A 72089-nucleotide genomic window follows, 5' to 3' on the forward strand; every position below is an offset into this window, starting at 1 on the left:
GTCAATACTAATGCCGAGAAATCCAAGCGATGCTCCAAAGATTCCATCCCGCGCGTTTCGACCTCCGAACGGCTCGAAACTAACCAAAAACAATTCAAATGCATCAAATAATGCTAAAGGAACCAATCTCGATTGAAAAAGATCAAATCTTGAATCAAAAGCCCAAAATCAACCAAATGCCAAACCCAGGCCCGCACCTCGGAACCCGACAAAATTTACAAAATTCAACAACCCATTCAATTACGAGTCCAACCATACTAGTTTCACTCAAATCCGACTCCAATTCGATATTCAAAACCCAAATATTCATATTATGAAACTTTAGGCCAAAACTCCCAATTCCCTCTATAAAATTAACAATCCAATTACCAAAAACGAAGGTAGATTCGTGATATAAGATCAAAAATGAGTAGAGAACACTTACACCAGTCCACAAGATGAAAATTGCTCCAAGAATCGCCTCAACTCGAGCTTGGAAATGTTAAAATTAAGCCAAAATTGCGAACCCTTGTATTTAACATTCTGCCGAGCACTTTCGTACATGCGTCACATTAGCCGCTTTTGCGGCGTCGCATTTGCGACCAAAAACACGCTTCTACGGAGAAGAACTGGAGGTCTACCTTCGCACCTGCGGTAAAATACCCGCATCTGCGCACTCGCAGGTGCGCGCCCACTTGTCGCTTCTGCGCTTCCAACCGCTTCTGCGCTCCACTCATAGCATCTGCGCCTTCGTAGATGCGAAGCAATCTTCGCTTCTGCGAAACCCTGCTACCAACAATATTTCCGTTCATGCGACCCCTTCACCGCTTCTGCGACCCTTGCACCTGCGCAAACCAGCTATATGTTCGGCCATACCAGAACCAGCAATAGCAACATTGAAGAAACTTATCTGAAATCGATATGAAACACGCCCGAGCCCCTCGGGACCCCGCCCGAATATACCAACAAGTCCAATAACATAACACGGATATACTCGAAGCCTCAAATCACGCATAACAATATCGGAACGATGAATATCACCTCAATTCGAATTCAATGAACTTTAAAACTTCAACTTCCACAACCGATGCCAAAATCTAACAAATCATGTCCGATTGACCTCAAATTTTGCACACAAGTCACATTCAACATTACGAACCTTCTCCAACTTCTAGAATCATAATCCGACCCCGATATCAAAAAGTCCACTCTCGGTCAAACTTTCCAAAATTTCAAATTCTGCCATTTCAAGCCAAATTCCACTACGGACCTCCAAATCATAATCCGGACGTGCTCCTAAGTCAAATTACCCAACGGAGCTAATGGAACAATCAAAACTCTGTTCCGGGTTCAAATTCACAAAAAGTCAAACTTGGTCAACTCTCCCAATTTATAGCTTCAACAATGAAATCCATTCTTCCAATTCGATTCCGAATAACCTGAAAGCCAAAACCGATGATTCTCACAAGTCATAATATATCATACAGAGCTACTCATGCCCGTAAACTATCGAGCAAAGTGAAAATGCTCAAAACGACCAGTCAGGTCATTACAGGTCGGTTGTGCTCATACTACACTCTGTACATCTTGTGCAGATACCGGAGTTAGTCCTAACGGCGTATAGTATACTTTCTCGAATTCAACTATTCACATGATACTTGAGGTATAACTGCATGGCGTTCGTAGTTCTGAAGTCCCCTTCTACTTTATTTTAGCTGTGTGCTTTCTTTCAAATAGATTTATTTCATTCAGACCTTTGTTTGTATTATTCTAGAAGCTCGTGCACTTGTAACTCCAGTTCTGGGATGGTAATTAGACATCGCTATTATTATGGATTATTCACTTTATTTCAAACTTTGTTTCCACATTTGTTCCTTTGCTGTTAATTAACTTAAAATTGTTTAAAATGGCTAATATTATTCTAACGTTGGCTTGCCTAGCAAGTGAAATGTTAGGCGTCATCACGGTCCCGAAGGTGGGAATTTCGGGTCGTGACAAGTTGGTATCAGAGCAATAGGTTACATAGGTCTCACGAGTCACAAGCAAGCTTAGTAGACTCTGAAGGATTGGTACGGAGACGTCTGTACTTATCTTCCAGAGGCTATGGAGTTTAGGAACAATTTCACTTCTATTTCACTCTGTTGTGCGATTTTATTCTATCATTGATGATGGAACTCTTGTATTCTTACCCTCTCATAGATGGTGAGAACACGTACTTCATATACAGCCATATAGGAGCCAGAGCCCCCAGTGACAACTACGACTAGGGGTAGAGATCGAGGCCGAGGTCGCACCAGAGGCCGAGGTAGAGGCAGAGGCAGAGCTCAATCTAGAGCTCGAGTAGCAACACATATTGTAGAACTTCATGTGGATTTAGAAGCGAAGGTTCAAGCTCAGACGGTACCTGTTAGACTAATTTAGATTCCGCACAGATTCATAGCTACTCCAGTACTTCAGGATGCTCTAGTCCACTTGGTGAGTCTTATGGAGGGTGTGGCCCAGAATGGTACATTTCTAGTGGCATCAGCCATCTTACAGGCTGGGGGAGGAGCAAAAACTCCCACTACTCCTGCTCCAGAGCAGATGTCTCCCCAGTATCAGGCTTCAGCAGCCCCGCAAGTTGGGGTAGTTCAGCCAGTTATTGCGGCACAGGCTAGTGATAGGCCTTCCATGTCTTCTGAGGCTTTACTGAGGTTGGACAAGTTTACTAAGCTCTTCCCAATTCACTTCAGTGGTACACCTTCTGAGGACTCATAGGATTACCTTGACCGCTGCCATGAGGTGTTATGGAACATGGGTATAGTTAAAACCAATGGGGTCGATTTTGCAGTATTTCACATGACGGGTTCCGCCAAGAGGTGGTGGAGAGATTATATGTTGACCAGGCCAGCTGGGTCGCCTGCACTGACCTGGGAGAAATTCTTGCGACTAGTTTTAGAGAATTTCCTCCCTATCATATTCAGAGAGGATTACCGCAGGCAATTTGAGCATCTCCAGCAGGGCGGTATGATTGTTACTCAGTACGAGACCCATTTTGTAGATCTAGCCCGTCATGCTCTCCTTTTACTTTTTACTGAAGGGGAGAGAGTTAGGAGGTTTATTGATGGACTCACTCACCTTATCAGGCTTCAGATGGCCAAGGAGACCGGAAGTGAGATTTCCTTTTAGGCGGCTGCTAATGTTGCTAGGAGAATCGAGATGGTTCTTGCACAGGAGAGAGGGTAGGAGTCTGATAAGAGGGCTCATAATTCCGATAATTTTTTAGGTGCCTCATCTGGAGGCAGGGGTACTTATGGTAGGGGTCATCCTCCCAGGCCATTTTATTCAGCACTTTAGGCATCTCACGATGCTTCATGGAGTCATGGTCATATTATGACTTACTCTGGGAAGCCGACATTTAGTGCACATCCAGCTCCTATAAGTGCACCACCGCTCCAGAGTCACTACAGCGGTTATCCGGCCCATTCGGGCCAGCTTCAGCTTCAGCAACCACAAAAACAAGATAGGTGTTATGAGTGTGGGAACATTGGTCACATCAGGAGGTATTGCCCTAGGTTATCGAGCAACAGACCTCAGCAGGATTCTTGTGCCATCATACCGGTACCGATTGCTCTATCGCCTGCTCGGCCAGCTAGGGGCAGGGGTCAAACAGCTAGAGGTGGAGGTCAGGTTGTTAGAGGTAGAGGCCATCCATTCAGGGATCGTCCTAGAGATACAGCTCCGAGTAGTGGGGCCCAGCCCTGATTTTATGCTTTTCCAACTAGGCATGAGGCTGAGTCATCTGATGTCGTGATCACAGGTAGTGTTCCAGTTTGCCATAGAGATGCTTCAGTTTTATTTGATCTAGGATCTACTTATTCCTATGTGTCCTCCTACTTTGCTTCATATTTGGTTATGCCTCGTGATTCTCTGAGTGTTTCTATGTGTGTATCCACTTTGGTGGGAGATTCTATTGTCTTAAATCATGTCTATCGTTCGTGTGTGGTTACTATCGAGAGTCTTGAGACTAGCATATATCTTCTACTTCTTGATATGGTAGATTTTGATGTCATCTTGGGAATGGATTGGTTGTCACCTTATTATGCTATATTGGATTGTCACACCAAAACGGTGACCTTAGTCATGCCTGGGTTACCTCGATTAGAGTAGAAAGGAACTCATGGCCATTCCACCAGTAGGGTTATTTCCTATATGATGGCTCTTAGTATGGTCGAGAAGGGGTATCTAGCCTATTTGGCTTATATTCGCGATCCCAGTGCGGATGTTCCTTTTGTGGATTCAGTCCCAGTTGTTCGTGAATTTCCTGAAGTACTTCTTGTATATTTGCCAGGGATGCCACTCGACAGAGATATTGACTTCTATATTGATTTGGCTCCGGCACTAAGCCAATTTCTATTCTACCATACCGTATGGCCCCGCCGGAGTTGAAAGAATTGAAAGAGAAGTCACAAGACTTGCTTGATCAGGGATTCATTAGACATAGTGTCTCACCCGATGTGCACCAGTGTTATTTGTAAAGAAGAAATACAGCTCTATACGGATGTATATAGATTATCGGCAGTTGAACAAGGTCACTATCAAGAACAAATATCCGTTGCCAAGAATCGATGATCTATTTGATCAACTTCAGGGTGCCAAGGTGTTTTCGAAGATTGACTTGAGGTCTGGCTATCATCAGTTAAAGATTAGGGCATATGATGTCCCTAAGATAGCTTTTCGGACCCGGTATGGGCATTGCAAATTCTTAGTGATGTCATTCGGGCTTACCAACTCCCCAACAACATTTATGGATTTGACGAATCGGGTGTTCAAGCCCTATATGGATTCATTTGTGGTTATATTCACTGATGATATCTCAATTTACTCCAGCAGTCAGGAGGAGCATGAGCAACATCTTCGGATTGTGTTTCAAACTTTGAAGAATAATCAGTTATATGCCAAATTTTCAAAATGCAAGTTTTGGTTAAACTCAGTTACCTTTTTGGGGCATGTAGTATCAACTGAAGGCATAAAAGTGGATCCTAAGAAGATTAAGGCAGTTCAGAATTAGAATTGGCGTAGACCTACTCCAGCTACAGAGATCTGGAGTTTCCTGGGGTTAGCAGGTTATTATTGCCGGTTTGTGGAGGGGTTTTCATTCATAGCATCCCCACTGACCAAATTGACCCAGAAGGGTGCCCCATTCAAATGGTCAGACGAGTGTGAGTTGATCTTTCAGAAGCTCAAGACTGCTTTGACTACGGCTCTAGTGGCTGTATTTCCCACAGCTTCAGGATCTTATATGGTGTATTGTGATGCTTCTCGCATTGGTCTTGGTGCAGTATTAATGCAATATGGAAGAGTGATTGCATATGCGTCGCGGCAGTTGAAAGTTCATGAGAAAAATTACCCTGTTCATGACTTAGAATTGGTAGCCATTGTTCATGCACTGAAGATTTGGAGACACTACCTTTACGGCATGTCATGTGAAGTATTCACAGATCATCATAGTCTACATTATCCATTCAAACAAAAAGATCTCAATGTGAGGCATAGAAGATGGTTGGAGCTATTGAAGGACTATGATATCACCATTTTGTATCACCCCGGAAAGGCCAATGTGGTGGTCGATGCTTTGAGTAGAAAGGTTGTGAGTATGGGAAGCCTTGCATATATTCTTGTTGGTGAAAGGCCATTAGTCGCAGATGTCCAAACTTTGGCTAATTAGTTCGTGGGGTTAGATGTTTCAGAGTCCAGTCGGATTCTAGCTTGCACAGTCGCTCGGTCTACCTTGTATGAACGTATCGGAGAGCGACAATATGATGATCCCGATTTGCTTGTCCTTAAGGACACGGTGTGGCACGGTGGTGCCAAGCAGGTTGCTATGGGAGATGATGGAGTTTTGCGGATGCAGGGTTGTGTATGTGTACCTAATATGGATGGGCTTCATGAATTAATTTTTGAAGAGGCCCACAGTTCCCGGTATTCTATTCATCCGGGTGCCGCCAAAATGTATCAAGATTTGCAGCAATATTATTGGTGGAGGAGAATGAAGAAGGATATAGTTACATTTGTAGCTCGATGTCTAAATTGTCAGCAAGTGAAGTACGAGCATCAAAGACCTGGTGGTTTGCTTCAAAAGTTAGAAATTCCTGAGTGGAAGTGGGAGCGTATCACTATGGATTTTGTTATTGGACTCCCACAAACTCAGATAAAGTTTGACGCAGTATGGGTCATTGTGGATAGGTTGACCAAGTCAGCACATTTTATTCCAGTAGCAGTTCCCTATTCTTCAGAGCGGTTAGCGGAGATTTACATCCATGAGATTGTCCGCCTTCACGGTGTGCCCGTGTCTATTATTTCAGATCGAGGTACGCAGTTCACCTTGCACTTTTGGAGGGCTGTACAGCATGATTTAGGCACGCGGGTTGAGTTGAGTACAACATTTTATCCACAGACTAATGGACAGTTAGAGCACACTATTTAGATATTGGAAGATATGCTTCGCGCTTGTGTTATAGACTTTGGAGGTTCTTGGGATCAGTTCTAGCCACTTGCTGAGTTTGCCTATAATAATAGCTACTAGTTGAGCATTCAGATGGCTCCGTATGAAAAATTATATGGGAGGCGATGTCATTCGCCAGTTGGCTGGTTTGAACCGGGAAAGTCTCGGTTGTTAAGTACTGATTTGGTACATGATGCCTTGGATAAGGTCAAGGTTATTCAAGATCGACATCGCACACTCAGTCTAGGCAAAAGAGTTATGCCGGTCGTAAAGTTCGTGACAATGCATTCATAGTAGGAGAAAGAGTATTGCTCCGCGTTTCACATATGAAAGGTGTAATGAGACTCGGAAAGAAGGGCAAGTTGAGCCCTAGGTATATCGGACCCTTTGAAATTCTTGAAAGGGTGGGTGAAGTAGCCTACAGGCTTGCACTACCACCTAGTTTATCAGCAGTTCATACGATGTTTCATGTGTCGATGCTCCGAAAATATCATGGTGATCTGTCCCATGTATTAGATTTCAGTTCAGTCCAATTGGGCAAAGAGGATTCGGTAGCTATTCTAGCCTGGAAGGTCCGACAGTTGAGATCTAAGAGTTATCCTTCAGTTTAGGTGCAATGGAGAGGTCAGCCGATTGAGGCAGCTACCTGGGAGTCCGAGTCGGACATGCGGAGAAAATATCCACATCTTTTCACCAGCTCACGTACTTTTCTAATTTCGTTCGAGGACGAACGTTTATTTTAGAGGTGGAGAATGTGATGACCCAAAATATCATCTTTAATTTAAACATTCATTTATGTGTCCTAAGAACTCTAAAAGCACTATTCAGCATTTCTTGACTTGCGTGCACAGTCTGTAAAATTTTTTGAAAAGTTTTTATGTGAAAATGGATTAAAATGTGAAATAGAGCTTTAAAACTCAACTGAGTTAACTTTGATCAACATTTCGAGCAAACAAACCCGGATCAGTATTTTGACAGTTCTGTTAGGTCCGTATCGTGATTTGGGACTTGGGCGTATGCCCGGAATCAAATTCGAAGGTCCCTACCTCGAATTATCGCCATTTAACAGAAACTAGAAATCTAAAGACTAAAGATTTCTAAAGTTTGACCGTGAATTTGACTTTATCGCTATCAGATTCGGTTTGAGATTCTAAGAGTTGGAATAGCTCCGTTATGTCATTTATGACTTGTGCGCCAAATTTGAAATCATTCTGGATTCATTTAATAAGTTTCGGCACGGGTTTAGTAATGTGAAAAGTTTAAAACTCATAAGTCCGAATCGAGGAGTGAATTGTAATTTTGACGTTATTTGACGTGATTTGAGACCCCGAGTAAATCCATATTATGTTACGGGACTTGTTGAAATATTTGGTCGAGGTCCCAAGGGCCTCGGGTGGATTTCCGATGGTTGATGGAACTTAATCTGGATATTCTAGAATGTTTCGGCGTCGTTTTTTCAAGAATAAGTGGTATCACATTAAGAAACTGAACTCCGAATTCAGTTTTGATTGAAGCATTGTATCCGTATTGAAATTTTGGAGCCATAGCAAAAAGAATCGTTGAATTCAGACATCGTATGAGAGAGTTATCCCCATTTCTGTGTTGGGAAATATTTCCCGTCATCGTCAGCATCTAGGGTAACGTGGGGCGCTATCCCTGGCGCTGGGACTACTGGAGGTACTGGAAACGGTGCCACAGACAGCGCCCCACGCCACCTGTGGCGCCACATATATAAAACCCCCATAAAACGGGGAGTTTGCCATTTTTACTTATTTTTTAGTTTGGGGAGCTCGGTTTAAGCGATGTTTGGGCGATTTGCACGGGAAACATTGGGGTAAGTGTTCCTTATCCTTTATTGATTATATTTCATGATTCCATACTCATTTACATCATGAATTTGTGAATTTTGGAAGAAAAATTAGATTTTTATATTTCGATAATTTTTGTATGGTTGAACTCGTATTGGAACGGGTGTTCCGATTTCGTGAGTTTTTCCGGGATTCAAAACGTGGGTCCCACTGTCGATTAAAATAAATTTTGGATTTTAATCCGAAAAATTAGTAAATTCATATGGAATTGATACCTACGATTCATGTTGAGTATATTGTTTTGTTTGTGATTAGATTTGAATCTTTCGGATACGAATTCGTGAGGCAAAGGTTTATTGAAATCTTGAATTTGGTTGCGAAGCGAGGTAAGTGTCATGATTAACCTTGACTTGAGGGAATAGAATCCTTGAATTATCTGTTATGTGAAATTCATGTGAACGACGTATAGGCGAGGTGACAAGAGTCTATACGTCGTCAAATTAATTGTTTGCCTAATTATTTGAAAATCATAAATTATTTTAAATCATGAATTAATTATTATATTAATTATTTCTCTCATATTCCATACTCAATATTATGCCTTGAATTCATGCTATAATTGTTATATGCTTATTTGATTTAAGTGACTTAATTGCTCTTGACATTTAGCATACTAATTATTAAATTTCCTAATTCCTCCTTAATTTTTCCAATTAATTGCTACTTGTCATCGCTTATTTCTAAATAAATTATAATCATTGTATGTCTTGTTGCCTAATAATTTCTTATTTAATGTGAAATTTATCAGAATATTTAATTTACATTTAATAATTTTTAAATTATATTTTTGGAGCGGGTTGCACGACGCAACAAATTTATTTTAAGTTTATATTTCTGGAGCGGGTTGCACGCCGCAACGGATTTATTTTAAGTTAATATTGTTATAGCGGGTTGCACGCCACAACCGAATTTAATTGAAAGTTTATATTGTTGGAGCGAGTTGCACGCCGCAACGGAATTTTATTGAAAGATTATATTGTTGGATCGGGTTGCATGTCGCAACGGAATTTATGTTAAGTTTATACTATTGGAGCAGGTTGCACGCCGCAACGGGAATTAATTAAGGCATTATGACTGCTGAATTGACTTCAATTATTGATATGATTTAACAGCCTTACTTCTATTCATGTTATTATTATTATTGTTATTGCGTACATGTTAATGTAAGTGACCTACCTTAGCCTTGTCACTATTTCGTCGAGGTTAGGCTCGACACTTATCGGGTACATAGGGTCGGTTGTACTCATACTACGCTCTGCACTTCTTGTGCAGATACCGGAGTTGGTCCCAGCGGTGTATAGTACATTTGCTCGGATTCAGCTATTCGCAAGAGACTTGAGGTATAACTGCATGGCGTTCGCAGTTCTGAAGTCCCCTTCTACTTTATTTTATGTAACAACCCGACCGGTCGTTTTGAGAATTGATGCTCCTTTCAACTATTTGATGCTGACGACGACGCTATCCCTGGCGCTGGGACTACTGGAGGTACTGGAAACGGTGCCACAGACAGCGCCCCACGCCACCTGTGGCGCCACATACATAAAACCCCCATAAAACGGGGAGTTTTGCCATTTTTACTTATTTTTTAGTTTGGGGAGCTCGGTTTAAGCGATGTTTGGGCGATTTGCACGGGAAACATTGGGGTAAGTGTTCCTTATCCTTTATTGATTATATTTCATGATTTCATACTCATTTACATCATGAATTTGTGAATTTATGGAAGAAAAATCAAATTTTTATATTTCGATAATTTTTGTCTGGTTGAACTCGTATTGGAACGGGTGTTTCGATTTCGTGAGTTTTTTCGGGATTCGAGACGTGGGTCCCACTCTCGATTTTTAAAATAAATTTTGGATTTTAATCCGAAAAATTAGTAAATTCATATGGAATTGATACCTATGATTCATGTTGAGTATATTGTTTTGTTTATGATTATATTTGAAGCTTTCGGATACGAATTCGTGAGGCAAAGGTTTATTGGAATCTTAAATTTGGTTGCGAAGCGAGGTAAGTGTCGTGATTAACCTTGACTTGAGGGAATAGAATCCTTGAATTATCTGTTATGTGAAATTCATGTGAACGATGTATAGGCGAGGTGGCGAGAGTCTATACGTCGTCAAATTAATTATTTGCCTAATTATTTGAAAATTAAAAATTATTTTAAATCATGAATTAATTATTATATTAATTGTTTCTCTCATATTCCATGCTCAATATTATGCCTTGAATTCATGTTATACTTGTTATATGCTTATTTGATTTAAGTGACTTAATTGCTACTTGACATTTAGCATACTAATTATTAAATTGCCTAATTCCTCCTTAATTTTCCTAATTAATTGCTACTTGTCATCGCTTATTTCTAAATAAATTATAATTATTGTATGTCTTGTTGCCTAATAATTTCTTATTTAATGTGACATTTATCAGAATATTTAATTTACATTTAAGAATTTTTAAATTATATGTTTGGAGCGGGTTGCACGACGCAACAAATTTATTTTAAGTTTATATTTCTGGAGCGGGACACATAAATGAATGTTTAAATTAAAGATGTCTTGAATAACTTCCTACGAGGTATTATGACTTGTGTGAATTGTCAGTTTTGGTTTTAAGGTATTTTAGAATTAGCTTGGAAGAATAAATTATTTTTGTTGGAAACTTAAGTTGAAATAGTTGACCGAATATTGACTTATGTGTAAACGACCTCGGAATTTAATTCTGATAATTCCAATAGCTCTGTATGGTGATTTTGGGCTTAGGAGCGTGTCCGGAATATTATTGGAGATTCGTAGAGGAACTAGGCTTGAAATGCCGAAAGTTGAATTTTTGGGAAGTTTGACCTGGAGGTTGACTTTTTGATATCGGGGTCGGAATCCGATTCTGAAAATTTGAGTACCTCCGTTATGTCATTTATGAATTGTGTGCAAAATTTGAGGTCAATCGGACATGAATTGATAGGTTCCAGAGTCGTTTGTAGAAGCTAGAAATTTCAAAGTTCATTAGGCTTGAATTGGGGTGTAATTCTTGGTTTTAACTTTGTTTGAGGTGATTTGAGGGTTCGACTAAGTCTGTATGATGTTTTAGAACTTGTTGGTATATTTGGTTGAGGTCCCGAGGGGCTCGGGGTGAGATTTGGATGGTTAACGGATCATTTTTGGCCTTGGTGAGATTGCTAATATTTGCTGCTATATTTTTCTGATTTTCTCTTTCGCGTTTGCGAGTGGACCCTCGCGTTCGCGAATAGGGTTTTCTGAGTTGGTTTTTTTCTTCGCGTCCGCGAAGGGGAGGACGCGAAGGTATGGTCTGTGTGTGCATCGCGAATGCGTGATAGGTGTCGCGTTCGCGAAAAGGAGTGGGCTATTAGGGACCTATGGAGTGTTATTTATACTAGTCCAGGAGCATGAGAATCTTATTTCATTATCATATACAAGTGTACTTGTTTAATTTCTCATGTATGATAAGCTGGGACTGGAGGCCTGTGACCATACCGGGTGATTCATATTATTGGCACGTGAGTTGTTCGTGTCGTGTGTGGGAATTTTATTTCTATGATAATTTATCTGATTAATTAATTTTCTTCCTCTACAATTGTGCACACGCGCCTACGGATATCCTCTTCACAAAATTTGAGGAGTTGGTTATGCTTGTTGAACTTGTAATATGGTTATGTTCCTTAAGACATCTCCCATATTTGGGTACACAGATTGCGCAGTGGTGGCTGGAGTTATATTGATGTGGCATGTCTGTGGGATAGTTGTGTTTAATAATATAAGGTCATTGGTCCTAGAATGAGTACTATCAGGTTTGAAACGGTATTTTCGGGAGGATAATATTGAAATTCGGTTTAGAAAGTGATTATGGTTTTGGATGGGGCAAGAGAGCTCCATTACTTGTTGATCTGATAAGGGGTCTTGATATTTCTGCGTGTTTCTTTCAATATCAGCATTGTGCGGAAGTGTTAGAACGAGGTTTTGTTTGATATGAGGTTTAATACTATTACCGGGTTACTTTGGAGTATTTAATGTGATAGAAAATGGTGCTGCGAGCATGTGAGTTATGTAGTATGTTAAGTGATTATATCTGGGTTATGGTTATGACTCAATACAGCTTGTTCAGACTCATACAACATGTTGATATGAGATTCAGGTCTTGAAAAGAAATTCTGAATGTTGGAAATTGAATTCCAAGGTTTATGGGCTAAGGTTGAAGTAATGATTTTTTTTTTTAATTTATTTATGTTGTGTTGTCAGGCCTATACAATTTACACGGAATAGGGTGGCGTGAGATCACCCCGGGTATGTGTGTGGTAAGGTGGAATAGAGATTTGAAGGTTAAGAACAACTCTTGGCATATTCGAGGACGAACATATGATTAAGTGTGGGAGATTGTAACAACCCGACCGGTTGTTTTGAGCATTTATGCTCCTTTCAACTATTTGAAGTCTTGAATAACTTCCTACGAGGTATTATGACTTGTGTGAATTGTCAGTTTTGATTTTAAGGTATTTCAGAGTTAGCTTGGAAGAATAAATTTCATGTTGGAAGCTTAAGTTGAAATAGTTGACCGGATATTGACTTATGTGTAAACGACCTCGTAATTTAATTCTGATAATTCCAATAGCTCTGTATGGTGACTTTGGGGCTTAGGAGCATGTCCAGAATATTATTGGTGGTCCGTAGAGGAATAAGGCTTGAAATGCCGAAAGTTGAATTTTTGGGAAGTTTGACCGGGGGGTTGACTTTTTTATATCGGGGTCGGAATTCGATTCTGAAAATTTGAATACCTCAGTTATGTCATTTATGACTTGTGTGCAAAATTTGAGGTCAATCGATCGTGAATTGATAGGTTCCGGAGTCGTTTGTAGAAGCTAGAAATTTCAAAGTGCATTAGGCTTGAATTGGGGTGTAATTCATGGTTTTAGAGTTGTTTGAGGTGATTTGAGGATTCAACTAACTTTGTATGATGTTTTAGGACTTGTTGGTATATTTGGTTGAGGTCCCGAGGGGCTCGGGTGAGTTTTGGATGGTTAACGGATCATTTTTGGCCTTGGTTAGATTGTTGATATTTGCTGCTGCATTTTTCTGATTTTCTCTTTCGCGTTCCCGAGTGGGCCCTCGCATTCGCGAAGAGTGTTTTCTGAGTGTGAGGTTTTGTTCTTCGTGTCCGCGAAGGGGAGGACGCGAATGCGAAGGTATGGTCTGTGTGTGCATCGTGAACGCGTGAGAGGTGTCGCGTGAGAGAAGAGGAGTGAGGCTATTGGGGACCCCCGGGTCCTTGTTCTATGCGTTCGCGAGGTGGCGGTCATGTTCGCGAAGGTCTAAGATGGTAAAGCTTCGCGTTCGTGAAGCCATGGTCGCATTCGCGAAGGGTTAAATTTGTGGGCAGTCGAGTTGTGCTTCGCGAAAGCGAGGGACCTATCGCGTTATGAAAATGGGACTTCGCGAAATCAGTTTTTGACGGATTTGAGCTCGGGAAGAGGCAATTTTCGGGAGTTTTTCATGAAAAATAACGGGGTAAGTGTTCTTAACTCAATATTGGTTAAATTACCTGAATCCATGGTTGTTTTTATTATTTAATTGGTGAATTAAGTTGGAAAAGTTTGAAAATCCTCTTAGTTTAAATTGAAGATTTGAGGGCCGAGTTGGGGTCGGATTTTGATAAAATTGGTATGGTTAGACTCGTGGTTGAATGGACTTTCGAATTTTATAACTTTTGTCGAGTTCTGAGATGTGGGCCCCACAGGCGATTTTTGAACTAAAATTCGGATTTTTATAGAAAATTAGCATTTTCTTATGGAGTTGCTTCCAATAAATTTTATTGACTGAAACGAATTATTTGTGACTAGATTCGAGGCATTCGGAGGCCGATTTGCGAGGCAAAGGCATAGCAGAGTAAAGAATTTCACGCTCTGAAGTAAGTAACAGTTTTAAATCTGGTCCTGAGGGTATGAAACCCCGGAATTTTATGTCATGTGATTATTTTGGAGGTGACGCACATGCTAGGTGACGGGCGTGTGGGCATGCACCAAGGTAATTGTGAATTGGTCCGTCCCGTGAAACTGTAAAATTGAATAATTTGTTGCTAGCTATATAATCTTAATGTGTTGAAGAAATTTGACTATAAATCATGTTAAAAATCATGCTTAGGCTATGTGATAGTACTGTTGGGACCTACAGAGGGCACGTACTTATTGAATTAATTGCTAATTTCTATCTTGTGCTCAGTCATGATTTTACTTGCGTATCATACCTCCGTCTTTCTTGATATTTGTCGATGCATTATGTTATCTTTGTTTGGGCTTATCTTTGTGATTTCTGAGAGCCCGAGAGACTAGAAAGGTGGAGGACTGAGTAAGGCCGAGGGCCTGTCGGTGTGGTAAGGATATTATGGCACGTGTGTTGTCCGTGTAAGATATTATAGCACGTGAGTTGTCCGTGTAGATTATGGCGCTTGGGCTGTAGGAGCCCCTCCGGAGTCTGTACACCCCCAGTGAGCGTGGGTACCCATTGAGTGTGAGTGCTGAGGACTGGGAGCCGAGTGATGAGTATAGTGACTGCTGCCTGAGAGGATGTACTTGCTTTGAATTTGTTATTGCACTTGATTGCTATTTGTCATTGTTATGAAATCTCTGGAAGATTTTATATCCGGATTATATGAAATTGAACTGTATAAAAAATTAATTTGACTTAAACTGCCGGATTTGAAAGCATGTCTATTCTTTGCTGGAAATACTGAAAGTGAACTGTCACTGTGTAGCTCGTCATTATCTTCAGTTCCTTAGTTATTATTGTTACTTGCTGAGTTGATTGTACTCATAGTACATCCTGCACTTCGTGTGCAGATCCAGGTGTTCCCAGACATAGCGGGTGTCGATCACTTCTCACAGTTGATTTTCAGCAGATTCAGAGGTAGCTACCGTATTTCGCAGACCTTGTCTCTCTTTCCCTATCTCCTTATTTAATGTATTTTGGTCTTAGACTATTATAGACCTTATTTTCTAGATTTGTATCTATATTAGATGCTCATGTACTCAGTGACATAAGGTTTTGGGAGTGTTCGTGTCAGTATTTATGGGATTTTGTATTGTATTAAATTATTGTATTTTCAAACTTAAGAGAAATTGTGGTTTATCGAAATTATCGGCTTGCCTAGTATCGAGATAGGCGCCATTACGACAGGTTGGGATTTTGGGTCGTGACATTTTAGTTGTGTGCTTTCTTTCAGACAACTTTATTTCATTTAGATCCTTGTTTGTATTATTCTAGAGCTCATGCACTTGTGACTCCAGTTCTGGGATAGTATTTAGACATCGCTATTATTATGGATTATTCACTTTATTTCAGACTTTGTTTTCCGCATTTGTTCCTTTTTTATTAATTAACTTAAAATAGTTTTAAAATGGCTAATATTATTCTAACGTTGGCTTGCCTAGCAAGTGAAATATTAGGCGCCATCACGGTCCCGAAGGTGGGAATTGCGGGTCGTGACACATGTACAGAATATGAAGGTGGTTGAAATGAGGATGTTGAGATGAATGTGCGGGCATACCAGGTTGGATAGAATTAGAAATGAAGTTATTCGGGATAAAGTTTGTGTGGCCACTGTGGAGGATACGATACGAGAGGCGAGACTTAGATGGTTTGGGCATGTAAATAAGAGAGGCAATGATGCTTCGGTGAAGAGGTGTGAGAGGCTGGCATTGGAGGTCCAACAGAGAGGTAGAGGCAGGCCGAAGAAGTATTGGGGTGAGGTGATTATGTGAGATATGGCATTGCTCCAGTTGACTGAGGACATGACCATAGATAGGAAGGCGTGGAGGTTGAAAATAAAGGTAGAAGGTTAGGTAGACGAGTGTTGTCCTTGTTTGTCATAGTAGCTTTGATACATCTCTTAGTGTCCTTCGAGTACTTCCCCTAGATTGTTGTTATTACTTATTGTTGCATTGTTTCGGTTTCCCGTTTGCTTTACTTGCTTTGGTTGTCAAATTGATTTGCTTGTTATTGCCCCTTCCCTTTTTCCTCCCTGAGCTGAGGGTCTTTCAAAAACAGTCTCTCTGTATTTTTAAAGGCAGGGGCAAGGTGTGCGTACACTCTACCCTCCCCATACCCCACTTGTAGGACTACACTGGGTTTGTTGTTGTTGTTGTTGTTGTTATTATTATGTTTGTTTGTCAAAATGCAATTACAGTGTAATTACAAGTGTACTATTTGGTGGCACACGTGTTATTACACAGTTAGATTAAATTTTAAATTTAAAGTTAATTATCAAAAATTAAAAGTTAAGATTTAACAAATATATTAATATTGTAACTAATCGTATATTTGTAACTACTATTGTAAAAAGAATTAATATAATTTCAAATTAATAATATTTTACTCTAATCAAATATAAAAACTAAAAGTACATATTTTGTAAGAACACCATGGACTGCATGCTTGATAATATGATTAATATTTATAAATAAAATGTCATAACATTACTCAAATATTTTACGAAAAAATAATTACTAATTCTAACTGAAAAAATAAAAGGTATGCAATCTCAATTATTAAGTGAATACTACTAAAGTAAATAAAATAGAAGTGAAAACATAACATAAATTCAAAATTCAAAAAGAAATAATATAATACTCTTATGTAAAATTATAACACAACATAAAATAAGTTTCAACATGATTTAAGTAAATATAATTCAAAAACAAAAATGAAAACATAAGTCTATAACCTCATTCAACAACGAGATTCTACTTTAATGACATCACTCATGATATGCTAAATTTATGTCACGACCCGAAATTTTCCACCAACGGGACCGTGATGGCGCCTAACATTTCACTTGCCAGGCAAGCCAACGTTAGAGAATCATTAAACCAATTCCTTATTTTCATTCAGTAAATAACAATAATTAACAAAAATAAAATATAATAAGTACGGAATATCAAAAACTGTATTAATTACTACCACTCGGATCTGGAGTCACAATTCACGAGCATTCTAGAATTTTTACTACAAGTAATAGTCTGAAAGAAATATAACTGTCTGAATGAAAGAAAATAGTAGGACATAAAAAGATAGACGGGGACTTCAAGGTCTGTGAATGCCGACAGATCTACCTTGAGTCTCCGGACAGCGGACCAATAGCAAATCTCGATAAACCTGAGCCGATATCAAAATCTGAACAGAAAGTGTAGAGTACAGCATCAGTACAACCGACCCCATGTACTGGTAAGTGTCGAGCCTAACCTCGACGAAGTAGTGAGGAGGCTAAAGCAAGGCACCTACAAATTAACCTGAACAATTTAACAGTGTATACGCAAATAATAGGAATGAAGAACTAAATAGGAAATGTCGGGAGGGGAAAACAAGATAAAGAACTACAACAGAATGATCACCGGAGAAGTCAATATACCATGAATCAACAAAAATAGTGAATACAGTAAGGAAAAATGCACGGTATCACCCTTCGTGCTTTTACTCTTAATCTCACCATAAAATTAATAGAAATGGCACGGCATCACCCTTCGTGCTTTTACTCTCATATCATGGCACGACATCACTCTTCATGCATTAACACTCACATTATGGCACAGCATCACCTTTCGTGCATTAACACTCACATATGGCACGGCATCACCCTTCATGCATTAACACTCACAATATGGCACGACATCATCTTTCGTGCATTAACACTCTCCCTCACCACAATGCAATGCATAAATAATAACAAGGAGATAGAATAACAAGTACAAACCTTACTTCAACATTTGGTTCCATAATATCAATCTCAACTTTGAAATAAAAACTCAGTTATCACCAGAAAAATCCGTAAACATGATAAGAACGATAATTTGGACAACATTAGTATAACACGTAGCAATTTGGCATAGGAATGAGACAATATCAGAAAAAATAGAGAAAACATGAAAAAACAGGTAAATTGGCGGCGCATAGGTACTCGTCACCTCACATATACGCCGTTCACATGAATTTCACTCAGTAAATAATCTAAGGTTCCTAATTCCCTCAAGTCAGGGTTAGACACAACAATTACCTCACTCCGTAGGCCACTTAATTCCCAATCACAGTTTTTCCTTTGGAATTCACCTCCAAACCACTCGTATCTATTCACAAATGACTCAATAATATCAAATATTACTAAAGGAATCAATTATATTGCATAAATTAAAATTTCCAATTTTTCCTCCAAAAAGTCGAAAAATCGACCCCGGGCCCACTTGATCAAAACCCGAGGTTCGCACCAAAATCTTTTTACCCATTCACCCCCTAGCCCGAATATGTAGTTAGTTTTGGAATCCGACCTCAAATTGAGGTCTAAATTCCCAAATTCCCGAAATCCCTATTTTCTACCCTAACCCCTAATTCTACCATGAAAACTCTAGATTTTAGGTTGAAATTTCAAGAAATGTAATGGGTAATTGAAAGAAAATGGTTTAGAATCACTTACTAACAATTTGGGGAAGGAATGACTCTTGAAAAATCGTCCCTCATCGTTTGGTTTTTGAGAAAAATCAGTATTTTGGCAAAAATCCCATTTTGGATTCTGTTAAGTGCTGGGCGACAGTGTTCTTCGCGTTCGCGAGAGCACTGTCGTGTTCGCGAAGTGTATGGGCTGCCAAGACTTCGCGTTCGTGAAGCAGTGCTCGCGTTCGCGTAGGCTACCCTTCCCTGGTCTTCGGATTCGCGAGACATTGCTCGCGTTTGCGATGAATAAAAGGCCGACTCCCCTCCCCCTCCCCCCCCCAGTGCCTAACGCTACGCGTTCACGATGGGCTTGTCGCGTTCGCGAAGGATAACGCCCCCATCGCTTCGCATTCGCGAAGAAGAAATCCTTAGCTGCCCAGTTTACTCTTCGCGTTCGCGAGAGTACCTTCGCGAACGCGAAGAAGGACATGCCAGAACACATATTCTGCAGAAAAACCAGATTTCCAAAGTCCAAAACATCCCGTGGCCTATCCGAAACTCACCCGAGCCCTCGGGTCTCCAAACCAAACATTCACACAAGTCTAAAAATATCATACGAACTTGCTCGAGCGATCAAATCACCAAAATAACACCTAGAACTCTAAATTTAGCACTAATTCAAATGAAATTCTCAAGAACACTTTAAAACTTCTAATTTCTCAACTGGACGTCTGAATCACATCAAATCAACTCCATTTCTCACCAAATTTTATAGATATGTCTTAAATATCATAATGAACCTGTACTGGGCTCCGGAACAAAAAATACGGACCTGATACTAACAATGCCAAATATCAATCAATTCTTAAAAATAAATAATTTCCAAACTTTTAATGTTCATCAAAAATTCATAACTCACGGTAGGGACCTCCAAATTCAATTTCGGGCATACGCCCAGATCCCATAATTCAATATGGACCTACTGGGACCGTCAAAGTACGGATCCGGGCCCGTTTACCAAAAATTTGACCGAAGTCAACTAAAATCAACTTTTAAGGAAAAAATTCTTATTTTCATTAGTTTTCAACATAAAAGCTTTCCGGAAACCTTCCGGGACTGCGCACGCAAATCGAGGAGAATAAAAATGAGATTTTTAAGGCTTAAGAGCGCAAATTCGAGTTCTAAAACATAAGATGACCTTTTGGGTCATCACATTCTCCACCTCTAAAACAACTATTCGTCCTCGAATGGACATAGAAAAATACCTAGGATGGTGAAAAGGTGGGGATATTTACTTCGCATATCGGACTCGGACTCCCAAGTAGCTGCCTCAATAGGCTGACCTCTCCACTGCACTCGAACTGAAGGGTAACTCTTTGACCTCAACTGACGAACCTACCAGTCTAGAATGGCCACCGGCTCCTCCTCGTAAGTCAAATCCTTGTCTAACTGGACAGAGCTGAAATCTAACACGTGGGACGGGTCACCATGATATTTTCGGAGCATAGACACATGGAATACCGGATGAACTGAGGATAACCCTGGAGGCAACGCAAGTCTATTAGCTACCTCCCCCACTCTCTCGAGGATCTCAAATGGCCCGATATACCTAGGGCTCAACTTGCCCTTCTTCCCGAATCTCATAACACCCATCATGGGAGATACCCGAAGCAATATTCTTTCTCCAACCATGAATGCAATATCATGAACTCTACGGTCAGCATAACTCTTTTGCCTGGATTGAGCTGTGCGAAGTCGATCCTGTATAATCTTGACCTTGTCCAAGGCCTCCTGAATTAAATTTGTACCCAATAACCGAGCCTCCCCCGGCTCAAACCATCCAACTGGCAACCTATACCATGTACCATATAATGCCTCATAGGGAGCCATCTGAATGCTCTATTGGTAGCTGTTATTATAGGCAAACTCCGCTAACGGCAAAAACTGATCCCAAGAACCTCCAAAGTCAATAACACAGGCACAGAGCATATCCTCCAAGATCTGAATAGTACACTCGGACTGCCCGACCCTCTGAGGATGAAATGTTATGCTCAACTCAACCCGCGTACCCAACTCACGCTGAACTGCCCTCCAAAAGTGCAAGGTAAATTGCGTACCTCAATTAGAAATGATAGACACGGGCACACCGTGAAGACGGACGATCTCACGAATATAAATCTCTGCCAACCGCTCCGAGGAATAGGTAACTGCCACAGGAATGAAATGCGCTGACTTAGTCAGCCTGTCCACAATGACCCAAATTGCATCGAACTTCCTCTGAGTCCGTGGGAGTCCAACAACAAAGTCCATAGTGATACGGTCCCACTTCCACTCAGGAATATCTAACCTCTGAAGTAAACCACCAGGTCTCTGATGCTCACACTTTACCTAATGGCAATTTAGGCACTGAGCTACATAGGCAACTATGTCCTTCTTCATTCGCCTCTAGCGATAATGCTGCCTCAAGTCCTGGTACATCTTGGCGGCGCCCGGATGAATAGAATACCGGGAATTGTGGGACTCCTCAAGGATCAACTCACGAAGTCCATCCACATTAGGCACACAAATACGACCCTGCATCCTCAAAACTCTGTCATCTCCAACAGTAACCTGCTTGGCACCACCGTGCCGCACTGTGTCTCTAAGGACAAGTAAATGAGGATCGTCATCCTGCCGATCTCTGATACGCTCAAATAAAGAAGACAGAGCAACTGTACAAGCTAGAACACAGCTGGGCTAAGAAATATCTAACCTCACGAACTGGTTGGCCAAGGCCTAAACATCCAATGCAAGCGGTCTCTCACCAACTGGAATATATGCAAGGCTACCCATACTGACTGACTTTCTACTCAAAGCATTGGCCACCACATTGGCCTTCCCGGGATGATACAATATGGTGATATCATAGTCTTTCAATAGCTCCAGTCACCTCCTCTGCCTCAAATTGAGTTCCTTCTACTTGAAAAAACACTACAAGCTCCGATGATCAGCAAATACCTCACATGGCACGCCGTAAAGATAGTGCCTCCAAATCTTTAGCGCGTGAACAATGGCTGCCAGCTCTAGATCATGAACATGGTAATTCTTATCGTGAACCTTTATCTGTCGTGAAGCATATGCAATAACCTTGCCACCCTGCATCAATACCGCACCCAGACCAATATGAGATGCGTCACAATATACTGTATAAGATCCTAAACTGTGGGTAACACCAATATTGGTGCCGTAGTCAAAGCTGTCTTGAGATTATGAAAGTTCGCTTCACACTCGTCTGACCACCTGAATGGAGCACCCTTCTGGGTTAATCTGGTCAACGGGGCTGCCATGGATGAAAACCCCTCCACAAATCGACGGTAATAGCCCGCCAAACCCAGGAAACTACGGAACTCTGTAGCTGATGTGGGTCTAGGCCAAGTTTGGACTTCCTTAATCTTCTTAGGATCCACCTGAATACCCTCTGCTGATATAACGTGACCCAAGAAAGCAACTGAACTCAACCAAAACTCGCATTTTGAGAACTTAGCATATAACTGGCTGTCTTTCAGAGTCTGAAGAACGATCTGAAGATATTGCTCATGCTTCTCTCGACTGTGGAGTAGATCAAGATATCATCAATAAACACAACCACAAAGGAATCCAAGTAGGGTTTGAACACCTAGTTCATCAAATCCATGAATGCTGCTGGGGAATTTGTCAGCCCAAATGACATCACTAGAAACTCATAATGCCCAAACCGAGTCTGAAAAGTTATCTTAGGAACATCGGATGCCCTAATCCTCATATGATGTTAGCCAGATCTCAAATCAATCTTTGAAAACACCTTGGCACCCTGAAGCTGATCAAATAAATCACCAATCCTCGGCAATGGATATTTATTCTTGATGGTGACTTTGTTCAAATGCCGATAATATATACACATCCTCATCGATCCATCTTTCTTCTTCACAAACAACACAGGTGCACCCCAGGGAGAGACACTAGGTCTAATGAAGCCCTTATCAAGCAAATCTTGCAACTTCTCCTTCAATTCTTTCAACTCTGGTGGGGCCATGCGATATGGCGTAATGGGAATAGGCTGAGTGCCCGAAGCCAAATCAATGCAGAAATCAATATCCCTGTCGGGTGGCATCCCCGGCAGGTCTGCAGGAAATACTTCTGGAAACTCACAAACAACTTACACTGAATCCATGGAAGGAACCTCCGCACTAGAATCGCGAATATAAGCCAAATAAGCTAGACACCCCTTCTCGACCATATGTCGAGCCTTCACACAAGAGATAACCCTGCTGGCAGAATGGCCAAGATTCCCTCTCCACTCTAATCGAGGCAACCCATGCAAGGTTGAGGTCACCATCTTGGCATGACAATCTAATATAGCATGATAAGTGAACAACCAATCCATACCCAGTATGACATCAAAATCAACCATGTCGAGAAGTAGAAGATCTACACGAGTCTCAAGACTCCCAATGGTGACCACACACGAACGATAAACATGATCTACAATAATAGCATCTCCCACTGGTGTGGACACATACACAGGAGCACTCAAAGAATCACGGGGCACAACCAAATAGGGAGCAAAATAGGATGACACATAGGAGTAAGTAGATCCCGGATCAAATTAAACTGAAGTATCTCTACTACAAACTGAAACAGTACCTGTGATAACAACGTCAGATGACTCAGCCTCAGTCCTGGCTGGGAAAGCATAACACCGGGGCTGGGCCCCACCACCCTGAACTACATCCCTGGGATGACCTCTAGCTGGCTAGTCTCCACCTCTAACGGCCTGACATCCACCTCTAACTGTCTGGCCCCTACCTCTGGCTGCCTGACCCCTGCCTCTGGCTGGCTGAGCATGTGGTGCAGCAACTGGTGCCGGAACCATGGCACGAGAACTCTAATTTTGTGAATTGCCTGTTGCCCGAGGGCAAAATCTGGCAAAGTGCCTCGGATCACCACAAGTATAATATAACCTCGACTACTGTGATTGATGACCCTGAAACTGACCCTGTCGACCTGAATAACCACCCTGATAACTCTGGAGTGGAGGTGCACTAATAGGAACTAGTGGTGCACTGTAGGCTAGCTGATCAAAATAATGCATCTGAGGGCCACGACCACCTGAGGCATCGTGGGATTCCTGGAGCGCTGAATGAAACGTCCTGGGAGGATGGCCTCTACCAAAAGAACTCCTGCCTCTAGATGAGGTACTGCTGAACTCACCGGAATGACGAGGCCTCTTGTCAGACCCCTGACCTCCCTGAGTAAGGACCATCTCGACTCGTCTGGCGACATTAGCAGCCGCCTGGAAAAAAATCTCACTCCTAGTCTTCTTAGCCATCTGCAATCTGATAGGCTGAGCAAGTCCAATAATAAACCTCCTCACTCTCTCTCTCTCTCTCTCTCTCTCTCTCGGTGGGAAGTAGAAGTATGTCATGATGGGCCAAATCCATAAAACGGGTCTCATACTGAGTAACAGTCATACTTCCCTACTAGAGACGCTCAAACTGACGGCGACGCTCCTCTCTCAATGTGATAGGCAGAAATTTCTCCATGAAGAGCTGAGAGAACTGGTCCCACGTAAGAGCAGGCGACCTAGCTGGTCTGGTCAACAAGTAATCTCTCCACCGTTTCTTGGCGGAACCAATCATCTGAAATACAGTAAAATCGACCCCATTGGTCTCTACTATACCCATGTTCCATAGAACCTCGTGACAGCTATCAAGATACTCCTGGAGGGCCTCTGAAAGAGCACCACTGAAGTGAACAGGAAAGAGCTTGGTAAACCTGTCCAATCTCCATAATGCCTCAGAAGACATAGTTGTGCCATCTCCGACCTGTGCCGCAATAACCGGCTGAACTAATCCAATTAGCTAAGTTGCTGGAGCCTGATACTGAGGAACTATCTGCTCCGGAGCGGGAGTGGTAGGAGTCTGGGCTCCTCCTCCAGACTGAGAAACTGCTGGTGCCATGGGAAATGCGTCAGTCTGGGCCACACTCTCCATAAGGCCCACCAAACGGACCAAAGCGTCCTAAAGTACTAGGGTAGCAATGAACCCCTCCGGAACCCGAGCTGGTCCGACAGGAACAGTCTGGGCTGGAACCTCCTCGTCAATCTCTATCTGAGGCTCCACTGTTGGGGCTGCTGCTCGGGCCCTAGGCTAAGCCCTGCCCCTGCCTCGGCCTCTGGCACGGCCTCGGCCTCGACCTCTGCCTCGCGTAGGAGCTGTCACTGGAGGCTCTGGCTGCTGCTCAGCTGAGGAAGCGGTACGTGTTCTCGCCATCTGCGAGAGAATAAGAGTAGAAGAGTTCAATCAGTATTGAGAAAGCAAAATCGCACGACAGAGAAGAATAAAAGTGAAACTTGTTCCTAAACTTCATAGCCTTTGGAAGATAAGCACAGACGTCTCTGTACCGATCCTCCAGACTCTACTAAGCTTGCTCGTGAATCATGAGACCTAGACAACCTAATGCTCTGATACCAACTGTCACGACTCGAAATTTCCTACCGACGGGACCATGATGGCGCCTAACATTTTACTTGCCAGGCAAGCCAACATTAGAGAATCATTAAACCAATTCCTTATTTCCATTCAGTAAATAACAATAATTAACTAAAATGAAATATAATAAGTGCGCAATATCAAAAATTGTATTAATTACTACCACCCGGATCTGGAGTCACAATTCACGAGCATTCTAGAATTTTTACTACAAGTAATAGTCTGAAAGAAATATAACTATCTGAATGAAAGAAAATAGTAGGACATAAAAAGATAGATGGGGACTTCAAGGTCTGTGAACGCCGACAGATATAACTTGAGTCTCCGGACAGCGGACCAATAGCAAATCTCGATCAACCTGAGCCGGTATCAAAATCTGCACAGAAAGTACAGAGTGCAGCATCAGTACAACCGACCCCATGTACTGGTAAGTGTCGATCCTAACCTCGACGAAGTAGTGACGAGGCTAAGGCAAGGCATCTACAAATCAACCTGTACAATTTAACAGTGTATACGCAAATAACAGGAATGAAGAACTAAACAGGAAATGTCGGGAGGGGAAACATACTGAGGGGAATACAAGATAAAGAACTACAACAGAATGATCACCGGAGCAGTAAATATACCATGAATCAACAGGAATAGTGAATACAATAAGAAAAAATGTATGACATCACCCTTCATGCTTTTACTCTCAATCTCACCATAAAATTAATAGAAACGGCATGGCATCACCCTTCGTGCTTTTACTCTCATATCATGGCACAGCATCACCCTTCGTGCATTAACACTCACAATATGGCATGACATCACCCTTCGTGCATTAACATTCACAATATGTCACGGCATCACCCTTCGTGAATTAACACTCACAATATGGCACGACATCACCCTTCGTGCATTAACACTCTCCCTTACCATAATGCAATGCATAAATAATAACAGGGAGATAGAATAACAAGTACAAACCTTACTTCAACATTTGGTTCCATAATATCAATCTCAACTTTGAAATAAAAACTCAGTTATCACCAGAAAATTCCGTTAACATGATAAGAACAATAATTTGGACAACACTAGTATAACATGTAGCAATTTGGCATAGGAATGAGACAATATCAGAAAAACAGAGAAAACATGAAAAAATAGGTAAATTGGCGGCGCATAGGTACTCGTTACCTCACATATACGCCTCTCACATGAATTTCACTTAGCAAATAATCTAAGCTTCCTAATTCCCTCAAGTCAGGGTTAGACACAACACTTACCACGCTCTGAAGGCCACTTAATTCTCAATCACAGCTTTTTCTTTGGAATTCACCTCCAAACCACTCGTATCTATTCAAAAATGACACAATAATATCAAATATTGCTAAAGGAATCAATTATATTGCATAAATTAAATTTTCCAATTTTTCCTCCAAAAAGTCAAAAAATCGACCCCGAGCCCGCATGGTCAAAACCCGAGGTTCGGACCAAAATATTTTTATCCATTCACCCCCGAGCCCGAATATGTAGTTAGTTTTGGAATCCGACCTCAAATTGAGGTCTAAATCCCCAAATTCCCGAAATTCCTATTTTCTACGCTAACCCCTAATTCTACCATGAAAATTCTAGATTTTAGGTTAAAAATTCAAGAAATGTAATGGGTAATTGAAAGAAAATATTTTAGAATCACTTACCAATAATTTGGGGAAGGAATAACTCTTGAAAAATCGCCCCTCACCGTTTGGTTTTTGAGAAAAATGAGTATTTTGGCAAAAATCCCGTTTGGATTCTGTCAAGTGCTGGGCTACAGCGTTCATCGCGTTCGCGAGAGCAATGTCGCGTTCGCGAAGTGTATGGGCTGCCAAGCCTTCGCATTCGCGAAGCAGTGCTTGCGTTCGCATAGGCTACCCTTCCCTGGTCTTCGCGTTCGTGAGACATTGCTCGCATTCGCGATGAAGAAAAGGCTGACCCCCCCCCCCCAAGTGCCTAACGCTACGCGATGGGCTTGTCGCGTTCGCGAAGGGTAACGCCCCCATCGCTTCGTGTTCGCGAAGAAGAAATCTTCAGCTGCCCAGTTTACTCTTCGCGTTCGCGAGAGTACCTTCGCGAACGCGAAGAAGGACACCGGAACACAGATTCTGCAAAAAAAACCAGCTTTTCAAAATCCAAAACATCCCGTGGCCTATCCGAAACTCACCCGAGCCCTCGGGGCTCCAAACCAAACATGCACACAAGTCTAAAAATATCATACGAACTTGCTCGCACGATCAAATCGCTAAAATAACACCTAGAACTCTAGATTTAGCACTAATTCAAATGAAATTCTCAAGAACACTTTAAAACTTTAATTTCTCAACTGGACGTCTGAATCATGTCAAAACAACTCCATTTCTCACCAAATTTCACAGACATATCTTAAATATCATAATGAACCTGTACCGGGTTCCGAAACCAAAAATACGGACCCGATACTAACAATGCCAAATATCAATCAATTCTTAAAAATAAATAATTTCTAAACTTTTAATTTTCATCAAAAATTCATAACTCAAGATAGGGACCTCAAAATTCGATTCTGGGCATACGCCTAGGTCCCATAATTCGATACGGACTTACTGGAACCGTCAAAGTACGGATCCGGGCCCGTTTATCAAAAATATTGACCGAAATCAACTAAAATTAACTTTTAAGGCAAAATTCTTATTTTCATTAGTTTTCAACATAAAAGCTTTCTGGAAACCTGCCCAGACTGTGCACGTAAATCGAGGATGGTAAAAATTAGATTTTTATGGCTTAAGAGCGCAGATTCGAGTTCTAAAATATAAGATGATATTTTGGGTCATCACAATTTATTAATGATTTATTATTTCTAATATTAGGAGGAGTATTTTCAAAACTAGAATAATAGCACAATTATGCTAAATAAAAAAGTTAAAAATTTTAAAAATATGAGCAACTATATGGAATCACAAAAAATAAAGGTTAAGAAATGAGAATATTATTTAAATATAAAAAAGTAATCTATCATTTTAACATAGTTAAGTTAGCATATAATCTCATCTAATAACAAAGTTCAACTTTAATGACATCACACACTATAAATCAAGTTTGTGGGTGACTTATTCTTTTTAAGATTACGAGGTATAAATTTTTTAGAAAAATTAGAATAATAATATAGCTAAGTGGAATAAAATAATTAAGAATGAAAAAAATATGAGAAATTATGTAAAAAAAACATGTGAAGTAAAGGTTGGGAAATGAGAAATAAGAAAGAAAAAATAATGTAAAAAAAAAAGAATTTTAAAAGTTAGAAAAAATAAAAAGAAAAAAAGAACAAAAATAAAAAGTAAATTAAAAAGAAAAGAAAAGAAATTCAAAAAATAACCTGATAATTACACCATATAATTACCCATAATTTTCGACCCCCTTGAGAATTGCATAGTGTAATTATGCACCCTCAATTACACTCAATTAGATGCGGACCAAGTAATTACTTGGTGTCATACAAATATGTCAAAATTGTGTAATTACACACACCAAATCTAGTTATAGGGTGACTTTCCGGACATGCTCTAAGGAAATATCAAAGGACTTGATCATAACTCTGCATTTTTGCAAAGGAAAGTGGATTGAGATCTGGACCCAAAAAAAAACAAGATTGTGTCGCTTCTTTTCTTTAGAGGTGCAATATCCTAAAATTTCGGGTCTGTTCCTATAAGGTATGTAAACAAGGGCATAAATTAGGTAGGAAATAAAGATGTTTAATCATGTACTTAAATGGATATAAATACAATTCAACATCATAGATCAATGAGTTGTAGATTGTCTAGCCAATTGTGTCATTCAGTTATCACCTATAATCCTATATAGGAAAAATCCATTGGTCGATTAAGATTGTCATCTTTTTGAAATTAAAAACTAATAAACCTCAATTTCAAGACCCAATAAATATATTTTCTATCGAGATATCTTTATATATATATATATATATAGAGAGAGAGAATATTACTTTTTCTTAGATAATTATTGAGATATTTACCGAAGAAATAGAAGCCCTCTTGAAACAAGCTATTCAAGAATAAATGAATTGTTTTATACTTCAAGAACAAGCATAAAAAATATTAATTAATTTTGTTTTAATTTATTAAAGAAGGAATCAATCGTCTTGGGTTCAAATATTCAAACTGTATTTCTTGCTATCGAAATCTAAAAAATTACATTCAAGCAGATTCCAAGAGAATGAAGTGAATCTTGGAATGCCTTGAGAAAGCAAGCAAATAACTAGCATGAGGAATGCTTACTACATTTGAAAGAAAGACAAAATCCAGATATATATATAATCATGAGAAATTAAGAATGTTGGGTTGGTATCAAAATATATATTATCATGAGAATGTTGGTTTTTTTTAATTTATAAGAATGTTGGGTTGGTACTGGAGAATGTGCTATAAAAGTTTTGTACCGTATTAGAACGTCCTTTGATTTTATGAATAGCAATAACCGAAGAGTCGGATAAATATAATTCACTACCTACTTCAAAGTTCAAAAGGCAATGGACACTCAACGATTTAAAATTAAATTAATTTTAAATATAAGATATATTACTCCTTTCGAAACAAATAAAAAAAGGTAAGAAATCACATAATAGAAGGAATACCTTTTTTCTCCGCGACAGATGCCTAAGCCATACCACTCATTTGCTGGTTTATGAATTATGCCTTACTTTCCTTTACTTCCATATTCAAAAAGAAGATAAAAAGTAAGACAAAAGAAAGCTAAAATAAGCAAGCTTTTGTACTGAAAAAATAAGCCTATCTTTAGTGACATCCAACTCTTATCTCCTTTTAAAGTTGCAAATATTGTATAATATTCGGGTATTAATTTTATGCCATTATTCAACCTAATCTCATTCAAGATTATATACTATTTATTTCTTGGTACAAGATTATATAAATATTTCTGCTTTGCTCGTAATCACATCATATAGAGAGGGGGACAGAGAGTGGTAACCTTCAATCATTCTTTTTTCCTTTGGAAGATATTTGAACTTCATGAAAATATGGCCAAATTGGTTAAAATCTTGGCTGGTTTGGTAATAGTGGCATTCGATGTCGTTGCTGGGATTCTTGGATATAAAGCAGAAGCATCTGAAAACCAGGTATATCAATCGATTAATTTAACAAAACCTTAACTTCAAATTAATTTGTTGAAATCCATTATTTAATCTTCTCTATTCATAATCGAGTCTAATTCATACAACTTCTAATGGTATCCGGTGAAGATTTTCGCTTCTTTTTTCAAAACTTGCCACTGGTTCTAAATTCCAAAGGTATGATATAATGGAAAATATCAGTGTAATAGACATTTTCCTAAAGATCAGGAAAAGGAAAGAGTGTCAGCATTTCAAACTCCTCCAGAAAGGTTTTCTTATGAGTTTAATAGCCTATTTGGCCCGACTTCTAAGATCCAGAGAAGTATTTTTTTTTCTTAAAAGTGTACTTCTTGTAAGAAGTAGTTTGTGTTTATTTAATTAATTTAAAAATTATTTTTAAGCATTCATTAGTGTTTGACCAAATTTTTAAAAAGTGTTTTTACTATATTTTTCTCAAAATTGCTTTTCGAAAAAGTATTTTTGGTGAAAAACTATTTTTTTTTTGTTTCTCCCAAATTGGTTCTGTTTCTACTCAAAAATATTTTTGTTTCTTTTAAAAACTTGGTCAAACACTTAACATTGAAAAAAATTCTTTTTGAAAAAATGTTTTTTTCATTTGGAGAAGCTTGACCAACAGACTATAAATCTATAAATTGATGGTATAAAAATATTCATATAATCATATCATTTATAGGTAAATCTTGTAATAAGTACCAGTAGTAATCGATAATCTGATAAAAATGGAAGAGGTGTGTCGGAAAATTACACTTTGTCATTTTTTTAAATTATGTATATATACCATAAAGTATTTGATTGGTTGAATTGGAGCAGGAAAAGCAGCAGACGCAGTGGTTGTTCGAGTCATGTAACAAGCCAAGCCATGAGGCATTTGTTTTTGGGTTAGCTGCAGCAACTCTGCTTGGAATAGCTCATGTTCTTGCCAACCTTCTCGGAGGCTGCAGTGTTTGTACTACTGACGATATTAGGAAAGCCACCCCTATCAAGCAATTATCAATTGCTTGTCTCGTTTTTACATGGTATGGTATCAAAAGAAATAGTTGGAGACCCGTTGGGCAAGTCTATAAATTTTGTCTTTTGATTTTCAGGATCATATTTGCAGTAGGATTGGGAATGCTGGTGATAGGGACAAAAGCAAACCACAAGTCAAGAACTTCGTGTGGTTTTATACATCATAATTACCTATCCATTGGTGGAATTCTGTGTTTTGTTCATGCCCTCTTTTCTGTTGCATATTATGTCGCAGCTAGTCAAAATCTGGCCTAACTTATGAAGATAAGAGATTTTGAGCAGATGAAAGTTTTTGAGATGTTCTAGACCAATGGCATTTGCATATTATGTTGAACACCTAATTGTAACTGTGTTTTGCATCACACAAGGTTGACTAGTTTTGACTAAAATAAATTTAGGATAAAGGGTTAGTGTGGAACAGACAAGACAAGGAAGAGGCAGCACTGAGATCACAGAGCAAAGAGGAAGAGAAGTCTATAGAGCATAACTCCAAATGGAAGCAACATGTGTAAGAGCTCATTTCACATGAGATAATTTACCTATAAACCAGAACAACTGAAGAACGCTAATGTCTGAAATTTCGCCCCCCATTCCTGTTCCCACTTGTTGTGAATCACACTGGACAATATAGGTTCTAGAAATTATGATTTTGGCTCTAATTGCACATGTTTTTTTTAGAATGGTGTTACAAATTTCATTGCACACCCAACTCTTGACCTTGTTGTACAGTTTGTATCATGGAATTGGCAATAGTAAGGTGTTTTATTCTCAAAATAATGCGAGAATTTGCATTAAAACAGAGCAAGAGTTGAGTCTTCAAAGTGTTTCGCTTACCCGCTTCCCATTTAAAACAGTTCTCCATCATTTGTGATAATTGGAAATTGATTTTCATATATCATAGATGGACTTGGCTTCCCCACATGTAAAAGTAAAATGCTCCTTATTTAATGAAGTTATCTTTTTTGAGAAATTTACTTTGGACTTTGAGTAGCAGAGAAAGGCATATCTGTCTTGAAAGTTAACATCTGTTTAAAATAGTCAAACATCCAAAATCTATTTAAGAATTGTTGTTTAACTTTAAAATTATTCTACTCAAGATAACTGGTGAGAGGTTCGTTGTATCTTAAATTAAGTTGTATGCACTAACCGTAAAAAAAAAAAAAACATTATGCAATTAAGTAACTCAAGATAAATGTAGGTAAATGTTACATCCCAACCTTGGGGGTGTAGCCGGAACCCGGTGCCCGAGCGAATCACATCTGAAGTAATACTCTGAACATACAGAAGATTGAGCCAACAAGGCCGTGACATATCTAATCCATAGACAAAATGATAATAACCGTATAAGGCCCACAAAGCCACAGAATGACCAAAGAAGGCTATCTGATACTGACCAATAGAGAGGCCGGCAAGGCCAAACATGATAATAGGACATACAACCCAAGTCTATAAGTCTCTAAGATCATCATATAGGACAAGAAAGTCGGGACAGCCCCCCGCCCAATATACCCAAAATGCATATATACATGGATCTCATAGCATACCAACACACTACAGTAACTCCAAGAAGAATGGACTGCATCACACCACCGCTGATCTGGATATCCTACTGGAGAGGTTCGTCAACTTGTCTTCCGGGATCTGCGGGCATAAAATATAGCCCCGACAAAGAGACATAGTACGAAATAATATACTGATATACAAGGCAGATAAAAGCATAAATAAAGATATGAATGTAAGCAAGAGACAATAAGGATCAACCAAAAACACTGAATTGCCACTAACAAAAAGGAGATAGCTAAATAAAATCTAAAACCACCATAAAATTACCACCAAAGTACCTGTAACTTTCTGCAAAGGAAAAACATAAGCATCAATTATTGTCCCAACCACCAAATTTTAACGTTCCTAGTCCAATCTAAAAATAAATATATCTAACATAATCTAAAAGCTCCACGAAAATGACTTTAGTAAGTGCCCGAAACTTTTTGCACAAAAGAAGAAACATGTATAAGCCCTCAACTTCTACTTACCTCTCGTAACCTCAGCCACCAATTTACAACAACAACAATTCAGTATAATCTCACTAGTGGGATCTGAGGAGGGTAGTGTGTACGCAAACCTTACTCTTACCCTGGGGTAGAGAGGTTATTTTTGATATACTCTCGGCTCCCTTCCTCCAAGAACTCCTTATCTTGCTCTTGGGTGACTCGAACTCACAAACTCATGGTTGTGAGCGGAGAATGGAGCAACCCACCCTTGGAAGTGGGGTCTGGGTAGGATGCTCAGCCACCAATTTACAGTTCTCCCTAATGAAATCTAACCTCTTTATCTTCAAATCAGTTTCTTCCTCCTCCAGTTTGTTCAACTTTTCCTCCAAATCCCTCATCTTGTCACTACCAATCAAACTCATATTCTTCTTCATCACATTAAAAGTTGCAGCCAAATGCGGATATTCTTCATCTATTTTACCATTAGCCGCCACCTCTTCTACAACAATCGCTTTCTCAACTTCCTTTAGTTTGGCAAAGGTATTAATTATTAACTTGATTCCTCTCGTTGTTCACATTCTTAACAAGCTTATTAACACTCCCACTACTAACCTTGCCACCATATATTTTCTTTGAATATTCATAGATCCCATAGTTTCTTAGAAAGCTCAAATATTAAATAATCATGAGGATTAGTGAAAACAGGGTCCTGCCCTTTCTTCTCCAAATTAGCAAACAACTTCCTTTTCAACCTCCTAACCTTATCATTCATCCGAAACCTATCAACTTTGACTTGCAATTTTTCAGCGATAAAGTAGTAGAATGAGTACATGTCCACATAAGGCCGGCGTTTCTCATATTGGGAGGACTTGAACTCAATCAAACCTTTAAGTAGAGTTATCAGGTCTTCATCACCCACCAGGAAAAATCCCATGACGATTTGAGCTTCTTACTCTGCTCATTATCAGTTTGAGTCTCTTCTTGAGGTCTCTTTAATGGGGGTGTTGGTCCAAGTGAAAGGTTTGTTTGGAAGATTGACAAAGTAAGTTCAGGCATGAACCAGGTCCGTCCATCCCTTGTGTGTATAGACACGGGCAGAATCGAGCATGTGGGATACACGTGAAGGAGATAAACTTAACTTGATATAATTGATATCTCGATCGAAAATATTGCATAATTGATAAGTAAAAGGACTCCTTACTCAAAGAGAACACTATGCAAGATAAGGAAACTATATATATTGCAGGATGTTCTCATTCTACAGGTACACACAAAAGCAGAAGCTAACCGTGAATTTAGAGCAAAATAGCAAGATATTTTGCAAGCAATTCGTGTGTGATTCAAGTGTGCAAACCTGAAGCTACATAAACCAGATAGAAGAATCAGCTCCAAGTGTCTGTCATTTATTCTAGTTCAATTGTAGTAGGTGTTTTCATATTGTACCTTTCAGCTTTATCTAGAGGCAATTGTAATAGGTACTCAGAGTATTCAAGTTAGAGTTAATTTGAAGTTGTCGCAACAGTTAGAACTTGTTTGCTACAACGGGATTAAAGTTAGTCCTAGGTTTACAAAAGTATTTTGTAAATGCAGATTTGGCTCAGTGATTTAGTGGAGAGTTTGGAAAAATCCTACTGAAAGTAGGTCGTGGCTTTTTTTACCTTTTGAACCAGGTGTTTTTCACGTAAAATACTTGTGTTCTTTACTTTCCGCATTTACCATTTCAGCAATAGTAGGTTAAGGAACACTTAGAGAAACCAGGTCCTTCCATAATCAGTTTAAGCAAAAAATTGGACATCACACAAATCACCCCCTCTTGTGTGGTATTGAAGTTAAAACATTAGGGGGGCAGTGGGCAGCACTGGGATTTATGGGGATATGGGATTGGTCTAAGTTGGAATCAGAGACGGAAGAAGATAGACGCCAGCGTAAGTGGTCTGAATCTGAAGAACTGGAAGAGAGTAGAGGGCGAGGCTTAGGCTTTTGACTGTTAAGGGTACTGAGTTTTTTTTCCATTTGGGCTTGTCAGACTACCATCTTCTTCTTGTTTTGTCAAAATGGCATGGCATAGCCATTTTTACGGCTGGCTATCCAAAAATAGCCATCATCGCTAATGTAATCGATTTCTAGCCATTTTAACTTAAAATATATTAGTAAATAACATAATTGCCCCTGTCCTTTTTAACAGTCTGTTTTAGTTACTTTTCATTTTTAATCGCTCTTTCTCTTTATTTTTACATCATTGTACGGATTTCGCTTTCGTGAGAGCAGTTTCTTCGAATTTAGTATGGGTTTAGGTTTAATTTTCTTCAAATTTGTCTCGGTAAATGTTGTTTTTATAATAATATGTTTGAATTTTCATTGTTATTATTGTTTCGTTAGTTTTAAGTTTGATTTCCGTACTGTTAGTTTTAAATATTTGTGGTATTTTAACATTTACGATTTTTTTTATCTGTTTAATAGTTCGTCTTATTTCTGAAAATTTTGTCACTTTGTTATTAGTTTTATGTTGTAATGTTGTAATCGTTGCGTAATTTATTTTGATAAGTATATTATATGTTGTATGAGCTTTATTATATACTGGAGTTCTTCTATTTTGAAAATACTGCTTTTGACTGATAATTTTTAGCTTTTTTTTTGTTTTTTATTTTTTGCATGCTGTATTTGATTATGTTTTAATGATAAACAAAAAAAGTATTTGCTTATGGAGTTTTATTTTTGTAATAAATTTGGTTCAGTATATTTATACGGGAAATCTGTCTTCTGAAGGCTTGTTTTCCATTATTTATACTGGATGGTTTTTTATTATGTTTTTTATTTATGGAGTTTTGTAATAATATTTGTCCAGTATATTATACGGGACGTCTGTCATCTGAATGATTGTCCTTCAGTATGTTATACTGGATGATTATTATAATATATTTGAGTTTTGTTTGATTTCAGTATATTTTACGGGAAGTCTGTCTTCTGAAGGCTTGTTTCCTAGTATTTTATATTGGATGATTTTTGATTATGTTTTTTGTTTATGGAGTTTTGTAATAATTTTTTACCAGTATATTATACGGAAAGTCTGTCATTTGAATGTTTGTCTTCCAGTATGTTATACTAGATGATTATTATAATATACTTGAGTTTTGTTTGATTCTAATATATTATACGAAAATTCTGTCGTCTGTAAGCTTGTTGTCCAGTATGTTATACTGGATAAGTTCTGTTAAGACTAGAGTTTTGTTTTATTTGTGATTACTTTTTTTGAATGATTATTTGTATTTTTATTTTTTTATTGTATTATGCTCTTTGATTATGTTTCTTCTTTATACCCCAGTATTTGTTTCTAGAATTTCATTATTTCTAATTAAGTTTGTCCAGTATATTATACTGGAAGACTGTCATATGTAGGCTTTGTTGTCCAGTACTTTATACTGGATGAGTTCTGTTTATACTTTAGTTCTGTTTTATATACTGGATTTTGATTGTGTTTAGTAATCTAATTTGTAATATGCTTTGTTTTCATGATTTTATAGAAATGGAATCTTCAAGTAGTATATTGAAGGTACGTATTCCTGAAATGTTCAAGTTTTTATCTTAAAATTATATGAAATGTTGCTTATATGTGTTGTGTTTTAATTTTAGGAGAGAGATAGATTTTATGACTTTTAAGGAATGGTTTCCGGCTGATTGTTATTGAAAATGCAATCGAAATTTTAAACAAATTATATCATCCTTTTTGTCCGGATCTCAAATGGATGTGTTGAAGAATAGTATTTTTGGTAAGTTTTTAGAGTTGAATGAAGTGAGTCACTCTGGGAAGTTGACTCATTGTATGCTGCTGTCTCAACTTTTCTACAAGGATAGAAGCAAAATGGTTTTTAAAGTTTTTGGGCATGATGTAGCATTTACAGAAGAAGATTTCCACACTATTACCGGACATAAGATTGAGTCATCTGATTATAGTTTCGTGGACTCTAGAATGAACCATTTAAAGGAACGGTGTTTTTCTGAAGTGAAAAAGGGTTTGAAGATAAAGACCTTGTATAAATTTATGCAAAAGTGGTCTTGATTGCGTGGTGGTACAGGAGATGATGTATGTGTTGATGTCGAGGTTTGCGATGAAGATGCAGTAAAGCTTGCTAAGATTTATTTATTAGAAGCAGTTCTATTGGGTAAATTTGAAGGTAGAAATATAAGTGATCGTTGTATGAAAGTCATAGACGATGAAGATCTTTCCGTTTCTTTTCCATGGAGCAATTTCATTTTTGATGAGTTTATTTATAATTTGTCTCATCTTCTAACAACTGACTCAGTGAAAAAGAAACCAATTGGTAGGATCCCATCTTATACGTCACTTGGATTCCCATTTTTGTTCAACGTATGGATAATGGAAGTCTTTAATGATTTCCGTCAATTTTCAAAATATGAGGATCGGGGGCCAATTAGGATGTTGTCTTACTTAAGCATTGGATATCCAAAATATGACACTTTTGCATTATTTCTTTACATGAGTTTGTTCTGGTTTCTATCACAGATACTTTCAGTATAATCTACTGGATTTTCTGAGTTTTTCATATTAAATGAAGAAAAATGTAGTATTTTATACTGGTGTTTTGTTCTATACCATTTTATTCATAATTTTTTGTAGTAGTTTGAATGAAAGGTACTTCCAGTATAATACATTGGAATTTTATGAGTTTTACATATTAATTCAAAAAGCTCCAGCGTATTATACTTGTGTTTTGTTCAGGTTTTGAATCAAACACTGTAACACCATTTTATGTAGTATTTTTTATTTTTTAATACTTTGAATTAAAGATACCTCCAGTACTATATGCTGGAGACTTTATAGTTTTGACATAGGTAATCAAAAAAGTCCAGCATTTTATTCAAGATCTTATGGGAACCTTAAAAACTTAGATGTGTTATTCTTATTTGAATCACAGATACTTCCAGTATAATCAGCTGGGTTTCTGAGTTTTAGATATTAATTAACAAATGTCCAGCATATTATACTGATGTTTTGTTCTGCACCATTTTATATTATTTTTTGCGGTTTTGAATTAAAGATATCTCCAATACTATAGCATATGTTATTTTTTAAAGAACAACATAAATTACTTGAAATTAAATTACATTTATATATTATTCAATTAAGAACAAAATAAAAGTTTCTTACATAAAATTTATAATAATATCAGAACAATGCAGATTAACGTATTGAGAAAATTCTAGATTATCACAGATGAAAGCATTGAGATGAAACTAGAAAATTAGAAGAATCAGAAAAATAATTGAAAGCTTACTTCAATCTGTAGATTACGCCGCAAGATTCTACTGAAAACAGAGTGTGAGGTCGTGTTGCGCAAATTTATAAATAGAGTAGGGGTAATTTAGTCAATAACACATTTTCGTACTAATTTAATGGCTAAATAAGGTTGACTTTTGTTTATGTGGCTAAATTTGATTGACCATAAATATCGCTAGTTGTGAATTTTCCGCTCTTGTTTTTCATCCTTTCTCGAGAGAATGTATTGCTGGGCTTTCCTTGCTTTAGTAATTCGAACTGTTTCTTTTCCTTCGCCGGCTTCGCTTCATGCATTTGACTTTTGCCTCTTTCCTTTAGAGAAAATTTCTGACATTCTTTAATTAAATATAATTAACTTTAAAAATTTATAAATTGAAGTAAAAATATATATATAACCATAATTAAGTTTGTGTTGATTTGGTGTAAAATTTGATGCCAGTAATTTACCGTATTTAATATCTCCATTTATAACATCTTTTCTAGTCTTATATAAAATTATTTTGCAATTGTAGACATCAAAATTATATGAGAAATATATATGTTTAGCTGCTCCTAAAAATAATATGCGATTATATATATATGCAATTAGTTTCGGTCAACTAGTCATTTCGTATTTTGCCCAAATTATATTGGTGAACAATTACATACAAAATTTGAGCTTCAAGACGCATCGACTAAAATTAATATTTTGAGTCAATAAAGTTGAATTAGTTATTTAAGTTAAAATTAGTGAAATCCAATCTCGTTTTGGGTTTCACCATTATTATTACCCATGTTCCTGAACTCCAAATGTCCAAAGGATTTTTTCGAGGCTTATTCATCCGAAAAACCTTAGCTTACACTCATGGCAAGGGATCACATATCTCCTTTTGAAGACACCTTTATTAGTGGAAGAATAGAGCAAAGATATTTGCATAATCTAGAGATACACAACTGCAATTACTGCTTTTAAGTAGGCAATTGGGCAGGTGTTTGAACTAATTTCACTACATTTTACATTTCAAAATATTTACTTTATACCATTTCCATATAACTTACTAAAGTTACCTAAAACTTTGGCATGGAATATGGATCGAAGTAGGTCAAGTATTTTAAAACTGACAAATAAGCAAAATGAAATCTGTAGGCTAAAAAGGGAAAATGAAAATAGTTCTTTAGGTGGTTTGGCAAGACATGGGGTTATACATCAGGAGAGTAATTTGCTAACCTTATAAGCTAGTTAAAATAGTTTATAAATACCTTTTAGTTTATTTATTTATTTGGTAAGCACTTCATAAGCCAAAATCAACCAAATTTTTTTGGTTTGATCAAGTATTTTACTATTTTATCCTTAATATTTTTTCTATTCCGCAATATATCTTTCCCAGAACAAAACCTAGTTTACTCTTCACCCCATATCCATCATTTCTCCTTAATTTTCTCTTCAAAAGACTTTCCGATTTTATTTTTTTTTGGTAATAATTTTAATGATATTTTAGTCATTTTAACAAAAAAATAACTTATGAACATGTCTTTATCAAACATATTTTTAACACTTAAAAGCTTATCAACTATGTACCATAAGCTAACTCAAAAAGGTTTGAAGTCTCGCTACAAGAAAAAAGGTCTTCAACGGCAATTAATGAGTATGTAAATGTCACATAATTGTATTCTTCACTGTTGATGAATTTGGGTATGTAAAGACAAGGTGGGTTGCTCTGATCGTAAGCACCCTCCATTTCCAACCAAGAGGTTGTGAGTTCGAGTCACCCCAAGAGCAAGATGGGGAGTTCTTGGAGGGAAGGATGCTGATTTTCTATTGGAAACAATCTCTCTACCCCAGGGTAGTAGTAAGGTCTGCCTACACACTACCCTCCCCAGACCCCACTAGTAGGATTATACTGGGTTGTTGTATATTTGATATTCATTTTATTTTATCATTTGAAGTCAAATATTATGATATTCAGGAATTTGACATGTGGCAAGCTTCATTGTGATTAAGAGTTGGAGAATTTCGTGGTGCTTAGTTTCTAGTTTATACCTATTTGATAACCATTTGGTAACACAAGTTATCAAAGCTGACAACATTAGATTCAAATAGTTTAGGTTCTTTATTGTATCATCGACATTTTGAAATTGTGAATTAGTAGATGCTTTTGTTTGATGTTGATTTAATGAAGTGCATTAAGCATTTTAAAATGAATTATTATTATTTACTTTTAACTGCAATAAGAAAAGTTGTTAAAAGGTTTTCATGCATGGTAATAATATAAATTTACATTGGCCATGGAAAAGTCGTTAAATATATAAAAGGAGATGAATGCAGATAGTTTAGTGGCCATCAATAATTAAATGGGTCTTTAGCAACAATAATAAAAACCGCAAAATGTGTTATTTATGGAATTTTTGGGAAGGTTTAGTCGCAATTGTAATTGTCGGTAAATAATTATTGTAAAAACTAGTAAACATTTACCAGCCATAATAGGGGTCTTTACCGGCACTTGATCCAATGGCAGCTAAAGGCTTTGCCGACGCCGTCTACAACGGCCAATAATTAATTGCCGGTAAAGGTTTTTGCGGCCATCTGTACGCTGAAAGCAATTTTTATTTCCACTAAAGGGCTTTTTTGTTGTAGTGTCTCCTATAATTTTGGTGTTGATCTTTTCGGTGGTGAATACCATTTTTTAGCAGCTTATTTAGAAGGAAAATAAATTGGCTTAGTTGTTTAACAGATAGTATGTTATAGTATCCATAACACTTCGGTGTCACTTTTGATATTTTAACCCAGCTTGCCCCATGGGCAGCACTTTAGACTTTTGACCTTAAAATTTGTCAATGGGGCAAGTAAGAGAGAAAAGATCAAGACCATTCATTTTCAAGGTCGTTGGGTATAAATTCATGGAATGAACCATCCACTGTTTTAAGGACATTTTTTCATCTTATAGCACTTGTTAATCAGAGAAATAATAACAATAACAATAACAACAACACCCTAGTCCCAAACAAGTTGGAGTTAACTATACGAATCCTTGCAACCAACTTTGCCGGTGTGAGTTTACTCCCCCCAGATATAGAGGACTGCAGTATGTTGGCTGCCAACGAAAAACTAGCCAATTATGATGAATACTCACAATATAGATTTCATTGGAGATAACACAAAATTGTTATAACTTGTAAAGGCTCCAATATTTTACATGGTATTAAGCAAAAGTAGGAGATAATGCAAGATTAGATTGTTTAAAAAAAGACAACACATGCAACTTCACGGCTCAAACCCATGAAAAAATGTATTTTACAAACTTGAAGATTGTTGCTTGGACCATACACAGGATCCACCATTGCATAATTTGAAGAGAACTCATTGACAGCAAAACCATTAGATCTAGAAGAGATAGCTTAATGATCACAGATATTGGCCAGGAAAAAGAAGTTGGAACTGAAATAAAAACTAAAAATCACAAGCTGTACAAAACTGGTCCATCTTCCTTATGTCTCTCAACATCATATTAGAAGAATTTATATTTATAGTAATGTAGAAGAGACTTTTACCATCTCACAGGACAGAATGATATAGTTGGATTTATATGGCAAAAAAAGTGACTACAAAATGTTGAGAAGTCTATGGATGTTTCTTGAAGAGCATGGCGACAAATGAGGCATCTTAGTTCATCTATTCTTTCTCCCTCAAGGGATCTAAGAGAGAGCATCAGAGCAATTATCTTAGTTCATCTATTCTTTCTCCCTCAAGGGATCTAAGAGAGAGCATCAGAGCAAATGCCAACTCCCTTTTCTTCAAAAAGCAAGTCTTCAGTTACAGAATGTTAAGACATAGACCATTCTGCTTCATATAGTTGTTAAATACGAGATTCTGCAGATTATTATCCAGCCATATTAGCTCCAAATTGTTCTGCCCCAGTGTATCAAAGCAAAAGTTAGAAGCCGTGTACTCTCTCCCACAGTTCAATGGAATGTCATTTGCGTACTATTAGAGGGGTTTACAAGTATTCTAATCACAAATATACCTGAAATGATAGCTATGGGGATGATTTCTCATCATCTGAACTAAAATCATCGTCCATCCGTCTCTCCTGGATTGCTGGAAATAGTCGTTGACGAACATCTGGCAAAGAATCTGGATGGGATTCCTGGGAAGGCGATACCGTGAGTGCCCCTTTTCTAGGAGTGTTTGCCGGCAACTTAGTTGATTTTCTCACCACTGTACATGCCTTGTCGACCATTAACAAGAAATCACGAACAACTGTGAACAGACGCAAGCCTTCATCCTTTCCTGCATTTCCATGGAAGTAGTCTCCTGCACTCTTTACCAAAGCCATTATCTTTTTCTCTTCTTCTAGTATCCAATTGATCTCCTCTTCCGCATGTTGCATAAAATTTGTGAGTGTATCGCGAAACTTACCGCCTTCCTCCAAACTTTTCATTTCAGTGTCTAGAAACCCTTTAATTTTCACTAGTGAGTTACCAAGTTTGGAGACAGATGCACTTAAGTTGTCACCATCTATAAGTGCTGCTTTTCTTACATTCTCGAGCTCATTGCTTAGACCAGAAACCACCTGGATACCAAGGTTGCGGTGGTACTCGACCGAGTCCTGAGAAGCATCCTCGACAAGATCTTCTGTTGTCACACTCGATAAGCTTTCGCTCTCCCTTAACTTGCGTGCTGCTTTTAATCCTTCTGATCGGATAATTTCTTGAACAACAAAGTTGAGGAGTGTGGTCTTACCATCAGTTCCTTTAACATCTGAGAGTTTCAACAGCGTATCGAGCTTGAATGCTTGTGCACCACCACGGTAGGTGCCATCATTCATGCGGTTCCCAGTTTTGAGAACTGCTTCTAGAAGTTTCAGGAAGAGTCTGCTGTTTCTCAGCTCCTGGCATGCCACCTGCAAGTCTTTATTTAATCAATAAAAGCCATCTACCATGTGAATATGTGATGGTTAGAAACACCTATCAGAGAACAATGTACTGAAAGTTTTTCTATTTAACCATTACCAGGAGTAAGAGACCCAAATTTCATGACTTTCCTTTAATGTAAAGAAGAGGCAGTACCCATCTTCATTCAGTTATATAGGGTGGTAGAGATCAAATAACCTTTGACACTGTATTACGGGTGACTGGTCTAAATTGTTCGTCAACTTTTTATTTTACGCACTGAATTTCACAATTAATCAAAATGACCCCTTTTTCAATAGAAAAATAAAAAAACTTTTGCCTGTTCTTATAGATAATGGGACACTCATAATCTAACAAGAAAAAGTCTGGCAAGTCAAACTAACCGGATTTAATTTCAGTCCATCAGGATTAGACAGGGAAATGATACCTTCCAATTAGAAAAATCTTGAGCTCTTATATATTGTTCAGCACTAGTTATCTAAGAAGAAAGCCAGCTCCTTATTTTTTTAACCATGATCTTGGAAAATCCAAAAACAAACTTTTACTGATGAATATACAAGATCAGTCTCATGAAATGTGACACACAAATGATGCTCATTTGATTCTTCTTTCTTAACTCTTCCTAGAATTTATGTGATGGTGTGTGGTATAGTTGGATGCAGGAAACCACATACAAATTATGGCGGCAGCAGAACAACAGGAAATTTTCCACACAATTTACCTCTAAAGTTGCGAAGGACTCTTTAATGGCAGAAACATCTTCCGGAAGAGAACTCATGAGCAATAACGCTTCCATCCGTTTGAAGGCAAAGGGAATTTCAACCAGGGATTTGAGAAATCTTTCAGAAGGACCAAGCTGAGAAATTTCCCCACAATATAATCGAAGTTTGAGTTCTTCATCTGCCGTTGGTGCCATCTTTGATATAGTTTGAATAAGTTCAGGAGGCAGTTTCTTACCTGATAAGATAAGCAAGCATTTGCAGTTAAAAGGCAGAGACCTACTTGATAAAATGAAAATAAAAACTATGAAAATGCACAAAGATTAAAAAAAAAAAGTAAGTTGGAGTGTCTCTCAACAATCTTTTTCCACAAGTTAATACAATAGAGCAATTCAAGTCTGCTTATGTTGGGACATGAAAAAAGATTCTCATATAATGAAACTTCAATTTTTTTCGATGGGAAACCGTTTAGTACTCTATAAGAAGAATATCAAACAAGAACCAGACACAACCATAGACAAATATGTAATTCTATAGTTTTTCAATTTACTTATGACCCATCAGCAGTGCTTGGTGGGGACTTGTACTTAATCTTCACTTTTTGGTGAAACGTATCAGAATGAGCAATGTAAAATATTTTATTATCACCAGAGTAATACTTAAATAACTGATAAGCTATTCTTTTCTCTTGCATTCTTTTTCTTTCTTTAGGGAGGAGGGCCGGGGAGGAATTAGTGGGGACGGTTGAAGAAAATTATAAGGTTTGTTCTATAAAATCATCATAAAGGTTTATTTTCCATTTAGAAATGGGATGTTGTTTTCAACTTAATCGAATTAGATGGCAACATTGAAAACATACCTTTTCTTCTTGAAATTGACCCTGGGCTTTTCATACTTCAAAATACTTTTTGATTAATCTCAATGCGCTTGTAGGCATTTCCCAACACCATGTATTAAGCAGAATTAGTAGAATGAAACTTCTTTATTTCTCGAAACATTTAAGTAAATAACATAGAGTTTCCTAATGGACTGACAAGAAGTTCTATGTGCAGACTATGTTGTTTTTGCTCTTCCGTTCCTAATACTTTTATCTCTTTTTAAGGCTGTCAATAACTTTCATGCAAAAGCGTAAAATGAAATGAGAACACTAAAGTAAAATCCCTCCTAGGATTAAACATACTCTTCTCAATGGTGATAAATTTACTATATTCATTGCCCATTAGCTATTAATTCAGAAAAGCAAGATTCACTCTCACGGAACTCATGGCGGAGACACAGAGAAAGAGAGAACATTTACCCTCCTTGAGAGCATCACAAACTTCTTCTGTTGTTACATTTAAGGCTTTAAGAATAATTGCTAGATTTTGTGATTTCTTAGCGTCAATTATCTGAATATACTGTGGGGTAGCTTCAAAAGATGCTGAAGCTTTTGTGCCCTCATTTTTGCCTGGATTAGCTTGGGCATATCCGAATAACGACTCCATCATCTCCTCATTAAACCTGTAGTAACATCATTATAAAAAGTGAGAAAGTCAGACATTTTGCATAAAATAAAGTGCATAGGAAGATTGACGAAAAGCTTACTGGAATGAGCCAGCTTTGATGTCATGCCAAACCATTGAGTGATCAGGATTAGCAAGAACTTTGTCCCAGAAAAATGGCTTTAGTTTTGCCTTTGGAGCATCAGATTCATCAGACGATTCAGTTCCCTTACCATCCGAAGAACTTCGTCTCTTATGCGCTCCAAGAGGTGAAGGCTTTGGCAGATTACCAGGCTTTGGTGGATTAGGAGGAGGAGGGCGAACAGCTTTTGGAGGAGGAGGTGGCTTTGGAGCGGGTGGTTTAGGAGGAGGAGGAGGTGGTGCAGGGGATGGAGGTACAGATTTTCCTGGAGGAAGTGGTAATGCATTTACAAGTGCATCTGTTTTAGCTTCAGCATCTGAAGAATTATCTGGCACCGAAAGACGATTTACAGTAGATGATGCCTTGAAATCTTTCTGGGTTGAACTTCCTATGCTCGAAGACTTCTGAGAAGAATCTGATCACATGAATTGTAGAAATTATGCGGCATAACAAAAAAAAAAAAAGACATGCAATGAGATAATTTGACCTTCATGATTAATACCTGCAGAAAGATTACCTGAACAAAAGTTAAGAAGAGGCTTCTCATCTCTTTGCCCATATTGTGGACCTGCTTCTTTCTTTTTACTTTTTTTAAGACACAATATTAAGAACAGAACCAAAAGGGCAATTCCTGCCACAGCACCTACAGAAACAGCAGCGATAATATAAGTAGTGTCCTTCCGGTTATTTTCTGAAGAATTAGTTCCAGTATTTTGTGGTTTAGCAGGAGGAGGAATGACAGGCAAAGGTTTAGAAGCGTTGGCACGAGTCTGAGGTGTTGGAGCCTTTGCAGGAGGGTTGACACGAGTCTGAGGTGCCGGTGCCGGTGCTTTTGCAGGAGGACTGACACGAGTCTGAGGTGTTGGAGCCTTTGCAGGAGGTTTAATTGGTGAGCTCGTGGGCCCTCTAAAAGAAGGCACTGGAGCATTAATTGGTGATACTGCCCTGTCGCCTGGAGATGGAGCGATGATTGGAACTGCAACATCATGTGTTAGCTTATCTTGAAGCTTTCTTTCTCTTAGGTACCTTCTGGGAACACTGGACCATTGTAAGAAAAGCTCTTGGTACTTGCTTAACCAAGCAATGGATGTAGCCTTACTACCCGAACAATGAAGAGGAAGACTTTTCCTTCTTAAGCACTCCAGAAGGATCTGCTTATTTTCAGGAGTCAGATCACTAATAGCCTTTTGTAAGATTCTTTTTCTCAACAATGCTATATCAGATTTTAAGTAGATATAAGTTCCCGTTGCTGCCTGATGAAGAGACAAATCCAGAAAACTTGCAGCCTCTGTATTCTTTTGTGATCGTTGTATGCAATGACTCCATATTTGCTCGGCCTGCATACAGAACAATTCATCAACTTATGGCCAGAAATATAATTTTGACAGTACAAGAATTTTACTATGAACTTTGATTTCTAAAAGACCATTATAACTTCGTTTTCTTCTCACATGTAAACAGCATATGCATTTCCACTCAGATCTTCATTTTCTGAAGCTTGAGAAGTGATGGCTGCATTTAGAACAACCGATACCACATTCAAAAACTAAATTGGAGCGCACAACTTGTCATCCTACAATTCACTGCCTAAATCCAGAATGCATACTTCTGGGATATGTAAATTGTAACACAAGTTTACTTTTAATAGTTATAAGCACAACATAAAAAAAATCTGAAATAATTAAATCTCTAGCTTGGAAACATATAAGCTAGTTTTGAAGAAGCATAAAGTTAGAACTAGCAATAGATCTTCTCAACCTAGTAACTTTTTTGTTGCACAAAAATCTTCAAAATACATGTGCTTGTTTTGACACAAATAAATTTAAAGAAATTAGTTCAGATAATCACACTGGTTTTTCTCATACCATGAGAAATATTTCCACTAGTCTGAGGTGCAAGCTTAGATATTTTTCTTTTTGTCTTTGTTATTAAATACAACTCTATCTCTTGTTTCTTTTGTCCGCATTACAGAAAATGATACAACTTATGTAGTTACATCGCTAGCCTTTCGCATAGTGAAATAACTTCAAAAACGATGGCATATGACTCCTAGCCCTGACTGTCCTTTAATTGCTTTCTCCCTTTTTTTTTTTACAACTGTGGTGTCCAAGCCAACTTACACGCATCTCGACGAATTCCACAGGATACCTGTCACCTCCCACCAGCACCAGGTAGTTCCATCTATCAAGGCTTGGACACATGGGAAGAAATCACATAGTATTTTTACAAATTGTCTCCTCCTTAATTGCATTGATTTATCCTAAAGGTTCATTTCCTATTTGAATTTGGTTATTCACATTGTACGTGGAGCCCCCCCCCCCCCCAACCCACACAAAAATGTGTCCATGACAGAATGGTTAAAGTGCCCAACTCATAATTGGTAAATTAGTCGCTTTAACTCCTGCTAGATACACGCCAATGCGACCCTCCACTAAGTAATCGTTTGATTGTGGGCAAATACTATGAATATGTTGCATCCCTTCTTCTAATCAACTACAAAAACTCCATTAAATAATGAATAAATTTCTCATTAGCCAGGGAATACTACTGAGTATTAATACATATTTCTACATGCATATATGTTCGCCTTATGCATATATAAACCAATGTTGTTTCTGCACATATCAAAAGAGAATGTAAGAGAAATGGAAAACTTATTTTTCATACCGTATCTTCACCCAAATGAAGCTTCTGATTCCCTTCTGAGCTAGTGGCTGCCCAAACACAAAGAAACACAATAAACACAAATACAGAACTAACCCTTATTCCCACGCCCATTGATTGTAAAATCAATCTTCCAATCCCATATTTTGGCCTTTTTCATCTCATCTGATATCTAGACATACACCTTTTGATCTCAATGCATTCAAGAATATGCCAAAAAAAAGCCCTGTGTTTTTTTCTTCAATGTTTCAGAGCTAAAAACACATAATTGAAACGTATACAAAAAAGTGTATACATATAACTACACAAAAATTCTATCTTCACACATAAAAATTGGATATTATGTATATATAGAGAAACATAAATATATTGTATATAATCTTTTAGGCTGCAAATAGGCAATGCAGAAGCGGAACCCACCACCCTTTGGTCCCTTTGCAACAAAAAATAAAGGGAAAGACAAGAAATTTGCAAAGGTTTCAAGAAGGAGAGTTTTTCCTTAGAAATTTAGAGTGAAGGGTCCGCTGAAATTTTTTGGAAAAGCTCAGTGCTTTTTCGATTTTTTTTTTTTTGTTGGGTCAGATTATCGCATGGAATTTTTGTTCATTGGAATGTTCTCATGTTTTTCGGAGACAAATGAAACGTGCAGAGAACTACGTTGAGCGAGTGCGAGCGAGAGAGAGAGTTGAATTTCGGCCGTTTTTATTTCTATGCTTTATTTTCCATTAAACCAATTTACTAATTATTCTTCCTAGATAAAAAATAAATAGATGTTTCTTTTTCCTTCAAAGATAGATATTATATTAATGCATCGAATAAATAAGTTGAACAAAGGTGCTTATCTCATCCTTTGCAATTCAACTTGGGAAAAAATTCTCCCAAGATACTTCCTTCAATAAAGTAATAGAAAACTTAGCTAAATAATATGCAAGTTTGTTTAGACTTCTAGAAATATAAACAAAGTCTACATGATCAAACAAAGCCTATAGCTTCCAAATGTCTTCACAAATCACTTCTATCTCTCATGAAGTAATAATTTTTTTCTGAATCATATCAACAACACTCTTTGCATATGGTAAGATCTTCACTTTTTTCCATCCATTCATGATTGCACGTTGAGCCAATGTTATTGTCATGCCCCAAGCCTGGGGGCGAGACCGGCACCCGGTGCCTCATCTATCCTTGCGTACCAACTTGCGACTATGGGGCTCTGAACATATAATGTCATACTTTGGCCATGGGCCACATTGCAAGACGATTTGCGAAGCAAAATATAAAATTGAATGGAAACCAACGCGGACTAAACATCAATATAAAGATGGGCCGGCAAGGCCGTCATAACCACAACAGCAGACAAACCAACAAAATATACATACAAGGCCTACAAGCCCAACATACTGCACTAACTGACAAGTTATGTCTACAAGCCTCTACTGCTGGATGTACTGTGATCGGAATAGTTCCCCGACCTACCCATAACCTATATACGTATATACACAAGATGTACACAAAACTTCTAGACCCGGCAACTCCGAAGGACGTGAAGCTTACCGATAAAGCTGAACTCGGGCAACACCTACCGAGAAGGTCTACACGTCTGTCTGTCTGAACCTGCACGCATGAAATGCAGCGTCCCCAAAAAAGGGACGTCAGTACGAAATAATGTACCGAGTATGTAAGGCAACAGAATAATTGAAAGCTAAAACTGAACTGATAATATAATAACTGAAAGTGACTAGGAGTCAAAGATAATCTGAAGATATGCTTACCTGGTGATACTGACTCAGCTCTCTCAATATAGTAAGTAAAATAGTTGTCTGAATAGTTGTCCGGCTCTATAAGGCTCGGTATATATATACAACTGCTCTGTCGTAGTAGGCTCGCTCATAGGTGCTCGGCCATACTAATACTAGGCTCTGTATATCGGCCATACTAGGCTCTGTATCTCAACCATTCTGGGCTCGCTCAAAGGTGCTCGGCCACAGTAGGCTCGGTATATAATTTATCATCTGATCAGAGGTTGCCCAATAGGGGCCTGCCCATCAATTATAGCTCGATGGTAATGGAAATACTGTAATACTGCATATATATGATCTCTACTCTCTTGACTAGAACAAGACAATACTCAATTAAATATAAAGTCCCGATAAGGAGAATATTATAACTTACGAGACTATAAAAATATACATAAATTTGGGAGTATGAACTTCTCTTTATGCCTCGTTATCAAATACATGTAATTACGAGATTATGCCAAAATGAAGAAAGGGCTTAGCCTTACATACCTGGAGTAGTGAAAAATCCGTATGATATTCTTGAAAAAGGTTGCACCGTACTCCTTTAGAATCGTAAAAATCTCACGTTGCTAATGTGCTAGTAATTCTTGTTGGAATTATTTGGTTGCAAGAACTTTTGTTGAAAATTTGTAGGAATTGACAAATTGCTAACGTTCTAATTGAAGTGTTCTTAGTATTGAAATGTTTTGGCAGCTAACACATTAATTTGCTTATAGTGTTCTTGGTATTGAATATCTTGGAAATGAAGTGTTATGAAAATAAAATTAGTTGAAAACTTATAAGAATGGCTAACGTCCCCCGCTTCTGATTGTAGTACTGTTTTTGTATTGAAATTCCTAGAATTGAAATGTCTTGTACTTAGCATATTAGGTTGCCACCTAATCAAAATGACTAAGAGTCATTTCTCCAAGAAGTGGCTTGCTGCCATGTGGGGGTGGGGGTGGTTTATGTTAATCTTTATCCACTTATTAGGTAATTAGGTAATGTCCCGTTATCCGGTAATTAACCAATTACCCGCATAATTAAGAATTATCTCAAATTACTTAAAATTCTACTTATTTTTTTTTTATACACTTTATACATCATACTATCATGGTCATATGGTACCTTGTATGGTACTAGTCCATAAATATCGGGTATTATCGCTCGGCCCGTATTTTATCCCAAATCGACAACCTTCAACGAAACTCATTTTATTTAATTCGTGTACCATTTATCCTTCATGGCACTTACTTATTGCTTGTTATAAATAGCATAAATATGTTAACCTCAAGATAATCTCATCTTCGAGTCTATGTCAATTAACTAAAGACGAAACTTTAACGTACGAGAAACGTGAGATGTAACATCCTTCCCCCCTTAGAAATATTCATCCTCGAATGTTTACTCTTAGATACCTTGGAAACATTTTGCCAGAGTCTCCTCCGTATACTAGACTAAAACCACCCTGCACGCGGCCAGAAAACATACTATATATGCCACACTTGGCCTCACAAAGCTGTCTATTATAAATTCGGAAAGTCAAAAATAGGAGCTTACCTGAGGACCTACTGGCCTAAATAGGGTTGTACTGAGGTATCCTATCTTGAGCCATATCTCCAGTTTGAAATAGGGGTTTTTTTTAGACTTTATTTCTTCCTCCGCTTCCCACGTCATCTCTTCCACATTCTTGATTTTCCATAAGACCTTCACGGAGGCTACCTCCTTATTCCGTAGCTTGCGAATTTGTCGGTCTAGGATGGCAATCGAAATTTCCTCGTATGACAAGTCCTCGGTAATCTGTACATCATCCGTGGGCACCACTCGGGTAGGATCGCCAATGCACTTCCGTAACATAGATACGTGAAATTCTAGATGGACAGACTCCAATTCCGAGGGCAATTCTAACTCATAAGCTACTTGGCCCACTCTCTGAATAATCCTATAAGGACCAATATACTGTGGGCTAAGTTTGCCTTTCTTGCCGAACCTCATCACACCCTTCATAGGTGACAGCTTTAAGAATACCAGTCATTAACCCCCGAACTCTAAGTCTCATTGCCGCACGTCAGAATATGACTTCTAATGACTCTGAGTTGTCAACAGTCGCTCCCGGATGAGCTTTACTTTTTCTATGGCCTACTGAACCAGGTCTGGCCCATGTAACCCAGATTCTCCAACATCAAACCACCCTATAAGAGATCTGCACTTACGCCCATACAAAGCCTCGTACGGAGCCATCTGGATACTGGAGTGGTAACTGTTATTATATACAAACTCGATAAGAGGTAGATGATCATCCCAACTTCTTTTAAAATCCAAAACACATGCTCGTAGTATATCCTCGAGCGTCTGAATTGTGCGTTCGGCTTGTCCATCAGTCTGTGGATGAAAAGTTGTGCTGAGATTCACCTGAGTCCCTAGACCTTTCTGAAATGACCTCCAAAAATATGGTATAAACTGGGCCCCACGGTCAGATATAATAGATATTGGTACTCCGTGTAGTCGCACTATCTCCTTAATATATAATTTTGCATAATCTTCTGTTGTATATGTAGATCTGACCGGTAGGAAATGAGCTGATTTCGTGAGCCTATCGACTATCACCCATATGGAATCGAACTTACGATGAGAACAAGGTAAACCCGTGATAAAGTCCATGTTTATCGCCTCCCATTTCCATGTCGGGATCTCTATAGTCTGCATTAGCCCTCCGGGCTTCTGGTGCTCTATCTTCACCTGCTGGCAACTAGGGCACTGAGCGACATACTCAGCAATGTTCTTCTTCATATCGCTCCACCAATACACATCCTTAATGTCATGATACATCTTCGTCGACCCAGGGTGAATGGAGTACCACGAATAATGTGCCTCTGACATAATCCTGTCTCATAGCCCTGCTACATCTGGAACACACAAACGACCCATGTATCTAAGAACCCCATCTCCCTTGAGTTCTAACAATGACTTCTTCTGCTACGGAACTCGCTCTCTCAACTCGACCAACTCTGGGTCCTCGTACTGCCTCTCATTTACTTCAGCTATGAGAGATAATTTTGCAGTATTTTGGAGTACAACTCCACCATTGCCAGAGTCTACCAACCGAACCACCAAATAAGCCAATTGATGAATCTCTCTAGTTAATTGTCTTTTTTCGGCCTCTACATGTGCTAAGCTACCTATAGATCGGCGACTTAAGGTGTCTGCTACAACATTAGCTTTCCCTGGATAGTAGATAATGTTAACATCGTAATCTTTCAATAACTCAAGCCATCGCCCCTGTCTCAAATTCAACTATTTTTGCTTGAAGATGTATTGCAGGCTTTTATGATATGTGAATACATCAACATGAACACCATATAAATAATACCGCCATATCTTAAGTGCATGGACAACTGCAGCTAATTCGAGGTCGTGGGTCGGATAATTCCGCTCATGCTTCCTTAACTGCCTTGAAGCATACGTAATTATTTTCCCATGTTGCATCAGGACACATCCTAACCCGACACCTGAGGCATCACAATACATGGCATAACCATCTGGACCTTCTGGAAGTGCTAGAACTGGCGCTGAAGTCAACCTATTTTCAAGCTCCTGGAAACTCCGCTCGCAAGCCTCCGTCCACTGAAACTTAGTTGCTTTCTGCGTCAACTTCGTTAATGGTGCTGAAAGAGAAGAAAAACCCTTTACAAACCTCTGGTAGTATCCTGTTAAGCCTAGAAAGCTATGAATCTATGTCGGAGTGGTAGGTTTAGGCCATGATTTCACAGCGTCAATCTTCTGGGTGTCTACCTTTATACCTCCATCGGATACAATGTGCCCCAAGAATGCTACAGACTTCAACCAGAACTCACATTTAGAAAATTTAGCATACAATTTATTATTACGGAGGGTTTAGAGTACCACTCGTGGGTGGTCCACATGCTCATCCATTGAACGTGAATAAACCATAATATCATCAATAAAGACTATCACGAAAAGATCTAAATATGGTCGGAATAGGCTATTCATCAAGTCCATAAATATGGCAGGTGCATTCGTCAACTCGAAGGACATGACAAGGAACTCGAAGTGGCCATATCGGGTCCTGAAAGCTGTCTTGGGAATATCTCTCTCCCGAACTCTAACCTAGTGGTACCCCGACCTCAAATCTATCTTTGAAAAGCATCTAGCTCCCTGCAACTGATCAAACAAGTCGTCTATCCTTGGAAGTGGATACTTATTCTTAATAGTTACCTTGTTCAGTTGCCTATAATCTATACACATCCTCAGTGAGCCATCTTTCTTCCGTACAAATAGTATCGGTGCACCCCAAGGTGAGGTACTGGGTCTGATGAAACCTTTTTCCAGTAAATCTTTTAACTCCTCCTTCAACTCCTTCAATTAGACAGGTGCCATTCTATACGGAGGGATGGATATTGGTTGAGTTCCCGGAAGCAAATCGATGCCAAAATCAATCTCTCGCTCTGGAGGAATACCTGGAAGTTCATCTGGGAATACATCTGCGTACTTTTTTACTACTGGAATAGACTGAAGTGTAGGTATCTCTGCATCCACATCTCTAACTCGCACAATATGATAAATGCACCCTTTTGTGATCATTTTCCTCGCCTTCAGATAGGAAATAAACCTACCTCTGGGAGACGCTGTATTACCTACCCATTCAAGGACTGGCTCACCCAGAAAATGAAATCTAGCTATCTTTGCTCGACAATCAACTGTGGCATAGCAAGCTGCCAACCAGTCCATGCCCATGATAGAATCAAAATCTAACATCTCTAGCTCAACTAGGTAAGCTGAGGTCTGACGACCACAAACTGACACTGCACAACCTCGGTAAACCCATCTAGCGATAATCGATTCTACGACCGATGTAGATACCGCAAAAGGATCACTTAGTATTTCAGGCACTATACCAAACTTCCCCGCAACAAATGGGGTAATACATGATAAAGTAGATCCTGGGTCTATCAAGGCATAAGCATCGTGAGAGAAAATGGTCAACATACCTATCACAACGTCTGGTGAAGACTCCTAGTCCTGTCGACCCGCTAAAGCATAACTACGATTCTCGTTACCACCTGAACTGGAACCTCTACCTCTGCCTCGACCTCTACCTACCGAAGACTAAGACTCGCGCCCCTGAAGGATGCACAGACATAGATAATCTTGTTGTTGAATTTGCCGGTTGTGCCATACCCCCAGGATCTCTATTTGGGAAATCATGCATCTTATGCCCCGGACGTCCACATGTATAACAATCATTGGAACTGGCTCGGCATTGGCCCAAGTGTCCTCTACCATAGATGTCACATCGTGGCGGAAATGGCCATGTCTGCCCTGAACCTCGATGTCGCTGCAAACTCGATGCTCGTGAGCTCTCATATGGTCCTGACTGAGTATAACGATCATATCTGTAACCCTGTAACTGAGGTGGCAGAGGCCTAGGTGGCCGTTAGAAGTACTGGAGCCTATAACGACCCTGAGACTGCTCCTGCGACCTGGCAAATCTCATCCTCTTACGTTGTCCTGACTCAGTCCTCTCTGTACCCTGTTGCCGATGCCTACCCCTTTCTATATTCTGGGCGAATGCCTGAATCCGGGAGATATCCATACTATCCTGCAATGCAGCGGTGGCACATGCCTCTGTCAACTCTGGGCGATCCCTGTTATAAACCTATTAATTGTGTCCCGCATAGTAGCAACTATGGATGGTACATATCTAGCCAATAAGTCAAAATGGAGACTATACTCTCGAACACTCATATTGCCCTACTTAAGGGCTAGAAACTGATCGACTCAAACCTGTTGTATCTCCCGCGGTAATTACTGGTCAAGGAAGGCATCCGAAAAATTCTCCCAAATAGCTGGAGGTGCATCACTTCCCCTGGACCTCTCCCATCCCTCGTACCAAAGGATGGCTATATCACGGAGTCGAAAAACTACTAGCTCAACTGCTTCTTTCTCCGTGGCATGCATAACCCGAAAGATCCTGTGAAGCTGATCTATAAAATCCTGCGGGTCCCCCCTCTGATCTGTCCCCGTGAACTCTAGGGGACTCAAAGCAATAAACTCTCAAACCCTTGAACTCCCAGACCCCTCAGAAGATCCTGCACTAGTGGGTGCCCTAGCCTGTTGCTGGGTAGCTACCAACTATGTCAATAAATGCACCGTACTCCTCATGTCCTGATCTGATGGAATCGAAGGGGGAACTGGATGTGCGGTCTCCTAGGAATCTCCTTAGGTGGCGGAGGAGCCGGTAATGGATGAGTAGGGGTCTCTCCCTAGGCCTCCGATTAGGCCCCATCTACTGGGGGTACCCTGCTAGTCCCCTCACCTACTGATGTATCTCTCCTCTGGCTAGCCGTAGTCTTCCTAGTCATCGTCATCTGTGCATGCAAACACCAACACGTAAGTTTAACTCAAATTTCCTATAACTCAGTTCTATAACAAGATTTAGATTTGAAAGAAGGGGTAACCAACTCCTAAATGCCCTGTAGTCTCCTGCTTATATAATGTGGTGCACCACACATTTATATGTGTTGGTGTTTGCATGCACAGATGACGGAGACTAAGAAGACTATGGCTAGCCAGAGGAGAGATACATCAGCACGATTTAGATTTGAAAGAAGGGTAACCAACTCCTAAATGCCCTGTAGTCCCTTGCTTATATAATGTGGTGCACGACACATCTATAAATAAGACCCTACTAGACACGGCTTTTAGACTCCATAGGAAAGAATTACTCTAATACCAATTTTGTCACACCTCGACCTGGGGACGAGACCGGCACCCGGTGCCTCATCTATCCTTACGTACCAACTTGCGACTATGGGACTCTGAACATATAATGTCATGCTTTGGCCATGGGCCACATTGCAAGACGATTTGCGAAGCAAAATATAAAACTGAATAGAAACCAATGCGGACTAAATATCAATATAAAGCTGGGCCGGCAAGGCCGTCATAACTACAACAGCTGACAAACCAACAAAATATACATACAAGGCCTACAAGCCCAACATACTGCACTAACCGACAAGTTATGTCTACAAGCCTCTACTGCTGGATGTATTGTGATCGAAATAGTTCCCCGACCTACCCATAACCTATATACGTATATACACAAGATGTACATAAAACTTCTAGATACGGCAACTCCGAAGGACGTGAAGCTTGCTGAACTCGGGCAACACCTACTGAGGAGGTCTACTCGTCTGTCTGTCTGAACCTGCACGCATGAAATGCAGCGCCCCCAGAAAAAGGACATCAGTACGAAATAATGTACTGAGTATGTAAGGCAATAGAATAACTGAAAGCTGAAACTGAACTAATAATATAATAACTGAAAGTAACTGGGAGTCAAAGATAATATGAAGATATGCTTACCTGCTGATACTGACTCAACTCTCTCAATATAGTAAGTAAAATAGTTGTCCGGCCCTATAAGGCTCGGTATATATATAAAACTACTCTGCCGTAGTAGGCTCGCTCATAGGCGCTCGGCCATACTAGGCTCTGTATCTCGGCCATTCTGGGCTCGCTCAAAGGTGCTCGGCAACAATAGGCTCGGTATATAATTTATCATCTGATCAAAGATTGCCCAATAGGGGCCTGCCCATCGATTATAGCTCGATGGTAATGGAAATACTGTAATACTGCATATATATGCTCTTTGCTCTAGCCCCATGCGCACGCCACCTTGCAGCACTACTTGCACGAGGCCTCGCCGTTCCGTTGCCAAAAGCCATCAGCCACCACGAGCGATGTCGCCTCCCGATGTTGCCCTCAACAACTGATGGCATTCGGAACGTACTGAGCTTAGCTCTATGCGTACGGCACCTTGTGGTGCTACTTGCACGACGCTCCGTCGTTCCGTTGCCAAATGCCATCAGCCGCCACGAGCAATGTCTCCTCCCGATGTTGCCCCCAACAACCGATGGCAATCGGCATGTACTGAGCTTAGCCCCATGCGCACGGCACCTTGTGACGCTACTTGCACGAGGCCTCGTCGTTCCGTTGCCAAAAACCATCAGCCTCCACGAGCGATGTCGCCTCCCGATGTTGCCCGCAACAACCGATGGCATTCGGAATGTACTGAGTTTAGCCCCATGTGCACGGCACCTTGCGGCGCTACTTGCACGAGGCCTCGCTATTCTGTTGCCAAAAGCCATCAACCGCCACGAGCGATGTCGCCTCCCGATGTTGCCCGCAACAACCGATGGCAATTGGAACGTACTGAGATTAGCCCCATGCGCACGGCACCTTGCAGCGCTACTTGCACGAGGCCACGCCGTTCCGTTGCCAAAATCCATCAGCCGCCACGAGCGGTGCCAGACACAACTCATAACAACCGATGGTAATCGGCACGTACTGAGCTTAGCGCCATGCAAACGACACCTTACGGTGTTACTTGCACGAGGCCTCGCCGTTCCGTTGCCAAAAGCCATCAGCTGCCACGAGCGATGTCGCCTTCCGATGTTGCCCTCAACAACCGATGGCATTCGGAACGTACTAAGCTTAGCCTCATGCGCACGACACCTTGCGGCGCTGCTTGCATGATGCTCCGCCGTTCCGTTGCCAAAAGCCATCAGCCTCCACGAGCGATGCCCACCACCAGACGTACTACGAGCACACACGAGTACTTGCCGACACGCTTTGCGAACATCGGGGATGTAGCACGGACAAGCCGTGCATGCCCTCAATGCCCACGCCGCATGCCAGCATCCCCTATGCATGCCCCGCCTCGGCCTGGCAGCAAGCACCTTGAGGTGCCTTTCAACACCTCTACCCCCTTATATATGTCTTAAAAAAAAATAAGTGACAGGAGTAGACATGTTTTGGCCAGAGAATCATAATAGACATGTACAACACCAAAATGCACAAACCAAAGTACAACTTAGCTAATACATTCACAAATAATTTTTAAACATTGTAAATGATATTTTTTACAAAAAATAATATTTTTTTTAATAAGTATTTATTATAAAACGAAAAAATATATAATAAAATACAAAAAAATAAGAAAATTATTATAAATATAGAAATAATAATGGAGAAAATTTCCAATATATCTAGTAATAATATAACACATAAAATAATAAATATTTTATAAAAAAGTACCATAAAAACTATTTAAAATTATAAAAAATGCATAAAATTTAATAACAAATATGTAAAAAATAGGTAAAATATATAATATTATTATAAAAACATTTAGATGACCAACCACCAATAACCATGACGCACCTCCATTGTGACAACCACCATAAGTGATTCCGATATCAAACCACCGCCGCCAACCACCAAGTGTCGCACCAACCGTCGCCGGTCACTACCGCTCGAACCACCGCAATTTTCCACCACCGCCAACCGCGACCACCAACCACCAATATCATTGCACATGACATGTTGTTAAACATTGGCTAGAACTAGACCCGGTGCGACGTGGTGCAACGTCGGGCCATGGCCATGCCCTTCAATGTCCTGCCATGTCCTACGTCGTGCCATGGCCATGTCCTGTCACATCCGACGTCGGGCCATGGCCACGTCCGAACATGACCTTCCATGTCCTGGTCCTGCCATGATCATGTCCTGCAATGTCCGACGCCGGGCCATGGCCACGCCCTGCCATGTCCTGCGTCCTGCCATGTCCTATCATGTCCTGCGTCATGCCATGTCCTGCCACATCCGATGTCGGGCCATGGACACGTACGACCACGCCCTCCCATGTCCCGTCATGTCCTACATCGTGCAATAGACATGTCCTGCCATGTCCGACATCATGCCATGGCCACGCCCTGCCATGGCTATGTCCTACGTTCTGCCATGGCCATGTCCTGCCACGTCCGATGTCCTGCCATGTCCTGCATCCTGCCATGTCCTGCGTCCTGCCATGTCCTGCGTCCTGCCATGGCCATGTCCTGCCACGTCCGAAGTCGGTCCATGGCCACGTACGATATCGCTCTGCCATGTCCTGTCATGTCCTGCGTCGTGCCATGGCCATCTCCTGGCACGTCCGACGCCGTACCATGGCAACATCCTTCCATGTCCTGCGTCCTGCCATGGCCATGTCATGCCACGTCCGACGTCGTGCCATGGCCACGCCCTGCCATGACCATGTCCTGCGTCCTGCCATGGCCATGTCCTGCCACGTCCGATGTCCTGCCATGGCCACGTCCTGCCATGTCCTGCGTCCTGCCATGGCCATGTCCTGCCACGTCCAATGTCGGGCCATGGCCACGTACGACCATTCCCTGCCATGTCCTGTCATGTCCTGCGTCGTGCCATGGCCATGTCCTGGCACGTCCGACGCTGTGCCATGGCCATGCCCTGCCATGTCCTGTGTCCTGCCATGGCCATGTCATGCCACGTCCGACGTCGTGCCATGTCCACGCCCTGCCATGTCCTGCGTCTTGCCATGGCCATGTCCCGCGTCCTGCCATGGCCATGTCCTGCCACGTCCGATGTCCTGCCATGGCCACGTCCTGCCAAGTCCTGTATCCTACCATGTCCTGCGTCCTACCATGGCCATGTTCTACCACGTCCGACGTCGGGCTATGGCCACGTACGACATCGCCCTGCCATGTCCTTCGTCGTGCCATGGCTATGTCCTGGCACGTCCGACGCCGTGCCATGGCCACGTCCTTCCATGTCCTGCATCCTGTGTCCTGCCATGGCCATGTCATGCCACGTCCGACGTCGTGCCATGGCCATGTCCTGCATCTTGCCATGGCCATGTCCTGCGTCCTGCCACGTCCGATGTCCTACCATAGCCACGTCCTGCTAAGTCTTGCATCCTGCCATGTCCTGCGTCCTGCCATGGCCATGTCCTGCCACGTCCGACGTTGGGCCATGGCCACGTACGACATCGCTCTGCCATGTCCTGTCATGTCCTGCGCCGTGCCATGGCCATGTCCTGGCACGTCCGACGCCGTGCCATGGCCACGTCCTTCGATGTCCTGCATCCTGCGTCCTGTCATGGCCATATCATGCCACGTCCGACGTCGTGCCATGGCCATGCCCTGCCATGTCCTGTGTCCTGCCATGGCCAAATCCTGCGACCTGCCATGTCCATGCCCTACCATGTCCTACGTCCTGCCATGGCCATGTCTTGCATCCTGCCATGGCCATGTCCTGCCACGTCCGACGTCCTGCCATGGCCACCTCCTGTCATGTCCTGCGTGAAGTCCCGATAAGGAGAATATTGTAACTTACGAGACTAGGAAAATATATGTAAATTCGGGATTATGAACTTCTCTTTATGGCTCGTTATCAAATACATGTAATTACGAGATCATGCCCAAATGAAGAAAGGGCTTAGCCTTAACATACCTGGAGTAGGGAAAAATCCGTATGATATTCTTGAAAAAGGTTGCACCGTACTCCCTTAGAATCGTAAAAATCTCACGTTGCTAATGTGCTAGTAATTCATGTTGGAATTATTTGGTTGCAAGTACTTTTGTTGAAAATTTGTAGGAATTGACAAATTGCTAACGTTCTGATTGAAGTGTTCTTGGTATTGAAATGTTTTGGCAGCTAACACATTAATTTGCTTGTAGTGTTCTTGGTATTGAATATCTTGAAAATGAAGTGTTATGAAAATAAAATTTGTTGAAAACTTATAAGAATGGCTAACGTCCCCCACTTCTGATTGTAGTATTGTTTTTGTATTGAAATTCCTAGAATTGAAATGTCTTGTACTTAGCATATTAGGTTGCCACCTAATCAAAATGACTAAGAGTCATTTCTCCAAGAAGTGGCTTGCTGCCACGTTGGGGTGGGGGTGGGGGTGGAAAATTTTAATCTTTATCCACTTATTCGGTAATTAGGTAATGTTCCGTTATCCGATAATTAATTAATTACCCGTATAATTAAAAATTATCTCAAATTACTTAAAATTCTACTTATTTTTTTTAATACACTTTATACATCATACTATCATGGTCATATGGTACCTTGTATGGTACTAGTCCATAAATATCGGGTATTATCGCTCGACCCATATTTTATCCCAAATCGATATCCTTCAACGAAACTCATTTTTTTTAATTCGTGTACCTTTTATCCTTCATGGCACTTGCTTATTGCTTATTATAAACAGCATAAATATGCTAGCCTCAAGATAATCTCATCCCCGAATCTATGTCAATTAACTGAAGACGAAATTTTAACGTACGAGAAACGTGATATGTAACAGTTATAGCAAGTGTTTCAGCTATCATGGCTTTTTCTACAAATTGAATTGGAGATCCATGGGCATGAAGCAATTTTCCAAGGCTATCCATAGTCGCAACACCAGTACTTGCATGTCTAGCATCTACCTGCAAACCTGCGTCAATAAATAATAGTAATATACCATCTTTGTGGTTTATTAATTTGAGCCACAAAACAAATCCTATTTTGAGAAGTAGATGAGCAAGTAGTCAAAATATCCTTATGATAATCAAATAATGGGTTAGAAATAAATATCAATCATGATAGGTTTGAACAGATGAAAATTATTTACATCCTTCAAGTTTTTTTAGAAATCAAACTCATCCTCCAACGGTTGAACAATTATTGTTTTCCTCCTTATATCAAAGTTGACTTTTTTAAAATACCTATTTTACCCTCTAAAATTTCATCTCTTTTTCTTTAATATAACTATTTTTTTTTGTTCTAATCTATTTCATAAAAAATTCATAAAAGTTATCTATTTATATTTACATGAATTTTATATTATAATTTAGAAAAAAAGTTCTACTATATAACAACCAAAAGTCAAAAATCTATATGCACAATGAAGAATAAATGAAATGTAAAACTTATAAAAAGAATTATTATCCGAACGATCGATTCCTCGGTTCACAAACACAAATACATTCATTATACTAAATGCACACAATATTAAAATAATAATCATAAAAGATGTATTTTTTAAGTTTCAAAAAATAGTTTAGATTAGTTTTTCAAGTTTTCTACTTACAAAACTTTAACTTCTTATCAAGTAAAATGTATGTCCAAACACAATTTTAACTTCCAAAAATCATTTTCATCTCTTCGTCAATTGTTTTTTTTTCAAGTTTCAACTAAATTTATGTCCAAACGTTTAGATTTTCAAAAATTTCACATAAGATAAAAGGCAAGCTTGAGCAGCAGCATATCTAGGGGCGAAGGTACATAGCCCTAAGGGTGATCAACTAACCAATTACACGGTATATATAGGTAAAATATTAAATTTTAATAGTATATAATATATATTGAACACCTTTTATCACAAATTTTATTTTTACTTATTTCAAGTTTGAACACCCTAAATGAAATTTCTGATTTCGCCCCTGAGCATTCAGGAATTGGGGACATCCAAATGCATTCTTGGCATTAAAGTAGCACATTCATCAACTCAGATTATTCTCACCTAGTACAAGTATTTCAGGAGAGCCATGTTGCCTCTGAATGTACTTCTCTTGGTCTGGCTAGCTTTCAATATTTTTTAATTTCCCTTCTATTTTTTTCTATTTTTTTATAATGGCTTTTGGAGATGCACCTCTACTTGTTTAAATATATCGAGAAGAGTAGCTTCAATTCAATTACCTCAATGTGAGTGAAGAAAATGTGGTGTCTTAGACTCTTAAGTATCCTTCTCTGTTTCTAATGAATATAAAGCACTTCCTCCAGAATGTACATAGCTACATTTTTCGAATTGCACACGCAACAAGCGTTAAGCATTTTATGTATATACTTGTTAATAACTTATCGTTACTGAGTGTTTACTTCAAAGGTCTGAGCGTTAGGAAGGGCACTAGAGCGGGATACCTGGTGCAAATCCTACAATTAGTAAAATATTATAAAAAATCGAAGAGAAAGAATGTTAACAGGGGATGTAGCTCAGATGGTAGAGCGCTCGCTTAGCATGCGAGAGGTACGGGGATCGATACCCCGCATCTCCATTTTTACTCCTCTACTTTTCCTTCAAAACTTGTTTATTTACACAGTTTTGAATGAATTTAAAACCACAGTTTTGCATAACATATTACTAAATCATGGGTAAACATTGGTGAATTTTTTTTAAATATCATAAGACAAAAAACAATAGGTATATAGAGGGGAGATTGATAACTAAAGTACAAAATAGGCGTTGCATGAGATATGAGGGATAAAATGACAGTCAGCCTAAAGTTAGATCGCGAAACGATTAATTACTTCGGCAAAGTTTGAAGGGAAAAGGATTCACTGCTTTCCTCAAAAAAATTAGATTTTTGAAGAGAAAATCAAACTGAAACATATTTTTACCTTAGATTGATAAGTGAAATCCTTAAAACGATTGGTAAGTACTCGTTCGAGCCCTGGGTATGAAGTCATAGGGAGCGCTTTACCCCCAATATGAGACTTTCTGACGCGAATCCAGATTTAATCAGGCTCTAATATGAGTACCGGACACCGGGTGAGAAACTAAAAAAAAAAAAAAAAAAGAAATCCTTGGTCATCATCTAATATTCATGGGATCAGATATAAACCGGAAAATAGACAAAATGTGAGGCTAAAAATCCAATTTACGCAAGTCATTCTATTTGATTTGAGAGTTTAGAGAGTCAAAGTACCATAATTATTAAAAAATGAGGATGTGATTTATCGCTGAGAAGCATTTGATGGCATTTCCTGTTACTCTATGGAGGGATTTAAAACGATTTCTTCTTCGTAAATATATATATACTCTCTTAAAATTATCAAGATCCTTGGACTTATGATGTCATAATCTAACAAAAAATTCTATTTATAGGTGTGAAAGAAAAATAATTAAGTTATAAGCAAAATTTTTGTTTGATTTGAGTAATTCGCTTGACTCACCGTCAAAATGGATGTTTTTATTTACTGTTACTGAACCACATTTAATTGCCAAAGCATGTTCTTATCACTTGAATGACTTTGATTGGCCTTTAATTTACTCTTAGCCCCACGGTGGACGCCAAACTGTTTACCCGAAAAATCGGATAACGTTAAATTTATGTATGGTTCTAAGGGTACGTAATATCCTTCGATACAAAAATAACAATACAAGTATTTTGGTTGTGAGGATAGAAAATGATGAACAGAGAAATTGAATGAGACGAAATAAAACAAGCACAAAGAGATGTCTTTTTTGTATGAGAGAAGATCTGTCTATTACAATCTTATCTTCCTTTATAACTTACAAGGATCCTCCCTTTTATAATAGTGGGTCATTGCTTTGTCTGTAACAAAATAATAAAATAATGCATGTAATGGAGGACCCATGATGATTTATCTCTTCCTTGATTTCTGCCAAGATTCTCTCTAGTGGGATTGCAACGGTTTTTGTTTGCGAGTTTGATCTTGCTTAGAACCCTCGATTTTGGTTTGAGCTCGATTTCGACTCGAGCTCGTGAGCTTGGTTCGAGCCCGATCCTATCTCGAGCCCTCGAATTGATTCGAGGTCAATGTTAGTAGGTCTCTGGATTATCAGCATGATAGATCTACTCTGCATCATGGTTCGAGTTCGATTCGAACTTGATAACGATATCGAACTCGACACGGATCGGCCTTTCCAGATTCGAGGTTAGTTTGTTCCACCTTCGGGATCTTACTTCGATAGATCATCGTTCGAACTCGATCGGACGTGCTAAGACCGAAATCTATTTCGACCGTATACATATAGTTCCCTCGTTTCTCAGGAAGAATGTGACGAGACGATATGATTTTTTAACGGCTCGATCGGATTATAACCTGACATTTCCATCGGGTTCGACCATGACGCATCTGGTAGCTGCCCCGTCAGTTTAGTCTTTCAAGGCATTTAATGCATGTCAGGCGGTGGTCGACCACCGCTGATACTGAACCGTCATCGTTTAAACCTATAAATAACCCTTTCTTTTATCTTTTACCACTTTTACATCTTCTATCTTCCAAATTTCCCAAGTTCTTCATCGTACTCTCCAACTCACCAGTAAATCTGTGATTTCTTTCTGCAAAAGCCCCTCTTCAATTCTACTAAATCTTTGTCACTGTCTTCTATTCCTAACCTTTGAATTCGAAAATGGCGAAAACATCACAAACCATTCCTCAAAAAGAGAAGGCTTTGTCTTCACAGTGTGCCGCCGATGAGACACCGGTAGAACCACGACCTGACGAGTGTGTTCCCGGGGCATGTGTTCTTACTTCAGATTTTAAGGTCGATAAAGGTTCATCGGTCCCTGGCCGGTGTGAGCCGTTATCGAGGTATATGTGTTCGATAATCGAGAAGTACCTCAAACAGCTAAAGAAGGATTGCAATTGGGGTGAAAAAGAAATAATAATCCTTACCCCTGACGAAGATATCACTTCTAACGTGAAAGGGTTTTTGAATGTGTATACTTACCCTTTCACTTTAGGTCCCCTCGATTCCGTTATTATTGACTTCTATCGTCATACCAGGTAACCCTAGGCCAGGTCCATCCTTCTTTGTGGCGGATCGTTATCCTGATCCGATATTTTGTGAGCAAAATCGAGGGGATGCCATTCACCCTCGACCATCTTATCCGATTGTACCGTCCTCGACTTTTTCGAGGAGGGTTAATAAAACTTCACCGTCGGGCTACCAAAGCTCTGTTCTCGAGTATTGACGAGGACAGGGACCGGGGTTGGATGGGCAAGTTCGTTCGAGTAAGGATTTCGAACCTGATTCAGACTGAAAAGATGCCCTTTCCCTAGGAGTGGAATATGAAACATAAGTGTGACCTTGCTGTTACTTCTACTTTATTCTTTCATTTATTCTCTCATCGACGCTCCTCTTTTTGTGATGTAGTGGTTCCCTGGATGCCCGGAGCAGTTCCCGATCTCAAAAATTGGGTACGAGCCCTTGTTTCGACCTCCACATACGCCGAGCATTCATGGCGTGATTTGTCAAAGGTCGGTGGGAGGCCAAAAATCACGGTAAGCTCATTTCTCGTGCTCTTTAATGACCCGAACGAGGTTGTTTTCAAAATATTTTATTAAGGTTTTCCATATGCAGGTTTGGGTAAAGACTCGGTTTTGAGGCCCTTGTCCAATGAGGAGGAAATTTCAGCCTCTGTCCCAAAGCCGGTGAAGAAAAATAAAAGGAAAAGAACCTCCATTCCCGAAGATCCAAAACCAAAGAAGAGGATGGCTCGTAAGTCGAACAAGAATGTCATTCCTTTGACCGTGGAATCCGTTCTGCATCTAAGGGATGAAGATGATGAAGAAGAAGAAGAAAACGATGAGTCCGCGCTGGCGGTCCGAATGAAGAGAACCACCGATGCCTTATCGGCGGCTGGATCGATGATGCTCTATGAGGCCCCGCCTCGAACTGAGGATATACCGGAGAAAGATTCGGGTAGAGTCCCCGAACTATCAGATATCGAAGATGCATCTCATCGGAGTCAACCGGTAAGGGATACGACCGAAGAGGCCCTCGAACCCCTTCGAACCGAGGAGAATGCTCCATGCGTATCATTTGGGGCAGCAGCAGTCGAGGATTCACCTACCTTTCCCGCTTTTTTCGCAGGGGTGATTCGGGAAGCTCAAGCTCTGGGAGCCCTCAATCTAGATAGGCCTCACGATGAAGAAGATCCCTTTCGTGACCTGTTTACCGGCATTGAGGACGTTGCCGGTGCTGGTGATGAATCGGATCTTTTTCACGGATTGCGGCAGGCTTTGAATCATGTGAGCTTTTAAAATTATTTTGTCGGTACTATCTTTATGTTTATTTTTCGTTAACTTCGCTTCTTTGTAGGCAGCGGCAGTTCATCGAGAACAATTTTGTCGATCCCAAAATGAGTTGCATCGATACGAGGCTGACCTACAATGGGCTACTGACGAGAGGAACTCCCTTAGACTTTCCTTGGGGCAGAGAGAAGAGGAAATAAAAAACCTTCGAGCTGAGATGGCCAAGGCTTATCCAGATCAGACCGATTTGTCTGAGCAGGTAATGACGCTTTTGAAAGCCTATGGGCTTGATACCGGAACGATAGCTAACATTTCGGTCTCACAGCTGTAGCAAAAATTCGAGATGATCGGGAAGCTTCGTGAGGTGGTCGACGTGATAAGAATGGAGTCTTTGTGGTGGAAATAAGGTATGGACCGCTTTGCTGCCGAAAAAGAGACTGCTCGAGCCCAGTTATCATCGTCCAAAACCCAAGTTCAGAAAATGAAGCAAAAAGGCCTGGTTCAAGCAAGAAAAATTGAGGGGCTTGAGGCTCGGTTGGCCTCCGTACTTGCCAAGGCCGAATCTGATGCCGAAAAGGCAAAGGCCAATGCGGATGCACTGGTGGCCGTCTATCGGGCCGATGCTGAAGCTGCCCAAGTCCAGGCAAGAGAGGCAGCCGAGAGCGCCGATACTCGAGCACATTGGGTTGCCGAACTTGCTAAGTGCCGATCCCGAAGGGAAACGCTCGAAGAGATCCATGCTCGTGGTTTCGATCTCGCTGAAGAGATAAAAAGGGCCAAAGAACTCGAAGCCGATGCTGAAGCTCTGGTTTTTGATGGCGATGATGATGACGATGATGATGATGATGATGGGAGCAGGAGCGGATCCGAAAACAGGGGGAGCCTGATAAAGAAGAGGCCACTCCCGACCGAGAAGTTTAGTTCTTAGTTTTTACGTTGTAATCACCCATGCAGATAAATTTGTATATAGATATATCTCTTTTTTGCCGACTTGCCTCTATTTCTGTCTTGTGAAGATTCACGCCTTATGAATGTTTTCATAATGATTTAAACTACTTAATCAAATTTGGATTTCGTAGCCTCGGTAACCGAGCGAGCGCTTACTCAAACTTGGAGCGATGTAGCCCTTAGGCTTATTTGTTGAGTCAATGATTCGATCTTGAAGAAATATAGCCCGTAGGCGTAATGGTCGAGTGAGTGCTTGCTCGAACTCGAAGCAAAAGTAGCCCGTAGACTTAGTCGAGTGAATGATTCGAACTCGAAGTAATGTAGCCCGTAGGTGTAATGGTCTAGTGAGTGTTTGTTTCAAACTCAAAATAAAAGTAGCCCGTAGGCTTAGTCGAGTGAATAATTCGAACTCGAAGTAATGTAGCCCATAGGCGTAATAGTCGAGTGTGTTTGCTCGAACTAGAAATAAAAGTAGCCCGTAGGCTTAGTTGAGTGAATGATTCGAACTCGAAGCAATGTAGCCCGTAGGCGTAATAGTTGAATTAGCCCGTGGGCTTTAATGGTCGAGTGAGTGATTGCTCGAACACGAAATAAAGGTAGCCCGTAGGCTTGATAGTCGAGCGAATAATTCGAACTCGATGCAATGTAGCCCGTAGGCATAATAGTTGAATTAGCCTGTGGGCTTTAATGGTCGAGTGAGTGATTGCTCAAACTCGAAATAAAGGTAGCCCACAGGCTCGGTAGTCGAGCGAATGATTCAAACTCGATGCAATGTAGCCCGTAGGCGTAATAGTCGAATTAGCCCGTGGGCTTTAATAGTCGAGTGAGTGATTGCTCGAACTTGAAATAAAGGTAGCCCGTAGGCTCGGCAGTCGAGCAAATGATTCGAACTCGATGCAATGTAGCTCGTAGGTGTAATAGTTGAATTAGCCCTTGGGCTTTAATGGTCGAGTGAGTGATTGCTCGAACTCAAAATAAAGGTAGCCCGTAGGCTCGGCAGTCGAGCGAATGATTCAAACTCGGTGCAATGTAGCCCGCAGGCGTAATAGTTGAATTAGCCCGTGGGCTTTAATGGTCGAGTGAGTGATTGCTCGAACTCGAAATAAAGGTAGCCCGTAGGCTCGGCAGTCGAGCGAATGATTCGAACTCGATCCTGTTTGCATAATAAATCTTGAACATAGAATATCGGTAAAGAAGAGAGCTTTCTTTGCAAGTCATTATACATGGGTTCATGTTTTGCGTCAGGGCTCAGGCCAACTACATAAGCATGGTTCGTTTTGACCATTTGGCCCTTACAACGTTTCCCGTTGAGACACTGTTTGTCATGAAATAACGAAGTAACTTCCTTTGCACCGAACATGATAATCATCACAGATGCGTTCCATGAGGCCTAGGATACTCAGTAGTAGTATCGCTTCCGCTATATGGATGGTATCGATCCCTGGTTGACTTTTGCTTTTTCGTAACGGACCTAGAAATCAACTGGTCATCTTCGACTCTTATCTTGGATTGATATCGATTCTGCACATCGGTCCAAGTAATAGCTGGGTACTCGATCAGATTTTGCTTCAGCCACCGTGAAGCCATCGAGCTCCGCTCATTTAGACCTTGAGTGAAAGCTTGAACAGCCCAATCGTCTGTGACTGGTGGCAGATCCATTCGTTCTATTTGAAAGCGAGCTAAGAACTTCCTTAGCATCTCGTTATCCTTTTGTATTACCCTAAACAGGTCCGACTTTCTGGTTTCGACCTTTAAGGCACTGGCATGTGCTTTTACGAAGCAATCTGCAAGCATAGCAAAAGAATCAATAGAGTTAGATGGTAAATTATGATACCATACCATTGCCCCCTTTGACAGGGTTTCACCGAATTTTTTCAATAATACGGATTCGATCTCATCATCTTCCAAATCATTGCCCTTGATGGCACACGTGTAAGAAGTGACGTGCTCATTGGGGTCGGTCGTTCCGTTATATTTGGGTATTTCGGGCATACAGAATTTTTTAGGGATTGGTTTTGGGGCTGCACTCGAGGGAAAAGGCCTTTGAATGAATTTCTTCGAATCTAGCCCTTTTATCATTGGTGGAGCTCCCGGGATCTGATCGACCCTGGAGTTATACGTTTCTACTTTTTTATCGTTGGCTTCGACTCGTTTTGGAAGTTCCTCGAGCAATTTTGTAATTTCGGGAGTAGTCCCCGATTCCGGCTCATTTGACTTCACTATGGTTGGTTCCGTTCTGTGGGTGATTTCTCGAATCGGATTGGGCTCCGGCCTGCTTTGTTCCTGAGTTTGGCTCTGAAACTGAGCTATCGCTGCTTGTTGAGCTTGTAGCATTTCGAAGATCATACGCAAGCTGACCTCGATTTCCCCCGTGTTGTGGGTGTCTCGGGCTGTGGGTCTAGCACCGCCCTAAATGCTTCGTTCCGGTTCGGAACGCTGATTCGCCTCCAGAGCTATTTGTGAATTGATATCCAATGGTACTTCGACTTGAATTTCGTGTTCTTCGACTCGAGCCTCGTTGCCATCGTCAGATAGCCTTCCGGCCCCGGGTGCCAAGTTGTTGGTTTCATCTTGAAGGCCGGCTTCGAGGTCGATAGGTAAAACCATTGCTGACTTGAAGTTGTAAGCTGGAGTGTACTGTAGATTTATATCAAACAATCACTATTACCCTTAGCCCCACGGTGGGTGCCAAACTGTTTACCCGAAAAATCGGATAACGTTAAATTTATGTATGGTTCTAAGGGTGTGTAATATCCTTCGATACAAAAATAACAATACAAGTATTTTGGTTGTGAGGATAGAAAATGATGAACAGAGAAATTGAATAAGACGAAATAAAACAAGCACAAAGAGATGTCTTTTTTGTATGAGAGAAGATGTGTCTATTGCAATCTTATCCTCCTTTATAGCTTACAAGGATCCTCCCTTTTATAATAGAGGGTTATTGCTTTGTCTATAACAAAATAATAAAATAATACATGTAGTGGAGGACCCATGATGATTTGTCTCTTCCTTGATTTCTGCCAAGATGCTCTCTAGTGGAATTGCAACGGTTTTTGTCTGCGAGTTCGATCTTGCGTAGAACCCTC

At 39.8% G+C, this 72089-nt stretch overlaps 4 protein-coding genes and 1 non-coding gene across 6 annotated transcripts; 3 read left to right on the forward strand and 2 right to left on the reverse strand.

The window, feature by feature from the left end:
• Positions 1-30149: 30149 nt before the first annotated feature.
• LOC107765827 (protein VASCULATURE COMPLEXITY AND CONNECTIVITY) lies at positions 30150-31932 on the forward strand. Its single transcript, XM_016584524.2, has 3 exons — positions 30150-30410; positions 31236-31441; positions 31511-31932. Exons 1-3 carry the CDS (start codon positions 30312-30314, stop codon positions 31686-31688), a joined length of 483 nt encoding a protein of 160 aa, XP_016440010.1. The 5' UTR covers positions 30150-30311; the 3' UTR covers positions 31689-31932.
• Positions 31933-33657: 1725 nt separating this feature from the next.
• Positions 33658-34358, reverse strand: LOC142168058 (STOREKEEPER protein-like). Its single transcript, XM_075228714.1, has 2 exons — positions 34128-34358; positions 33658-33948 (listed from the first exon to the last, which is right to left on the reverse strand). Exons 1-2 carry the CDS (start codon positions 34356-34358, stop codon positions 33658-33660), a joined length of 522 nt encoding a protein of 173 aa, XP_075084815.1.
• Positions 34359-37163: 2805 nt separating this feature from the next.
• On the forward strand, positions 37164-37961 carry LOC107765828 (uncharacterized). Its single transcript, XM_075228715.1, has 2 exons — positions 37164-37434; positions 37498-37961. The coding sequence occupies exons 1-2, from the start codon at positions 37164-37166 to the stop codon at positions 37959-37961; spliced, it is 735 nt and encodes a 244-aa protein (XP_075084816.1).
• Positions 37962-41982: 4021 nt separating this feature from the next.
• LOC107765829 (formin-like protein 3) lies at positions 41983-49295 on the reverse strand. Of its 2 annotated transcripts, XM_075227899.1 has the most exons (7): positions 48620-49295; positions 46470-47289; positions 45914-46367; positions 45627-45829; positions 44332-44567; positions 42722-43600; positions 41984-42606 (listed from the first exon to the last, which is right to left on the reverse strand). In XM_075227899.1, the coding sequence occupies exons 1-6, from the start codon at positions 48728-48730 to the stop codon at positions 42734-42736; spliced, it is 2691 nt and encodes an 896-aa protein (XP_075084000.1). In that variant the 5' UTR covers positions 48731-49295; the 3' UTR covers positions 41984-42606; positions 42722-42733. The 2 variants fall into 2 exon arrangements, with proteins under 2 accessions (XP_075083999.1, XP_075084000.1); XM_075227898.1 differs by having other exon boundaries at positions 41983-43600.
• Positions 49296-64249: 14954 nt separating this feature from the next.
• On the forward strand, positions 64250-64322 carry TRNAA-AGC (transfer RNA alanine (anticodon AGC)). The gene has a single exon. It is a non-coding gene; the product is annotated as a tRNA-Ala (tRNA).
• Positions 64323-72089: the final 7767 nt, after the last annotated feature.

This window comes from Nicotiana tabacum, chromosome 13 (assembly GCF_000715075.1).
Source record: "Nicotiana tabacum cultivar K326 chromosome 13, ASM71507v2, whole genome shotgun sequence".
Classification (NCBI taxonomy): Eukaryota; Viridiplantae; Streptophyta; class Magnoliopsida; order Solanales; family Solanaceae; genus Nicotiana; species Nicotiana tabacum.

Bases quoted from the DNA above. Each gene is read 5' to 3' on its own strand.
- LOC107765827 (XM_016584524.2), top strand. From the start codon at position 30,312: ATGGCCAAATTGGTTAAAATCTTGGCTGGTTTGGTAATAGTGGCATTC. The intron at 30,411-31,235 runs GTATATCAATCG...GAATTGGAGCAG, and splicing joins CAGAAGCATCTGAAAACCAG to GAAAAGCAGCAGACGCAGTG. The intron at 31,442-31,510 runs GTATGGTATCAA...TTTGATTTTCAG, and splicing joins GCTTGTCTCGTTTTTACATG to GATCATATTTGCAGTAGGAT.
- LOC142168058 (XM_075228714.1), bottom strand. From the start codon at position 34,358: ATGGGATTTTTCCTGGTGGGTGATGAAGACCTGATAACTCTACTTAAA. The intron at 33,949-34,127 runs GTTTTCACTAAT...GCCAAACTAAAG, and splicing joins AGAAGAAAGGGCAGGACCCT to GAAGTTGAGAAAGCGATTGT.
- LOC107765828 (XM_075228715.1), top strand. From the start codon at position 37,164: ATGGATGTGTTGAAGAATAGTATTTTTGGTAAGTTTTTAGAGTTGAAT. The intron at 37,435-37,497 runs GTTTGAAGATAA...GTGGTGGTACAG, and splicing joins TTTTTCTGAAGTGAAAAAGG to GAGATGATGTATGTGTTGAT.
- LOC107765829 (XM_075227898.1), bottom strand. From the start codon at position 48,730: ATGGGCGTGGGAATAAGGGTTAGTTCTGTATTTGTGTTTATTGTGTTT. The intron at 47,290-48,619 runs GTATGAAAAATA...TTCTGTATGCAG, and splicing joins TTCATTTGGGTGAAGATACG to GCCGAGCAAATATGGAGTCA. The intron at 43,601-44,331 runs GTAAATTGTGTG...AAAGACTTGCAG, and splicing joins AGTCCTTCGCAACTTTAGAG to GTGGCATGCCAGGAGCTGAG.